Source organism: Corvus hawaiiensis, chromosome 2, assembly GCF_020740725.1.
Source record: "Corvus hawaiiensis isolate bCorHaw1 chromosome 2, bCorHaw1.pri.cur, whole genome shotgun sequence".
NCBI lineage: Eukaryota > Metazoa > Chordata > Aves > Passeriformes > Corvidae > Corvus > Corvus hawaiiensis.
This window is the reverse complement of record NC_063214.1, coordinates 19264621-19336186: the sequence shown is the minus strand read 5'-3', so window position 1 is coordinate 19336186 and position 71566 is coordinate 19264621. Positions and strand designations below refer to the sequence as shown.

General features: G+C 44.0%; 1 protein-coding gene across 6 annotated transcripts; it reads left to right on the top strand.

Annotated features, from left to right (window-relative positions):
* The first annotated feature begins 18936 nt into the window (after positions 1 to 18936).
* Positions 18937 to 46724, top strand: WNT11 (Wnt family member 11). Of its 6 annotated transcripts, none has more exons than XM_048295078.1 (8): positions 18939 to 19580; positions 22848 to 22966; positions 32066 to 32301; positions 32870 to 32983; positions 33068 to 33147; positions 34608 to 34900; positions 43244 to 43288; positions 45307 to 46724. In XM_048295078.1, exons 1-8 carry the CDS (start codon positions 19374 to 19376, stop codon positions 45479 to 45481), a joined length of 1269 nt encoding a protein of 422 aa, XP_048151035.1. In that variant the 5' UTR covers positions 18939 to 19373; the 3' UTR covers positions 45482 to 46724. The 6 variants fall into 6 exon arrangements, with proteins under 6 accessions (XP_048151036.1, XP_048151035.1, XP_048151033.1 ...); XM_048295081.1 differs by adding an exon at positions 22082 to 22190 and having other exon boundaries at positions 19493 to 19580; positions 22749 to 22966; positions 32870 to 33147; XM_048295079.1 differs by having other exon boundaries at positions 18937 to 19580; positions 32870 to 33147; positions 43244 to 43319; positions 45307 to 45392.
* The last annotated feature ends 24842 nt before the right edge of the window (positions 46725 to 71566 follow it).

Below are 71566 nucleotides of genomic sequence, written 5' to 3'. Positions count from 1 at the left end.
GTAGTTGAGGCAATGTGGTAAATGAAAGGGTGCTCAGTTCCTTCTGGACATGGATTCTTCTCACTTGCATCAGCAATCAGATGTCTTTGGTTTGGAGAGTTTCTTGGAGAGCAGTTCATCTATCTTATCCCAACACTGGATGTCAGAGAAAACGTGTGTCAATGTCCCTCTTTCTATGTTGACTTCAAGGTGAGCTGGACATTAGTAGTTCAAATGCAAGGGGACATGATGATGAGTGCATTTGGTCAGATGTCTTCTACCCCATGTGTGGTGCACTCACTAAGGATGCTAATTTAGCGTCCCCTTTGTTTTAATATTGGTTTTATTGTGGTTCATGTTCAAAGAGATGAGGAATTTGATGAGCGGAGGAGTGATGTGGGTTTTCCTTCAAACTCTTTCCCCAGACCTGAATTTGCCACGTTGCATTTCAGTTTCTTAAAGGCTGGGAGCAAAGAGAGGAGGCTGTATGTGCAAGGTGCAAAAGGGACAATGACTCTTTCACCTGCACATAATAGGTGGAATGAACCCAGAGCCTCCATGGCTGACTCAGCAAAAAGGGTTTGTCTCCATTGCTGATAAGGAGAACATCAGAAGATGAGCTTGAGACCATCCTGATGGCCCACATTGCTCACTCCCCTGCCACATACCCACCCTGAAGTGAGTTTACTCAAGAGTCCTCATGGGCAGGGATTGTCAGTCTGACCCTGTTTTGGCCTTGCTGGTCATATAGCATATATGCATAGACATATAGCACTATCGCAACAGGCTTCCCACCCTCAAGCATTGGTTTCCTGCTAGAAAACACTACCCCAGTGGTCTGCAGCACAGTCCACATATTATTGCAGACAGTTTAACTTGGCCAAAACACACAAAACAGTTCTATTGTCTTGGGGCCAGAGGGGCAACACCTGAGCTGGGAGAAGCCATGTGCTCTCTAGGGGGGTGTGCTCAAGACAGGGACAGTCCTGAGCAATGTGGACACTGGACCATACCCCTTGGTCTCAGGGTCAGGGACACTCAATAGACTTTGTTATTTGGCAGTAAAGACAAGGCCTATGAATTCAGCTGCTGGGAGCTTCTGTGTCTCTATACACTGTCTTCATCCACACCCCAACACTAACCACAGCTCTTTGGTGAAGGTGCCTGGCTATATCCACACCACCAGGCTATGCAGACTGAAAAACTGCTGATGACTTGCCATCAACAGTTCAGAGGGCTTTTTTTTCAGATTAGCTATAGCCTGGTCCTGTGGCCCAGTCTTGGTCAGCATATGGTAGGTGTTCACCTGGACCAGGTTCTTTGGTTTGGGTTTGTTGTGAACTGAAACATGAATGCAGATACAGACCCCTCCCTTAGAGAGATGCAATGGTGAAGACCATGAAAAGCTCTGCCCCACAAGCCCATGCTCTTTGACTTTTGATTCCACTTTGAAGTTCAAATAAAACTAGAAACTTGAAAGCAAACCTCATCCCAAAGCTTCCAGAAGTAGCTTCACCATTGCAGTTGTAGTGGGGCCACAAGCTGTTTGCTTGGGGTGGGGTACCTTGCCCTCCTCCTTCACTGACACTCAGAGGAGCCTCATCTCCATCTCAAATCCCAAGTCCAGGTGTTCTTTGTCTGCCCAGAGTTTTACTTTTTTGTTTGCAACCCTCTAATAATGACACTACTATTCCCCTGGTCATCTTCTTTGATACAAATCATACAGTCATAGAATAATAGATGGTTTGGGTTGGAAGGGATTTTAGAGGTCATCCAGTTCCACCCACTGCCATAGACAGGGACACCTTCCACTAGACCAGGTTGCTCCAAGCCCCATCCAACCTGGCCTGGAACACTTCCACAGCTTCTCTGGACAATCTGTGCCAGGGTCTCAACACCCTCACAGCCAAGAATTTCTTCCCAATATCCCATCTAACCCTGCCTTCTGGCAGTGGGAAGCCATTGTCCCTTGTCCTGTTCCTCCAGGCCCTTGTAAATAGCCTTTCTCCATCTTTCTTGCAGGGTCCCTTCAGTTACTGGAAGGCCACAATTAAATCTCTCTGGAGTCTTCTCTTCTCCAAACTGAACACCCCCACCTCTCTCAGCCTGTCTCCAGAGCAGAGGGGTTCTAGTCCTTGGAGCATCTCCGTGGCCTCCTCTGGACTCATTTCAGCAGCTCCATGTCCTTCTGATGTTAGGGACACCAGAGCTAGAGGCAGATCTGCAGGTGGGTTCTCACCTGAGTGGAGCAGAGGCGCAGAATCCTTCACACCCCTCCCCCCCCATCTGCCCATGGTGTGGCATCAGCCCAGGATTTGTTTGAATGAATATCTCTTATGTCTTTTTTTCTGAGGGTAAGTTTTAGTGAATACCTTCAGCTGTTACTTAAAGGTACGTTATGGATTTACTACAATCAGAACTTTCTGGCTTTCTAACTTGGCTGAAAAGTTCCCACAAAGAAAACAATCAATTGGAAGTAAATAAGCATTGCCGCACACCCCAAAACAGATTTACGATCCAGATAGCCTTAAGACTTCTAAGTAGAGACCACATGTATTTTTTTTTTCAAACATTTTCTTTGGCATGTGTTCCTGGAAGACCAGGGCTCAGTGGTGGGGTTAAGAACTGACTAAACAAGACCTGTAGTCATGCTTAGGAGATTGCAAACATTTTTAAGGCTCTTTGAGAAAACACCAAACAAATTAGTTTGAAATTAAGTTGAAGGTACTTTCTCAAGATTTTTTTCCCTCCAGAGGCAAAAATATATCACACAAGACTCTTGTCTTTCTATTGTTCGTTGATAGAAGGGTGGGAACTCATTTGATGTTCACTCCTCTGAGTAGACCTGCCTCTAGCCTACCATACACTTTTAATATTAGTCCTAAAAGGATTCCAGGTACAGTTCTAGATACTGGAGGGATTTCAGAAATGCTTTTGTGCTGCATGCCAAAATGCTAAAAGCAGGGAGAGATTGTGTCATCAGTTTTCAATCAAGGTCCTCTGTGCCTCTTTTTCTAAGTTGCCAAAAAAGTTACACATAAAATCATGAGCGAAGACTTTCCATACAGCTTAAAAAATGGGATTTCTCTTCACAATGGCTCTAGGTGGTTTGGGGTGTTCTGATGAAGGACCTGGTCCTGTCTGGCTTCATATGACAGTAGCAAGAGGAGGAGTATACTTTTGCTTGGCTTGGTTTGCTCATTTGCTCTGCTTTGCACCAAATTTGATAATAATATTTTACAATTTCATTCCAAGCAGGAAATCTAGACTATGGATCAGTGACTGCCTTAATTTTTATTGACAAATCATGCTCTTTATTGGTGCAATTATGAGCTAGCTGGACTTTACTGTCTTTGTGTAATGAGACCAATATATTGTTACCAGTGTGATGTTTTAAATTTAATGTAATGAAGAACAAAGGTAGCTTTCTACATGCTATCCTTCTTCCTCTTCCTCTCCCTCTCCTTCTCTCTTTCTCTTCTCTTCTTTTCTTTTTTCATTCTCTTTTTCCCCCCACTCTTGTCCTTTTTCCTTCCTTTCTTCCTTTTCTGTTTTGCTTTTTTCCAAAACAGAGGTTCAAATTTCCAGAATTCTCCTGCAGCGCTGGTGATTATGCTAGTCTGAAATGGGAAAGGCTTATTCCAGACCCCTGCAGAGCAGTGTTTTGGTAGGGACTGCACTGTCCATCACCTTCAGAGGAAGGAGAGCCAACTGAATTAGGCATCCACTTCCTTGAATGCTGGAGAAGGGTGAGGCAAATCAAACCTTTTGTGGGCAAGGTTTCATGGTTAGGGTTGGATGGGACCAGCCATAAACTAAAACACAGCAGCTTCCAGCCAAAATGCCAGTTCTGACCTCAGCTCCAGGGCTCCCAATTGCCCTTTGGAGCATCTTCTCTTCCTCCACTGACTATGGAAGTTCCAAACCATCTTTGACAATTACTCTACGTGCTTTAAATTACCTGGTGTGAATAACCCCTGTTCCTTTATCTCCACCCAGGTTCTGTTGGAATCCAAACAGGAATGTCAAAGAGAGGAATATGGACATGAGGTGAAATCATGTGCCTCACAACAAATAATTTAGCAGTGATAAGCTCCAGCAAGATTTTGTGTTTCACTTCCAAAAAGTTTAAAACAAACAAACAAGCAAACAAACAAGCAAACAAACCACCTCCCTTCTGGTTATTTTTTAGGTTTTTTCCAGGATGGGAGTGATCACAATGATATGTAAAAGGATGAGAGGATGCTGCCAGAGGGGGTGCCACAGCCAGAGGAGCACATCTGGCTTCTCAGATCCTGGGATGGGCTGGCAACATGAGCAGCAGGAGCCATGCTTTATCTGTAAATGGTGCAGTGTTTCAGTGGTGTCACTGCAGCACAATAAACGTTGAGTCCCATGATAACAGTTTTATAGCCTCCATCCAGACTAAAGCCTTGCTTTAATATTACTTGAACTTAATCTTCAGTTTGTAATATTTATTTAATTCCTTATTGTTAAGAACCCCAGAGGAAGCACAGGCGAGTCTAACCTCTCCTGGATTGCAGTTCTGAGCTATTAATCTGTCATGTCAGCATATTTTAGTAGTACTGTTCTCCTGCATACCATTGGTGGAATACATCATAACTCACCATCTGCTGTGTAACTGCGTTGTAAAGTGTCTTTCTTCCATAGATTATTGCTTTGATAGATTAGAGTTTTCTACAGTCATAATACCTCATCCCATCAATTTTAAGCTCTCAGGAGGACCTTCATGGCTGAAGTATCTGATCAATGCAAAAGTCTTTAACGGCCTTTCACTGTGTCCCCACAGGCTAGGGAAGTGCTATTACACTTGCATTCCAGATGAGAACATGTGTGTCCAGGTTTTGTGCTGCGCTGCTTTAATTAAGTGTGTTTTCTCCTTCTCCTCCACCCCTTCCATTCCAGGCCAGGGGAGAGATAAGCAGGTCTAGGAGGGAACATCCTTTTCTCCAAACCGAATTGGGTATGGATCTGGCACTGGATGATTTCCTAGGAGTCCCTTGTAGCATCCTAGGCACTGAGCCATCTGTTGTGCTCTTTGGAGCTTGAACCTATCTACACCATCAACTTTTACAGGCAGAGGTGCATGAGTGCCATGGGTGACCTACAGACCATCCCAGAGAAGCAGCAGCATCCATGGAAGAAAAGCTCACCCACTGCCATCAGAATCCACCTCACACTGATTTAGCTGTATTTAAACCTGTGTGTTTAAGTATAAACAATTGTGTTGAGATAAAAAAATGAGATACAGGGAGACACCAAATCAGAAAGGGTTTATTTCCAGCCTAGAGAAGGTAGCTAAAGAAGGTAGGTTGAACTGGAACTGTGCTTGCTCTATCCCACCATAACTGCAAGACAGTGTCACTCCCTTTCATCAGGCCTTTTCTCTTTAGCATTTCAGAGATGGGGAATCTGTGGGCAGCTGATTCATCAGCAGTTCCTGTTCTGCCTTCCCTGATGCAGCGTGTCCTCATGGTAGATATTTTTTCCCCCCAGTAAATCCTTGTCCATGAGTCAGCTGTGTCTGTGCTGTGCTCAGGATCTACAGCATGAGTCCTATGAAAGGCAGCTGAGGGAGCTGGGGAGCCTCTGCCTGGATAAAAGGTGGCTCCTGGGGCAACTTAGCACTCTCTACAACTCCCTGACAGGAAGGTGGAGCCAGCTGGGGACTCTGCTCCCAGGGAACAAGCAATAGAAAGGAAGAAACACCCTCAAGTTGTGCCAGGGGAGTTTTAAATTGGATAAGATGGAAAATTTCTTCCCCAGAAGGGCTCTGAAGCCCTGACACAGGCTGCCCAGGGCAGTGGTAGAGTCCCCATCCCTGGAGGTATTTAAAAGCTGTATAGATGTGGCATTTGGGGCCATGGGTTAGTGGCAGTGCTGGTTGGACTGGCTGTTTAATGGTTGGATTCAATGTTCCTGAAGCTCTTTTTCGGCCTAAATGACTCTATGATTCTACTGAGTTGTCACCTAAGTTTCTCTTGGAGGAGACAACTGAAAGACTTTCTGATCTGGTGGAACATATGAGCCACTGACTGTATGAGTTTGGCCCCAAGTTTTCTGAGACCAGTGGTTTCTGAGGGGTTGCAGCTGCTGTCAGGTCCAAAAACAACCTGAACTTAAGTGGTCTTTCTGGGAAAACTCAATCTCTCTGGAGTGGGGCTTAGGAAACAAGGACTGATCAAAGACCTGATTCAGTGAAATGTAGAATAAGGGGTACAAGATGCTTTTGAGTGACAAACATCTGGTAAAACTTAATGAATGTGAGGTTTTGTATGAATGTATGCATTAAATGCACTGAGAAATTCAGTGTGAAAAGGAACAGATTGAGCATGAAATACCCATGAGGGTATGTGGAATAAAGATGTCAACCAAAGGAATAAGGGATATCAGCCTGTAGTCCAAGAGAAGCTGAGGAGACCATGGCAGTTGGGATGTGGCATTGCCCAGCTGGATTTTCTGTGCATTTTGGCTCCCAGATACCCCAAATCAAAGTGGGCCACCCCTTCTTGCTGCCCCTAAGGACTCATCTCCCACATGTTGGTGTGCCCAGCACCCTAAAACTGTCATCCATCTGAAAGCAGTTCAGCATCCTCAGGGTTAAATCAGATTTAGTATCCAACCAGGACCTGGCAGCTGAATTTTAGCCCAGCATGAGGTTTTATGATCCTGCTGGGCTAAATTATAGACCCAAGAAAAAGAAAAGAAAAACCACAATCCCCACCCCCATCCCCCCCAAAAGATACGGTCTGAGGTTTATGATAGAAATCACGACAGAGTCATGATTGTAGTAGCAGGAACAACATCACTGTAACACAGTGGTAAACTGGTGCTGTCCTGTGGGGAGAAGAAAAAAGAGAAGAGAAGAGAAGAGAAGAGAAGAGAAGAGAAGAGAAGAGAAGAGAAGAGAAGAGAAGAGAAGAGAAGAGAAGAGAAGAGAAGAGAAGAGAAGAGAAGAGAAGAGAAAAGAAGAGAAAAGAAGAGAAAAGAAGAGAAAGAGAGAAGAGAAGAAAGGAGGGGTGGAGGTGCATGTGGTATGCCCAAAAGGCCTGAGGAGGTGGGTTCCATGACTGGATGGGAAAAGGGCTACTTGCCAAGATGAATTTTCAAGAATTAAATATTCACCCTGGTGAAAACTGCATTCACAGTGTCTCTGCAGCCCCATGCTAGGGAAGGTGAGATGCTGAACCAGCCCCTCTGCAGGGCTCACCATGACTCTTTGCACCCTGAGATGGGAAAAATTAAGCACATCCATTTCCAGGATAGACAGCTGTCTATATATGGACAAACTCAAATTATATAGGGAAAAACAATGCTGGACTGCAATAATATTTCATAATGTGGGTCTAATAAGGTGAAGCCTTTTCCAACATTAAGTAAGAAAAGAAGTAGTAAAGCTTCTGGATTTCATCTTTGTTATTATCTGGCCATAAAGGGAGGCAAAACATTTGCGAGTTGCACGCAAATCCCAGCTCCTGAACTGCCACTCTGGACCCTGGGTTTGCAACAAGTTCGATCCATTGTCTTCAGGATCTCTTAAAAAGACAAAGGAGAAAATATGTTTGGTTCCAGCAGAAAGTGAGTTCTGAGAGTGAGACAATAAAGCAAAAATGGTGACATTTTATTGCCTTACTCACCCATGGTTTCTTGAGTATGGTATGACTTATGGAAGCTTTGATTTACACTGGTGCAAGTTTTATCTGCTGCTGTCTTGGCCCGTTCATTCTTAATATGGAGACCTATGGGCCTCTGCTGACTTTCTTGGTTAAATAAATTAAAGGAAATATAAACATTAATGGAAGTCACTTTATTTATGGCTAGATTGGAACACTGTCTCTTACACCATGGGTCCAATCCAAACCCCATTAATCCAAAGCCTTCTGACATCCCTGCATCAGGCCCTATCTGTGGGCTTTTCCTTCTCACTATGAAAAGAACAGTTAAAACTAATTTTAAATGAGATTATATTATCCCTGAAAAGCTGTCCTGCACAAAACTTTCAACTCTTGTCACCTCTGGGGAGGCAGAGTATTTGGGATGTTTTAGTGGCTGTTGTTTGAAGGCTAAAGATATTCCTTCCACAGCAATGCCTCTCCCCCTTTTCCTCTCCATGCCAACCATCCCACCCTTTAAATATCTCCTTGTGAAGCATTTTGCAATGCATCACATGCTGTTTGTGGCCAAACACATTTTTGGCTCTTCTGTATGATACAGAACCTAATTCCAGGTCTTCAGGCATTTTCTCAGATTATTTCTTGCCAAAATTTTACTTTTTTGGCCTGGTTGAATGAAAGAAAGCTTTCTGCTGCTTTTACTTTTATTATTTTTATTTTATTATTATTGTTTATTCAGAGATGCTCTGTGCCACATATATCTCTGCCAGCAGTATCTCTGCTGGCTTGCCATTCTAGTGTCTGCCTTAATGCGCTCTGATATGCTCCTTCCCTGGCTCACCTTCTCCAGTTTAAAAAAAAAAACAACCACCAGACCACCAAAACAAGCAAAAAAATGAAACAACAACCAAAGAACATTGTATGCATTTTTTGTGCTGAAGGAAAAAAAAGCAGAAGACAGAAGAACAGGGGAGTACAAAATGTTTAAAAAGTGTAGAAATATAGGAGTTGTCCCACAGAGTATTAGTATGAGTCAGTAACTGAAGCTGTTGTGTTTTCACATGGAAGTAGCAAGTTCTGGGTTGTTCTTCTAGCAAAAGTTATGCTGTTATCACAGCTGTGGGAGGGATAAACAGAGCAGTGAGAAGGAGAAGTAGCTCCTCAGTGAATATGAATTATTGTAGTTTATCAAGGCTGTGGCTTTTCACAACTGATCATGTCCTGTTGATATTAGTAGAACTTTTCCCCTGAGTCAATCAGGGACTAGATTCAGAAACTGAAAGAAAAGAAGAAAGCACTGGGTTAGATCTCCAGTCTGGAGAGGGACAGGGAATATATCCCAAAATGGTTACAGCACAGAGCCCTCAGCCTCTGTGTGAATGCGTCCTTTGGGATGACATCTGAACTTCTTGGGTTTATGGGCAGGGTGGTCCTTCCCAGCTGTGACTGTTAAAGTATACGTGCACTCATGTGCTAGCTGTGGCTCTGTTGGATTAGGCAGCTATACCAATCCAGCAGATTGGAGTAATTCACAGAGACCTGATGCCTTTATGTCCATGTTTAAATACTGTTTACTAGCAGTTCAGGGAAGATGATTCTGCCCCTCTGCTCAGCTCTGGTGAGACCCCACCTGCAGAGCTGCCTCCAGATCTAGAGATCCCAACATCAGAAGGACATGGAGCTGCTGGAATGAGTCCAGAGGAAGCCATGAAGACGCTCCAAGGGCTGCAGCCCCTCTGTTCTGGAGACAGGCTGGGGGTCTTCAGCCTGGAGAAGAGAAGGCTCTGGGGACACCTTGTTGTTGTCTTTTTGTATTTAAAGGGGCTTATAAAAGAGATTAAGAGTGATTTTTAACATGGGCAGATAGTGATAGGAGCGGGGAAAACTCTTTTAAACTGAAAGAGGGTAGATTTAGATCAGATATTTTCAAGAAATTATTTACTCTGAGGCTGATATGCTGTTTGGTTGTATTATTTCTTATTGAATTCCAGGGAAATTCTTCACTTCCAGGGAAAACAGCATGTTGGGCAGGTGGGGTGGGTTGTCCACTGTAGGACTCATGTCCCAAGCCTCCGTGAGCTGATGAAGCAGCATTATAACCCCTAGCTAGGTCATGCCAGTATGACCACCCTGTCAGGCACATCCTCTAGAGGCATCCAGACACCTGCTTAACCCAGCTCACAGGGGCTGGTGGGGATGAGGGATGGACATGGGATCAGAAGACCAAATTTTGTGTGCTGTCTTCAGGCTTTTGTGGCCATTCCCCATTGCAACTCAGCTTCCATGTCCATCAGCACTGGTGGCTGCGGGGATATGTCCAAGTAAGGTGGCTCAAACAAGACCCCATTTCTTTTCCCCATTATTTCACCTTAATAAACTTCCTGTACTCATGCTGACAAGCACTTGACTCTGTGAACGAAGTGACATATGGCTTTCAAACACATCTTGTATTTGGCTAAGGAGAGAACAAGCTTCATGAACATTTACCCCACAGAGTTCCTCACTTAAAATATCTTCATGAATATTTGTTCTGTAGATCCTGTGCAATTAAGTGAATAAGTAATATGTAGCAGCCTTTGTTTTTCAAGAGTGATGATACCAGGCAGCAAAAGGAAAAAATGCCTGCCTAAGCTTTTGTGCCAACCTATAATTAATCCTTGAAATGGCTCTAGAATAAAATTCAAGTAACTCAGTGCTGAGTCAGGCCATGAATCCATATTACAGCCTTAAAAGTGCTATACTTTGCTCAGCACCTACTTCACAATGTTTTTATGATGAACATACCCCATTATGGAAGACAAACCAAAGCCTGTAATCAGGTGTTTGTAGGTAAACAGAAAACCTAACAGAACCATAAGGTGAAATCAGAGAGAAATCACATCAGGATTACAGAGAAATCACTCAGGGGAAAAAAATCACTGCTGTCAACAAATAGGATTCATCTCTGGTGTTTTCCTGGCAGTTTAGCCAAGCCTGGGTGCTTATAGGAAAGAATGAAAGGTTTTCATAGCATCCCCTTAAAGACCATTCTTTAATGAAACCAATTGGAAAGGAAGATAACTCAGGCTGAATATCTCAAGAATGTCTGAAGGACGTTTTTAAAGAATGCCTACATAAATCAGAGGCCAGGTTTTTGTCTGCTGGTCTCCCAGCGGAGCAAGCAGATGAGGAACTCTGGGTATCCATGGTTGTGTCCCAGCTGGGAGAAGATGGCATCTAGAGTATTAGCAGGACTAAATGGGACATGGATGCTTGAAAAGTAGACCCCACTTGAGCTGTACAGATTTGCTTCAAAATTTATGTTTTGAAGTCAGGAAAGGATTGAGTGAGACAGATGTATGAATTGACTCCTGTAAAAAACAAGGAAGATTTCAGGTAAAAACATAAAAGTCTGATGTTGTCTGTGATTTATGATTACATAGCCCAGGGTGTATTTGGGAGAAGTTTTCCTTGTCCAAATGGTTCCAGTCTGAGTTTCCAAGAATGGTACCTTCTTTGCTATCTTCTCTGCTACTTTGCCAGCTCTTGTCAAGTTAGGTCATAAGGTGATCATGCCATTAATCTCCTAGCTGTCCTAAATTTCCATCACAAAGCAGCTTTTTTCACAGTTGCAAACAGAAATACTTGGCTGAGCTGGGGTGCTGTAGGTTGCTTTGAGATCCTTCCCCAGTCTGGGGATTGTACATTCTCTGCTCAAGGCTGTGGACTGCAACTAACCAAGGGGACCCATGGCCCATCTCAGTCTTGCTTTGCTGTGCCTAGTCTAAAAATGTGTCATAGAACCATGGAATCACTGAATTATTTGGGTTGGAAAAGATCTGTAAGATCATGGAGTCCAACCGTTCCCCCAGCACTGCCAAGCTAACCACTAACTCACGTCCTCTAGTGCCACATCCACACATCTATTAAATCCCTCCAGCAATGGGGACTCCACCACTGCCCTGGGCAGCCTGTTCTGGGGCTTGGCAACCATTTTGAGGAAGAAATTTTTCTTAATCTCTAATCTAAACTTCCTCTGGCACAACTTGAGGCCATTTCCTCTTGTTATATTGCTTGTTACTTGGGAGAAGAATGTCCTTTCAGTAGAGAAAGTTACGTCTGGATCTTCAGAAATGTTCAGCCCCTTTGCTCACACATGGGTTTGAAGAGATGCTCAGCTCTCACTTAGGCTACAGAAATCTTATTTTTGAAGTATTGGAAGCACTGGAATATCTGCTCAGGAGATATAGTAGCAGGGATGGCTGCCTTGAGCCCTGCAAAAAGTCCACCCTCTTTTTTGGAAGTCAGTCTTGTCTGAAAACCTCTCCAAAAGCCCTTTGGATAACCTGGCCCTCATGCTGCCTTGCATGAAATCGTCCCAAGAACCACTGACTCACAGCAAAACCTGGCACAGCTTTCTCCTGCTCCCTGCTTCAAATCACAGAGTCAGAATGAACGCTGGGGTCAGGGACCAGAATAAAATTGGGCAGGAACAGGCATGTCTAACAAATATCTTGCTTACAGATGAGGCATTTCTACTCTCAGCCAGCAGCTGCAAAGCAGGGACCATAATGAAACACATCCGCCTGAACATTTTACATTATTCCTCCTATTCCAAAAAGACTATTTAGGCATTTTATCCTTTCCAGTTGGTGTCATTCTCTCCACTCTTGCAAATCACTGCTATTAATTATGCATCTACAGATAAGCACTCCTGCAAGGAGGACTCCAGCTCCAGCACTGCAGCAAAGGAGGGGTTACTGGACTTCTTCAGGGAAGGGAAAGCACTCATCCACCCTGAAGGAAGCATTCAACTTTGGAGAGAGGAGTTGACAGCTGGTTTTTATTAGTCTTTAAAAGGCAGTGTTGGGGTAGGTGTGGGAACTTTGGTCTGGAAGAGAAGACTTCTGGTCAGTCCCAGGGCTGGAAGGTCAGGCTTGAGTGGTCTCCAGCCAAAAGGCACAAAATTCAGTAAGTTCTGCTTTGTATTCCTCTGGCTGGTGATGGGAGCTGGGCTGGTGCAGTGGGACAAGAACTGGTCACTGCTGTGGCTTGGACTGGGCATGGAATGGGCACTCCTACAGCACAGGTGATGGGTTATGATATTAAAGACAAGGAGAGGGAGACAAAACCTACTGAAATTTAGGGAAAATGGATTGTGGCTACAACTTTACAGGCAGGTAATTGGGATGGTAGTGCACAAATATGTCTGCTATTTAAGGGTGGGAAGAAAATAAAGGCAGAATAACTCTTCAGGCTTGCATTTCATCCTGGAAAAGGCTATAATTTTCTGGAAGATGTCTGGTGGAGGAGAAATCTCAGGTTGCTAGAATCTTGCTGATTTACAGAGGTAGCCTTGGGTGCCAGAGGAAGGACAGAGTGGCCTCATCCCCTTATAAAGCTGTCCAAGCTATAGGTACAAGACAGTTTGCATATGGCTTCTGTAGGATCTGGCCTCCATCTCTAGAGTTTGGGCACTACAAGAAGAACCACAGAGCTTTTGCCTACCTCTGACTGCGATATCTTGGGACAAAAAACCTCCTTTGTGTTATTTATCTTAGAACTACCAGGCATTGCTGAGGCACAGCTAGAGCTGCACTCTCCTCCATGCACAATGAGGTGTGGCTGTGACAGATGCTCACACATCTCTCCTCTGCATCTGCAGGGATGCTCCTCGGCATCCCAGTCCCTGCTGGGTCCCAGCCAAGGTGTATTCTTTTATTAACCCACTGCCTGGCTTCAGAACAACCTCATGTTTAAAACAAAAATCATGTATCAGAAGCTACCTTCCTCTTCACAGAGATGTGGAACTTCTCCCTGGATGCTGTACAGATTAGTCTTGTACCAGTGTATTTGCCCCTCAGCAATATCAATGCTTGCTATGAGGCAGTCCAAAGGAATGACTCCTCAATTATGTTCCCTATTCTTGATTTATTTCTGAGTCCTTACTTTTTCATATATACTCCTGCTCTTCAGCATTTCGTAAATTATTTTAGCATCAGTCTTTGCTTGTTCTCCCTGTCAGAAAATAAAGTATGTGGGTGAATATTCAAAATTCATATGATAATAGTTTGACTTATTTTTAGTAGGTGGCAGAGTCTTTAAAAAAAATGTCCCTATCAATGCTTGAAATTGAAACTTAGAGACCCAGTGAAAAACTTGTATCTGCTTAAACTAGTAAATAAATAGGGTCAAGGGCACAAACCTGGTCACTGACCTTTAATTTATTATTATACAACATTTCTCACCAAAAAAACCACTCACTTAAGTCAATGCAGGGCTTGGGGGATTTAGGAGAGATGTTTCCTGATGCAGAGTGTGGGTAATGGAGCTTAGTTTTCCATTCCAGTTGTGCTTTGGGACAGTAAATGGCCATTAGCTCAAAGCTATTTATATTTGTAGCTGGAGCCTGTGCCCCAAGATGGCCAGAATACTTGTTTAAAATGTAGGAATGGCATCCTGTCACATGCTCTGGCACCTTCCAGCCATTGGCCCCAGCTAAATAATTTTTAAAAAATTGCTTGGGGACATTTAGCCATGGCTCCTTTGTCTTCCACATGAAGAACACACACACTAATGCTGGGTGAAATGCTACCCTAATCCCTTTGGGGGATGATAGCTTTCATAGCTCATTCATAGCACACACCATCTTGAAACTCACTGATAAAACCATAATACCACACCCCACAATACACATAATTGTATAATATTATTAAATATTTGGAGAGTGCCATGACTCGGCACATTGCTGTAGAGATTTTTTAAATGAAGGAGCATGGCCCTCTGCTCCAAGAGTTTTCAGTTGGGTCCTGGATCTGCAGATTTTTAATGTTATCCTGAGTCATTCATGGAGGGTCTTCTCCTGTGGGGGGGATGGAAGACGAGAGAGCGAGGAGATACACACAGAAAAACAAATGATAAATGAAATGCTACTGAGGGGTGCATGGGTGGTCCTAGTGCATTAGTAACAGCATGTTGGGGTTTTAAGAGGTCTAGATTTTTTTCTGTTAAAGGAATTTTCCCCCATTCTGTTACTAAGATGACAAATCGCTGGGTGCTTGAGGAAAGACAAAAGAGCTGCCCACTGGAGGTGGGGTGGGCCTGGCTACTCCTTTGTTTCACCTGGGTGTGGGGTCAGTTCGCTCTCAGCAGCGTTCAGAGAGAGAAGCTGGGGAGAGAGAAGCTGCTGGTTCTTTTTGGCCATTCTTCCTTTTTCTGCAGAGAAAGATCCCAGGATCCCCGGCCCGCCTTCCCTGCCCCACTGGAGGTCGGGCTGTGGCCGTCCTGCCCCGCCACTGATTTCGAGCCTTCACTGTGTTGTAGCCGTGCTCGCCCTGCCTGCCTAGACCTCCGGGGGGTTCCCTGCTTGGATACATCTTGTCTGCCACCCGGGATTTGTGCTCATCCCTGCCGTTCCAGCCTGCCGTTCCAGCCTGCTGTTCCTGAAGGTCCAGCTGGACACCGGGATCGGCTGCCCGGGGGTTTGTGAAGCCTTTGTCCCATCCCTCCCAGGATCCCAGGCCACCGGTGCCGCGTGCTCCCCGAGCTCGCTCCGGAGCGCCCCCTGCAGCCGCGGGGGAACCATCGCACCTGCCCTGCTCACCGGGAGCCGCCAGCGCCCCTGCCGGCTGCGAGCGGAACTGCACCCGAGGGGAAAGGGCCCGATTGCCGGGAAGGCTGGGACTGGGTTTGCGATTGTTTGCTGTTACTGCCGTAGTTATTGTTGTTTGTTTGACTGGTTATATCTATAATAGTAGAGAACTGTTATTCCTATTTCCCACATCTTTGCCTAAAAGCCCTTGATTTCAAAATTATAATAACTCGGAGGGAAAGGGGTTACATCTGCCGCTTCAAGGGAGGCTTCTGCCTTCCTTAGCAGACACCTGTCTTTCAAACCAAGACACAGCATATGCCTTTTTTGTGTCTGTGTGGTTGGTTGAAATCCAGTTGAGTCCAATACCTATGTGGTATCTTGCTCTCAATGGCAGAGTTATGATTTATCTAGAGCAAGTCTGGGAAGGTCTGTAACAGATTTAGGACTTCTGCAAGGGATTGCAGGACTCCTTCTTGAGTGAGAGTCACCCCTTCTGAGTTACATTTGAAATCAGGGACAGGTGTAGCTGAAATCTGGGTGCAGGGAGTCTCACCTGTGCTGCCCATGGTAGCTTTTAAGACTGATGTTAGTCTTCTGAGGCTCAGGGGAGACCTTGTCATTCTCTACAACTGCATGAAAAGACACTGTAGGGAGGTGGGGGGGTCAGTCTTTTCTCCCAGTTAACAAGCAATAAGACCAAAAAAATAGACTCAAGTTGCACCATGGGAGGTTACGGTTGTATATTACAAGAAATTTCTTCCCACAAAGGGTTTTTCAGCCCCGGCACAGGCTGCCCAGGGCAGTGTTGGAGTCATGATCCCTAGAAGGATTTAAAAGCTGCGTGGATGTGGCATTTGGGGACGTGGGTTAGTGCTGGGGGAATGCTTGAACTTGATGATCTTGTAGGGCTTTTCCAACCTAAATGATTTTATGATTCTGTGTCCCAACTCCATAAACACTCTTCATAAATCCTGCAAGGACTTTGATGGTAGATTTGGAGAGGCCTTCAAGTTTTGGAGGTTAACTGGTGCAACAGATTACAATAAAGCCTTATTTTCCAGTCCAGTTATCTTTCTGACATGCTAATGAATTTCTTATAGCACCCCAAAGGTATTTCTAAAGATGAATTTCCAAACATTTAAGTCTAACAACTAGGTCAGTTAGGAAATGCAATCCAGAAAATATCATCCAGCTGCCTCCACTTCTATTAATGGATGGATACATCCACACTCTATGTAAAATCTTCTTTGCAGTCTGCAAAGCCAAAGAGGATTGTTTGCCCAACATCCACTTGCTTCCCCTGGGGCTTAAATGCTAATGGAAAGCCCCAGCTCTGGTTTGTTAATTGTCACACTGGTGTGACCAGTTCTGTTTTCTGAAAATCCCATGAAAAATGGTGAATCATTGTCTCCTGCTGATGAAAATGGTAATAGCTTTGACTCATAGAAGCAGTAGGAAAGGTAATGATTGCTAAACTTTTAGATTTAGGTTACTGATTCAGCACCCAGGTCCTGTCAAATAAACCCCCGCATGCACACCTTGGCAGCTCCCTACCTCCCAGGTGCTCCAAAAGCACCCATGCTTTACCACCAGACCCACAACCCAATGTGTGCATGAGGAGCAGGAAACATAAAACTGCAACAATTCAACAATGGACTTCCCTGATTCATCAACGCACTTAGAACACAACATGTCACATAAAGAGTATTTAAATGTGTGCTGAAACAATTTGTCATATCAGGGCCTGGGGGCTTGTCTGTGCACAAAATTGTCTCAGATTAAAGGTTTGGAGTGGTTTTAAACTTCCCAAGGCTCTTCCTGAATGTTCCCTCTATGCACGTGGATAGTGCAGAGCATATTTATCCTATATCCTTTATGTGTGCATCCTTCTGGTTTCTTACTCTTTGTCCCACCTTTTCACTTGTATCTCCTATGTCCTTCTGTCCTGATGAACACATGGACAAGCAGCTCCCATGGACACTGCAATGGGTAGATACTTGTACACCAGTGCCATTTTTTTAAAGATTCCCTGGCATGTCAGACATGGTTTAGTGGTGGCCCTGACAGTGCTGGACTCAATGATGTTACAGGGATTTTCTAACCTTAATGATTCCACAATTCTGAGCCTTAACACTCTGTTAGTACTCAAGAAAACCGTGCAGATTGGAACCATCTCCTTCTTTCTATATTCCTCCTCTACACCATCACCTCTCAGCACCTATTAAGGCCAGTCACCTCTCAGCACCAATATTAAGACCATGAAGATCTGATGGTAGGACTCATGTAGCTGTGTTGTTTGCACAGTTCTGAGCACAGTAGGTACCTACTGCATAATCATGAGTAATGCAACAGCCACGACTTACTACTTCTACTCCTATTGACTAATAACAACTGCATTTTCCCTGCTGCCCTTTAAAAGTTAAGGTAATTTGGAAAAAGGCTATTTATACAGAAATCAGAGCATTTGCACAGCAAGTCAGATTGCAATAGATACCCGGCAATTTCCCTGTGTAAATATGTCCTCCTTGGTGAACCCTGATAAAACCTCCTCCTTGTAGGTACACATTTTTGGGGGTCAGTGGGATGGGAGGAAGGCCAGGGAAATGGAAGTTTGGAGCAGTTTGAGTGCTTCTGGGCAGCTGTCACACAAAGAAAAATGGACATACTGTGCAAAGCTGCTGGCAAAACTGGGTCTTAAACAAATAATATAGTGGCTTTGGGAATTTGGGATTGTGTATACAAGGTTCTTAGCAGTTCACACAGGACCTTTTGTGACTTGTGTATATGAATGCAGTCAGCACAGGGACACATACATAAAAAAATTATCCTATATAAATAGCTGTCCTGAAAACAGACCTTAAGGAAACTGTTTTGAGTCTCTTGATCCAGGGATTAAAGCATTTATTCTCTTCTTTCCTTTCACCTGAAACCCACAATTAAACCAAATGAAAAAAATTACACAAGTACTTTTACAACCAGCATCCATTTTTTCAGAGCCCATGGCTGACAGATGTCTTAAATTCAGACTCATGAGGCCTTATGTTCAGAAGTCAGTTGTGCTTTTCTTTCTTACAGAGTTTTTATCTTAATCTTTTTTCTTCTAAATTTTTTTCCTTTTCCTTTTCATTTTATTTTCCTTCTTTTCCCTTTTTTGTTTTCATTGTTCATTTGTCCTTTTTTTTGTTTTTCTTTTCTTCTTTTCATTTTTCCCTTTTATTTTTCCTTTTTCTTTTTCCTTTCTCTTTTTTCCTCCTTTTTATTTTCCCTTTTTCTTTTCTTTCTATTAACCTCTCTTTTTTATAATTTTTGCTTTTATTTCTTTGATTCTCTCTTCTCCTTTTCTCTTTTTCTTTTTGATATTTTCTTTTAATTTTTAAATTTTATTTTTCTTTTCCATTTTTCTCCCTTTTTCTCTTCTCAGTCTTCTTTCTCTTTTTCCTTTTTTATTTTTTACCTTTCCTCTTTTCTTGTATGTTTGTTTTTTCCTTTCCTTCTTTTTCTTTTCTCTTTTTCCTTTTTTTACTAACTTTCCTTTTTTCCCCCTTTCCCCCCCTTTTCTTCTTTTTCTTTATATTTTCCTTCCTCTTTCTCTTTTGCTAGCAGGCAATCACCAAGCCTCCAACCCCGAACCCTGAAAGCAAAAACCAGACCTCAACATCTGCTCTTTCCTGCGATTTTTCTTAGCTGGTTTTCTGTTGTTGATTCTGCAGACAAGGCTTTGCTATGGGATAAAATGGATGTAAGTACCTGGCTCTATCTCTGCTTCTGACCTGAAAGCAAAAACCAGACCTCAGCATCTTCTCTTTCCACCGATTACGGACAGATCAGAGAAGAGGCTGTGGAACTTGCAGGCGACAGCAGGAAGTGGTGAGGTACGACTGTGCTGAGGGACTGCCGGGTTCCTTACCCTCGCAGAAGAACCAAATCTAACTGACAGCCCCGAGCGCGACAAATATCCTTGTCCCTTTCCCGGGCAGCGGTCGCTCAGCTCCGAGAGCGGAGCATCCTCGGGAAAGCTCACGTTCCGGCGAAAACACCAACTCGCTGTTTTTGTTGCTAATGATTGCTAATCATTAACCGCTCATTAGAATAACACTCTTGAGTCTCGCCGAGTCCCCGCCATCCCCGGGGGCCTCGGCCGGGGCCCCCCCGCTCCCCCGTCCCCGCTCCCGAGGGGCTGTGCCGGGATGGAGCGCGGGGAGGGAGCCGCGCGGAGCCGCGCGGAGCCCTGGCCCTGCCCGCGGGGGCATCCGCGGGGCGCGGAGCCTTTTGTTATGCTAATCCGAGCTGACATCACTCCGCATATCAAAGCCGACGGGGCCGCATATAAGGCGGCTCCGGGGGCCGTCCCGTCAGAGCGGACCCGGTCCCCGCGCAGCCTGGCCCGGGTGGAGGTAAGCGGGGACCGCAGGGGGGTGCGAGCCACTGCCGGGACGGGTGGGAAGGGGACAGTGTCTCGGCGGAGCTCCTCGAAACGCCGAAGGTGCGGGGCTGGCCAAGAACAGGGGTTTGCGAGGCGTGGAGAGAATTCCAAGGAGAGGGGATGAATTCCGAGGGGATGCATGGGAGGAGGAAGACGTCGGGGGGTTCCAGGGAGAGAGGATTCTTAGAGGCTGCAAAGCAGACCTAGGAGATGCCAGGGAGAGGGGCGGCTTGGAGACTGCAAAGGAGAATGGAGACCTGGACGATGCAAGGGAGAGCGGAGACCCGGAGGATTGCAAGGAGGAGGGAAACCCGGGAGGATGCATGGGGCAGGGAGAACCGGGGGAATGCAAGAGAGAGGAGGCTTGGAGACTGCAAGGGAGAGGGAATACCCGAGGGAATGCAAGGAAGGAGGAGACTCGGAGGCTGAATTAAGAGACCTGAGACCCGGCGAGGGGAAGTACGAGTGCAAGAGAGAGGGGAGGACCCAGGGGAGAAGGAGACCCAGAGGGTGGAGAGACCCGTGCCCGATGAGCTGCAGGGGAGAGGAGAGACCCAAGAGTTGGAAGGGAGCCTGGAGACCCAGGGGCTGAAGGCAGAGGGGGGCCTTGGAGCTGCAAATGTGAAGGGCAATGCAAGGGGCTGCAGCGGAGAGAGGAGTCCGGGAGGCTGCAGGGTAGTGGGGACACCCAGGGGCTGCAGGGGAGAAGGGAGATGCAGAAGACAACAAGAGGCAGGTGACACCCGGCAGCTGGAATCAGCTCCACCACCCTCTATTCCTTTTCTCTGCTCCCAGTCCTCACTGCAGGTCACTTAGGGATGTGCTACCCCTAAATCAGGCTGCTGTGCTCCTGGAGAGAGCTGCAGGCTGGCAGCAGAGTCAAGTGGATGTCTTTGTTTCTTGGGTGGGAAAACTGGAAAAATGTGAGCTGTATACTCACACGTTTATATACAGTTAAAATTGCCTATTCCCATCTCTGAGTTCAGAGTCTTGGAGGTGTCTGATGGGAGTGTATTCTGTGTGCCAGGGTGGGGCTGGCTGCAAACAGCCTTGAGATGAAGAAAAAAGAGAGCTTTGAGTTAAAAACAGCTCCTGTTTTTAGGAGTCCACAGGCCACTTGCTGTTGGTTTGATCACTGACCCAGAGCTCACAGAGCTGTAAACATCACATCTGCCTGAAAGTGTGTCCCTCCCCTCCCCGTACAAATTGCTCTTGCAAATGTAACCACTGCTAGACTGAGTGGAAAAAGGCATTATTACCTCTCCCAATAAAAGGGGTGCAATTGCAGGCAAAGATTGCAGTTCTTTGGGTAGGTATGGGGGAATTAGATAATTTCTCTTCCTCTACAGGGGCTGAAAAAACCCCTAACTGTGACTTTTTCAAGGCAGGGAGGGGGGAAGTAGAGAATGGTGTTGGCTGGTCAGGTTTAGTGAGAGGGTTTTAGACCATCTAAAACATTTTACACCTGACTCTTGTGTTGTCCAGCAGTTCATGGGAGTGAGATAAGGGGTCTGAAATACCTAAATAGACACTGAAAGGCATGGGCAGGATTAAGGGTTGAAGGTTTCCAGTGTACTTGTGGAGTGGTGGGAAGAAAAGGGCTCCCAAAGATTAAAAGACACAGAAATACTCTGAAACAAGAAGTATGTATGCCTGGATGCTTGTGGGAGCACTGCCTTCAAGGGATGCATCAAACCCAAATCCAGGTGGGCATTAAAGAAAAACAATCCATGGCAATGAAATCCTGCCTCCCTTGTAGGCAGTCAGTTTTGTCTCAGACTTCAAGGGAGCCAGGAACTCGCCCCTAGAGGTTATTAAAATCCTTTGTAAAGCAGCACTCCTCTAGTAACCCTTTACACCAGGCACTGGGGTTGGGATAGCCAAAAAGCAGCCTGAATAGAAAAATACGCTGCAGATGGCAGAGAAAACACTCAGAAATATTCATTCCCCCCAACCCAGTTGCTCCTCAAATGGGGATATTGAGGCAGAAAGCTGCAGCTGGACAAATCCAGAGCTGGGGATCTGGTAGGATACCCTTTTTCCAGGGTAAGTGGTTTCCCAAAGTGAAGCCGACTGCTCCAGCCATTTTCAAACCCCTTTGAGGGTGTGATGTGGGGAGATGCACAGTTACAGTTTGGGTATGCCAGTGTGCTGTGCGATGGGCTGTGGGATTCCAGAGATGCAATGTGGTGGGCAGGTTTTTCCGTTTATTTTGTTGTTGTCTTTCTCATGGGATGGGAAACCACTGCTAAGACCACAAAAAGCAGCCTGGAGAAGTGTCTGAAGTGAATAACTGACGGGAAACCCATTTACTGCTATTATTACCGCTGCTAAAATAAGCAAGCCATGCCCTGGAGACAGTATTTAAGTCCTGCACCTGGTTTGTTTATTTGTTTGGCCTGAAGAAGGAAAAAACCAACAAAAAGAAAAGGAGTGTGGGGGAATCCTTGAGACCTTTTTTGTCTCCTCCAGGCTGCTCGCTGGAGACAAAAAATGGGATTTTATGTTTACAAAGTTGCAGTCTTTTCGGTGAGCTCCAGGTGCCAAGGCCTTGGAAGAAGTGAGAGGCAGACTTAATGAGGTGAGAAGAAAAGCAAAAGGTAAAGAGCGAAACACATTTACTGTAACAGATCAGAGAGAAACATCTGCAGGGCAAGGGCATCTACATTAAGTAGGGAAATGTGGTTTTTATAATTTGTCTTCTCTGCAGAAAAAGAGAGAGGAAAAATAAATCTGGGGAGAGGAAAGGGAGAGATGAATAGCTGAAGATTTGGGCTAGTCTAAAGATCTATCTTTTTTTTTTCTTCTTCCTGAGCAGTTACACAAATTTTTGGGAGAAGGGGAGAAAAAAACCCCACTAAAGTGAAACAGCAAATAAAGTCTTGCCACATGCAGGGTTAAATGGAAACACACAATCAGACCATAACTGTGTAATTCAACCCATACGGTTTGTCTGCCTGTTGACTCAAAAGGTTGTATCAAGGCTTGGCAAGGGAGGGGACTCAGAAGGGATAATCCAAACCTTTTTGTGATTCATAAACCACTCCTTTGCAATTTGGATAATAGATTTCTCTCTCACAGTGACTCGCTAAACTTCAGAGTTAACCATAGCTCGGGCTCTTTCTCTCTCTCCTTTCAGGTTGTTCATTTCCAAGAACGAGCAACACCCAACTGAAGGAAAATACATTGCACAAAATATTAGAAAAACTCATTTTTAATTTTTTTTTCTTTGGAGAAGGTGATTTCCTTTGGCAAGCAGGAGAAAGTGGAGAAAATGAAGCCAAGTCTGCAATTTTTCTTAGCTGGTTTTCTATTGTTGATTCTGCAGACAGGGCTTTGCTATGGGATAAAATGGATGTAAGTACCTGGCTCTATCTCTGCATTCTCAATGTTTTTGCTGGTCTTCAATGAATTGCTGGTCTCTTACCCCTTTGTACAACTGCTGTTTGAGGCATGCTGTAAAGCTGTTTGAAGAGCAGCAAGCACTGCAGTTCTCCAGGCATTGATTGATTTCAAGTGTGTGTACTATAAGCTTATGCTAACAATATGTCTCCATCTTCTTACTAAAATATGCATGATTTAGGCTCATTTGGGGTTTTTCCTCCTCATTGATACCAAGGGAAAGGCACACACTTTAATGCTCACCTGAGCCACTTAATGAAGTTTCTAGCATTAGCTCCTGCCATGCTGGGAAACTCTCCCACCAGGACCACTGGTTATGCTGAGTAGGAACTGAGAGCGGCAGGGATGGCAGCTGAGATAATGCTGCCCATCTCCAACCACAGAGGATGCTTGACAGATAACACAGGTTTTTTGTGGACCTTTTAACCTTTGGATTTTGTGAAGGGTGTTAAAAATGAGGCAAGGAGGGGGGAGGAGAATGAAGAAATACCAGGGGTTGTGGTCACATCGGGATTGAGTTTCCTTGGAGGTAAAGTCACTGCAAAGTGAAAACATCACTGTCTCATTTCTTTGCTTAAGCAAGCAATCAGTTAGTTGCTTACTGCAAAATAAATAAACAAGCCACTCCACCACCAATCTGGTTGCATGTCCTTGATGAGTGATCTGTCTTTTCTACTTGGGTTTGGAGCTGGGCACAAAATAAATAAGGGAATATGCGTTTGCCTCAAATGAGCATCTTCTGTAAAAGAAAAGGCACAATAACATACAATGCCAGGAAGACTCTGTAGTGCATTGAGGCAAGGATCTTTGGGCTAGGTGGTGAAACTGGGACAAGAGGTTCCTGTTTTGTTGCTCTGTCTGCCACAGGCTTCATGCTATGTCTAATTCCCACTCTGCTGTTCCAATCATTGTCATTTGAAGCTCTATTCATGCCACCCTTCTTAAAGGCTTAAATTTGGGTTATCTACAAATTAAGGTATCCTGTTGAAGCCAGTACTTTTACTGCCCATCATGCAGTCAGGGAAGAGAGGATCTTCCAGATGGCGATTCATCTTCTCCGAACAGAGACATTCAACAGAAATGTTAAGTTAAAGCCTCTGGTGATGCCATGTACTGCAGGTAGCTGCTAGACACCACACCACTATCTGCCTTTCATATCCATAAAGAGAAGCAGAGTGAATCTCTCCATAGGGTGTTTAAATGCATGTGGTCAGGTGGGAGGAATAATCACCTACTTTAGGGCATCTTTCAAGGTGGCATGCTTGCCTATGGAAGGAAGGCAGGAACTAGATGCTTTTTAAGGTTCCTTCCAATCCAAACCAGTCCATAATCTTTCATTTGCTGTCTCCATACTCTAAGGACCATCTTGGAAGTAGAGGAGAGTAAGGATCTGGTTTGCTCTTCACTGTCTTGGCTTTACACCTTGTAGTAGTCAGCAGAGCTCAATTACATAGACGAGCTGTTCCTTTCTGCCAGCTTCCTCCAGTATTTAGGCTCTCAGCTCTGCTTATATCCCGCACCAGGAAAGGCAGGCATCTCCGTTCTACAGGACATTTAGCAACATGTCCATGGGACTCCTTTGCAACCTTTTTTCCTATGCAGCATAGAAATAAAGCTGTTTTGTGGCACCCTGGTTCAGCAGGGCTTTTAAGTGTAGAACCATGACTGACTGGAGGGACTTGATCATATGCTTGGCATGGGTATCGCTCTTTAGGCAAGGTGCTGTATCATGAGTGAAGGGCTTGGGTTCCTCCAAAGGGCAGGGGTGAGATGAGCTCCAGAGGGAACCTGATAGTATGGTGACAAGCAATAGACATGAAAAAATGCTGGGAGGCAGGGCAAGGTCCCTAATAGCTTTGCTGTCAAAAGCAGCCTTGTGGCCACTAAGTGGTTAAGCTGCAAGGGTTGCTTTCAGGGATGAGTGGGGGGAGAAGCAGTTGGAGGCAAGACACCACAGTTGCTGCTCCTCCCCCTTCCCAGCAGACATATCCCCCCTATCAAAAAGCAAGTGGGGAAGATGAAAGCTGGGATTAAAGTGGCATTTGAAGCATGAACATGAACTGCATCCAGATGCACCACTGAGCTCCCCTTACACCTGCTTAAAACCTGGCAGAGACCTGCGCTCCCTGTCCACAACGCTTTGCAACTGGGATGCTGGCAGCTGGGATTTCACAAGATTATGTTTGGTTTTTCTTTCATTTGCTTTTTCTCTTCATTTCCCCACCCTTATTTTCCTATGGAAACACAGGCTAATTTTCTCCGCTCCCCATCACTCTTTTTCCTTGGGGCTCAGGGACTGTCCTTAGAAATTGCATGGGTAAGTTCTTGGCAAACAGAGTACCAAATACTGAGTAATACCTCAGACCTGCAATCACAGCCCTGGACTCATATTCTGTGTGCTGTACAATTGCAATCTGCTCCTGCCTTCTCTTGCTCATGAGCAGAGAGGGGGGAAAAAGGACGGGATGAAGAAAGAGGAAAGTGCTATATGAAGTTTTCAGTTGTGGACTTTTCTCAGCAGTCTGCCCACTGCATCATTTTTGTAGGCATGGTGCCAAAGGCAAGCTTCAAAGAGGATTTGGGAGGGGAAGGGAGAGATAAGGAGGTGGGTTTCACCAGCCTGGAGTTGAGGGAGCAACTGATATGAAAGGTGATAGGAAATTAAATTTTGGTTTCAGTGCATGATGTAATTTTGTGGGGAGGAGAAGCAGAAAACCACAATTTTCAGCCATTTAAGACTTCTCAGTAACACAAATATGCCCTGTAAATTAGTAAAAGCAGGGAGAAGGTAAAAAAATGAGTTACTTATTTTATTTTACTTGGCTTATTTTTATGAGTTCTGTGGTCCAGATCCCCAGCTGCTGGAGATTGGTTCTGGGCACCACCAAACATCCAGCACAGTGTGTGGACAGTCAGCATCTCGTATACATGCTCTTGGTCTTGTATACATTTCTCTTGCTGGAGAAATTTCCTATCTTGGGTTCTTTCATCCGAGCTCCAGAGAGCTACTCAGGTGTAAAGCCAGAGTATGGCTCCAGAGTATGGCTCCAGATCTTTGCTGGATCAGGATTGTTATGGAGAGGCAGCCTTTCTCATGAATGTATATGAGACCCTGCATCTTATTTTTGCAAACACTTTCCCATCCTTAGAGCAAGGCAGGTATGTGGAGAGGTTAACTCATTTTGTGGTGTTGTGTCACAGTGGCTGGGAAGGTGAGGCAGCAATTGGTTTCCATGACATATCTTAGGGCCAATGCATCTAGCAATTCTATCACCTTCCCCATCTGCTTTTGCAATCCGTTTAGCTTTCCTGGGAGAGTTTGGGTTTGACCAAGCAGGTGCTGCAGCAACTTGTTTGGGTAGAACTGAAAAATAGATGAGCACTAGAGGGAGCTGCAGGCAGATGTGCATGCCCCAGAGGTCTGCAGATGTTGGGATGTTCAAGCACAGAGTAGCTTCTGAGGCACTTCTGCCTCCACAGGGGTTGGCATCTCCTCAGTCCTTCTGTATTGAGTGTCCCCATCAATGCAAGAGTGGTTGTAAATAAGCCAAATGCAGCAAGTGATTTGGGGTTTTTTTGCATGGCTTGCAGAATATGCCCAGGACAAGTGAGTGCTGGCATTAGGAATACCATCATTTTTTAAGTGGAGCTTGGTCACTTTGGGAAGTCTCTGACTGTTCCTATTGTGGTGACCCAATCATGTCTTGCGTGCTCTGGAGCCATCCCCAGCTGAGTCCCATTCCCAGCTGTTGCTGCACAATTCCTGTGGTTAAATCGTAGCTCTTCAGAAGCAAAAGGTAGCTTAGTCACACCTTTTGGTGAACACAGGATGTCCCCCAGCCCACCAACCTTGAGCAGCCCTTCTGCAGCCAGAAAAAAGCAGGGGAGAAAATGGAAAGATTTTGTGCTTCCTGGCAGCTCCTCCTTCTCTCCTTCAATCAGTAGTGGGAAGGAGCTGGGATATGGAGACTGTGAGGAGACTGTCTGCCTGGCAAGGGACTGCTAGATGATCTGCTGTGAAAGGACTGCAGGATGGGGATGGCAGGAGGGGAGTAGTCTGGAGGTGAGGAAAGGGGGGTGCCATGTCTTTGAAGTTTGCTCTTTGCTCCATAGGCAGCTCAGGAAAAGTTGACAAAGCTCTGTGGCCTTCCTTGGCGCTCGGTGAGCCAACTCACTGCTGGCATTGACTACAGTCAGACTTGGGCTTGAAGTCAACAGCCTTGTGCCCACTACTGCCAGCACTGAATTTGGCACCATATCTGAAAGCAGCTCTTATTTTAAGCTTTTCAGGGTTGGTTTCCCCACACATACACTTCTCTCCCTCTTCCTCCTCTTTCTTTCTTTTTTTTTTTTTTTTCAACCACATAAATCCTACTTCTCTGTTTGAAAAGGCTTTGCAGAACCAGGGGAAGCATTTACCAGGGGATGTGGTGTCTTTCCCAGGACTTGTGGTCCCCAGACTGGGACTGATGCAGGGCAGGGTGGCAAGGCCATAGGCTGCTTCTGACTACCAGGAGCTTAGACAAGGGTATTGTAACACCCCTGCAAGCCTTTTCCAGATTAAAACCTGAGGAAATGAGGGTCCTGCAGATTAAAAACCTGCAATGAGATAAAATACAAAAAGAACCCTCAATCTCTGCCTCTCTTTATTAATGTTTACCACACACTTCACTCTCCACAGCCATGTAATTTTGTCTAAATCTTTTTGTTTTACCCAAATCCCTGCAAGATTAAACCATTTAGGAATAGGCATTAAAAAGAGTGCCTTTTCAGAAAGCAAAGCTGACAATTTGGAGCAGATGTTCACAGTTTCACCAGCAGTCCCTTTGTGAGACCTTCTGAGATCGTGTCACACAAGGGAAGGTGGGGAGATGCCTCCAGAGAGAAGATTCTTCCACCCTTCAAATGTGTTTTAAAGGACACCAATGTTTTGCTTCTCAATTCAAGGAATTTTTCTCCTTTGGCTTGACCAGGAGCAGTGTCCTACTCACAGAGTACCTTGTAAACCAAATAATGTATGACTTTCATTGACATCTGCTGAGATCTGAAGGTGCTTCTTCCTAAGCTGCAGCTCCTAGGAAAAGTCCTTTCATGGAGCCCAGACATGCAGGAATGGGCCCATACCTCTCAAAGGACCTAACACTGCAGAGCATTAATGTTTTCAAATGAATCTATTAACTGCCTGAGATAATTAAAAGAGTAAACGAATGTCATGATCATCTATGCATATTTCCATTATGTTTATGGTTTTCTGTCAGTATCCATAATTTCAATTGAAAGACCTGCTGTGTTATATAGAGAGCAGGAGATGTTTGGTTTAGGCCCTGTTTATTTAAAGGGATAAATCAAATACGTATATTTAAAAAAACCTGAAACAACCACCCCTTAGTTGTCTGGAGAATGAAGGATGGGGCAGGAGAATTAAGAGAGAAGAGCATGATGTTATCAGGAGGAAACAGTGAAAAACAGCATTTCCAGGGTGAAAGCAGGTAAAATCCCCTTTTCAGATGAAGGGTGTGAGTCCACAGAAAGATGTTTGTCAGGGATTTTTTTCCCAAGTTGAGAAAATGAAGGCTATTCTACTAATTATGCCCTTGAGGGCTGGATTTTCAGGATGGTTGTGCCCCTTTGGCTCCAGTTTCCCTCCCAGTGCTGGTGATCAGTGGAGACTGGGTGAAGATAGGACAGAGACCCATCACCAAATCCTACCATGGACCAGACTCTCCTGGGGGTATTTTTCTTTCCACAAATGGACATTGTTTCCCAGTAATGTCTTTGCAGGCAGTGGGTATCCCTCCCCTGATGCTGCCAGAATTTAGGAAGCAGGGAGGGGTGGTGCATTTCCACGAGGAGGGTTTAGAGTGACATGGAGTGGAGAAGATATTCCTGAATATAGGACACAGACTGGGCAAACCTGGGTTGTCAGGGCATGGACTAGATGACCTGTGAAGCCTCTCACATTCCTGATCTGTGATTTATAAATGCACTTTTCAGTCTCAGCAAGTGACTACAGCAACTGAGTTTTCTTTTCCGTCTCCATTACCTTTTACTTTTTCCTCCCCATGCTTGGAGATGTTTCCAATTATAGGTTCTCACAAGCAAAGGTGTGAAGGTCAGGCCTAGCAGATGTTCAGAAAACACCTTCCTGCATCTTGCAGTTTTATTTTTGGTAGGCTTCCTGGAGCTCAGCAGGAAGCTATGAGAAAGTTCTATGAGAAAGTTCTATGAGAAAAAGCCATTGCTGCCATTTACTGAGTTCTCACCAATCAGAAGGTATTTTCCCTCTTCCATGAAGTACATGGCCTTCTTGTTGCATTATAAAACTGCTTCTCTAATGGTGATCACTTCAGGCCATCTGTAATAATACAGTCTCATCGCATCACATCCCCTTTTTTCACACTGAGGATGAGTTTCGGTCTGAATTCTGCTTTCATCCCAACCTGTAGGTGGTTATTTCTGCTGTTCATGACTTGTCTGTAATGGTGAGATAGAAGTACCTCAATGTAGCCTTCTAGGTCCTTTAAAGAGGCTGAAGACTTCTATAAAGGATCAGAAAATGTGGTGCAAGACCTAGGAGATATAAACATCCTTCTGGAGGGCCAGCTAAAACACTCCAAGGCCTCTCAAGTGCCACCCAACACCTCTGATTAGAAAACTGAGCTGGTGCCTCATAGTACAGCCTTTCTCAGAGACTTGGAATGTTCCTCATTTGCCTGCTTTGAAGCTCTGTCACTTCTCCTGCCACACCCTGCCTGCTTCCCTTGCTGCTGGGACATGGTGTGCTGGAGTATTTATCATTTTTACTCTATTACTGATGAGCTGCTTTGGCCTTTTGCCTGATTTGTGTTTCAGCCTATTCCTGAGAGTTGCTGATAGGCTTTCTGAAATAAGTTTTCACAGATGCCTGGTGTCAGGTGCTAGGGGTTGGACATATCTCATTCAGCTCTGTGCTTATACCATTCAGATGTCTGTGTCCCTGCTCGGTGTCTGGGTTTCCTATACAGAGCAGAAAATGACTACTTCTAAGTCATGATGGTATCTTACTGTAGGTCTCAAAAGCACAAAATGCTAACTACTTCCTAGATGTGGCTTTTTGCTTTCCATGGGTTAAAGAAGGACCCTGAAGGACTACTGTGTGGTCCACACTGTAGAGGTTTGCAGTCAGGTGACAGTCATACTATTCAGAGACTCATGTCTCTGCCTTCAAGGATGTGATCTCGCTGAGACACCTGAACACCCAGCATATCACCAAAAAGTTTTGTCTCCACCAGCTCAAGTTCACATCTAAAGCAGGATAAGTTGCCTTCTGGATGGGCCCCTCTCCAAATGGAACATTGCATGAACACCAGTGTGTACAGGACTGAGATGAACCACAGGGCAGAATTTCTGATGTTTAAATCATAGAATCATTTAGGTTGGAAAAGACCTCTATGATCATTGAGTCCAACCAATAACTTAACACTGCCAAGTCCACCACTTTTTCCTTTCCCTTAAAATTCACTGGTGAGATGTGGGAACTTCTGTTTGTAGTATGTTTAACAGACCTTTTAAATACATGTATGATGTATATATTTATGTAGCTAGCAGAGCGGTGGTTTCCCTTCCAATTATCTAGTTTCCAGAAATGCTAAACTCCAGTCACCTGGGAATTTGTCAGTGAAGACCTATTCAGCCCCAGCAAGGATTGTAGCTTTTCCCTGCTGGAAGAGCGGTTGGGGTTTGCAGTTAAGCGCAGCCCCAAGGGAGCTCCTACATACACAGCATCTGGTTCAAGCCAACGTGAGGGAACTGGTAGAACACAGGTATGTTTTCCTGAAAACAGAAGATCAGAGTTAATACCTCCAGTTTTTGTTAGGACTCAATTTTAGCTCTGTTTCCATCTCATTTAACTTCTGAAGGATGTGGATGTTACAGTACTAAAGTGAAATGCACCCCAAAATGTGTTTGCTAATAAGCCAAACTAACCAAGATGGCTTGGGATGAAACTGAAAGCCAACACATTTAACAAGGAGAGAAGGAAATATGTGTTAAAGTTGTGTTGCCAGAATCAGATGCCAGTTATTGATGCAGCCAGCTAGAAGGTTGTTTTATGGGAATGAATAACTTTTATGATTACCCTAAGAAAGCCATAAAGATACTAAGAGAGTTACACACTAGGCTTCTGCTGATCCTTGTGGGTGCTCAGGGAAGAGGAGCACAGCCCTGTAAGATGCATGTCACCATTTGTTCTTTTTTTAACCTGGAAAATTGGCAATTGGACAGTAGAACCACCACTTTGGGATGCTGTTCTTTTCTTCCATGGTAGCATATGTCCTGCTATTCATGGATCCCTTCTCAGATTTGACTGTGGTACTGTCTCTGCACATACTCCCACTGAGCTTTTGCACTATGGTTTTTGGAGACTAGAGAAACAGACTTATCTGTGTGCAACAGTGATGGAATCAGTGGAGGCCCTTGGCATTAACTCTAAGTGAAAGCATATGTTTTGCAAATTTGGGGATTTTTCCCTAGGGCTTGCAGGGGATTTTTTCCATAATTAATTACATGACATTTAGCATAATCCTTTGAGAGTGTGTGAGACAGATGCTGAATGCAAAACACTGATAACACCAACGTTGCTTTTTTTCCCCCCAAATGCCACAGTCTTGGAGAATTCAGATTTCTTTTATCTGGATGATGGGTCATTTTTCACTCTGTTGGGAGGTCTGTGCTCTTCATTCTTCAGCAAAAAATTCTTCCCCATAGAATTTACACATCCAGTTGACTTGACATATGCCCCTGGGGTTTCGTGCAGACTCCCCTCAATAATGGAGAGAATTGCACACTGCTAAAGGGTGTTTCTTCCCACCCACCTTAAATGCCTACTTTGTATGAGATAAATCACTCTACGTAGTTGCTCATCTTTCTCACCAGCTTTTACATCTATTTACAGAAAGCTTTAATTAAGTCAGGTGAACATAGGCAACTGGACTGGGAGTGGAGAAATTAATGTTGATCTGAAGATTAAATTTTTAATGTGTTTTAATGCTTTTTTGCATGTGCTTGTCTCCTCAGAGGTCTGTCCAAGACTCCTTTGGCTTTGACCCTGAATCAAACTCAGCACTGCAAGCAGCTTGAAGGCCTGGTGGTTTCTCAGGTGCAGCTGTGCCGCAGCAACCTGGAGCTAATGCAGACCATTATTCAGGCAGCACGGGAAGTGATAAAGACCTGCCGTAAAACTTTTTCAGATATGCGGTGGAACTGCTCTTCAATTGAGCTGGCTCCTAACTACCTGCTGGACTTAGAGAGAGGTAAACAGCACTGCTGGCTCAGTTGGGACTGGAGTCAGTAGAGTCAGCCTCTGTGTGTGTGTGTGTGTGTGTGTGTGCTGGAGATAAGAAGTGTCTTGCTCCTGGGAGGCCACGGAGGGACTACAAAGCCTACTTGTCCTGTTCTTTGAGACCCTATTCATCATTATGGTGCCAGTCATGCCCAGACTTGGATTCAAGACCTGGTCTACCACAGCTCTTACAAAGCAGACCACCATTCTGGTCTGTTCATCCCACTGGGAGTCATGGGATGAGCACAGGAGCAAAAGGAGGCAGGAGAGTTCAGGGAAGGGCTTATCCACATGCTCCAAGAGTAGATCACACCACAATGAACAAGATCCCTGAATTCATGTGACTCCTTGCCCTTCTGGGATGTTGCCTTATGTTGAAGAGTTCACTTAGGAGATGTGCTCCAAACTAGTGGTGCCATGGGACATCTCAGCTGCAGTGGGTTGGTGTGTTGGCAGCTCTGTGAGAGACTGTGTGAGTCTCTTTTTGGGGAGCATTTATCTGGCCCAGGAGGCTGAGCTGGAGTTCTTGTCTCTTTCAGGCACAAGGGAGTCAGCATTTGTGTATGCCCTCTCTGCTGCTGCCATCAGCCACACCATTGCCAGAGCCTGCACTACCGGGGACCTCCCTGGCTGCTCCTGTGGTCCCATCCCAGGTGAGACACCTGGACCTGGGTATCGATGGGGAGGATGTGCAGACAACCTCAACTATGGTCTTATCATGGGGTCCAAATTTTCAGATGCTCCCATGAAGATGAAAAAATCAGGATCACAAGCCAATAAACTGATGCATCTGCACAACAGTGAAGTAGGGAGACAGGTAACAAATCCACAAGGGTTATTGTACTTGTACGATCATCTACAGTGTTGGTCACTTGGTGAGGTTCAGTGTCTCTATCAGCTAGCGAAAGGAGTATGTTTCTCCTGGACTGCTCTGAACTCCTTTGGCCGGCTGAAAATGGTGGCTGTATAACTCACCCTGTGACTCAGGAAGTCCCAAATGCTATTATCAGCCCTGTTTGACCATGGATGGGATGTCTCATTGCCACCTGTTGCACAGCCAAGGTTGGCTCTGGCTTGCTTACCCCAGGAGGTGTGGTAGGGATGGGTCCCATCGTGCTCTGCCAAGGGCGTTGCGCACGCGAAGTGCTGCTTAAATGTGGAGGATTATCATCTGCATCCAGCAGCAGTTGCCTCCAGCCATCCCTGCAGCCAGGAGGGAGGATTTTTTTCCTTTTTAAACTGCTATGCTAGTGATTATTCTCATATCTGGCACAAGTTGCTTTTAACAGCTTGCATCCAGTGGAGGGATAATGCTTACCATGTGCAGTGCCTGATGTGCAAATCCCTATAGCAGGCCTCCATGCAGCTGGAGAAATGGATGGGGGGGCTATAAAACTGACCCCTGTACCCATCTCTCTGGGGCTCCAGTAGTTCCATAGACTGCTCGTACTGCACAGTTTGGTCCTTCCAGGGCTGCCTGTGCACACAAAACTTGGAGCATGCTGAGCTCATTGGTAGCTTGCTGTGTAACTACAGGCTGAATCCACCTTTGCAGAGCACAACCATGCTGAACTTTCCCTCCCTGGCTCTTTTTTTTTTTCTACTCTTCCCACACTATTCAATTTGTTTGTTTGTTCGGGGTTTGGGATTTTTTAAAATTTTATTTTATATTTGTAATGTCTTGAGTTTTTGTTTCAATTGCAAAGGGCAAGTTTTTGTTTGGGACATTGTGTTGCCATGGCTGGTGCATTCAGCCCTTCCTGGCAGCATCCTGCCATGTCCCACCAAAATGAGAATTTCAGTGCAGAATCAAAGTAAAAGACTATTTTGGCCCCATGACCAGCAGAAAGGCGGGGTGGGAGGGCCCTGAATTCAACAAAGCCATGACATGTCTCTTACCAAAGCCCAAAGCTGCTGGAGGTTGAAATTGATGTTAATTATCAATTTATGGAATGCTTTGGTATTCATCTCCTTAGTAATTTAGAGGGTGGAAATGCAGCCCAATATAGATATCTGATCAAAATTCAAAATACTCTCCTGTCTTCTGGCTGTAAGGGAGCCATTGTGAAAGTAGTCCTGGACTGATAATGATCACCAAAGAGCTGTAGGATTTCATTCCCTTTGCGAAGCAGATACTCTAGACTGCCTGGGCAGAAATGAGAACAGCAGTACTTTTCTATAGCAGTCCCTGCTAAGGAAGTGCCTTCACTAGCAAGCTTGTGGGATGTTTGGAGGTAAGAGAAGGGCATTTCCTAACTCCTGCATTCCTTTTTGCAGGTCTTGAAAGCCTCTCTTGAAATGAAATGTAAGTGCCATGGAGTTTCTGGGTCATGCTCTATCAAGACCTGTTGGAAAGGCCTTCAAGAACTGCAAGACATTGCATTGGATCTCAAAAACAAATACTTATCTGCCACCAAGGTCGTTCATCGGCCCATGGGCACACGCAAATACCTTGTGCCAAAGGATATTGATATCAGGCCAGTTAAAGAGACAGAGCTGATTTACCTGCAGAGCTCACCTGATTTCTGCATGAAGAACGAAAAAGTGGGGTCACACGGGACCCAGGACAGGTGAGGACTCTCTGCAGTGGGTGCTCACTGGACTCTGACCCCAAAGAGGAAAGGGCAAGAGGGAAACATGTATGAATAATGGGCAACTGGGGATGTGGCATATACATGCAGGTAAAGCACATCTCTAACATACAATATGGTTTACCAATGCCTAACCCTGTTAATGGTGGCTGTGGCCAAGACAGGGCTGCTGACACATTTTCCATTACACAGTCAGGCACAAGATACATTTCAGAATTCCCCAGGCAGCTCACCTCCATGGGAACTTGTAAGGATCAAGCAACTGCTTTATGCTGTGTTGAGTGTCAGTCATTTCTTGCAGTCACTGCTGATTAGAAGAGTTGTTACTCTAAGGCTCCTCTAAGGAGGCAAATATTAACCCAGTTAGAACCAGTGTTCCTAGATTGCCTTAAAAAACCCCACAAAAATTACAAAGATGATATTTAATTTTTTTCTTCTACTGTATATTAAAGGTCCAGGTATGTTTGTATTGTTTATGACCCTGCAGAGGAATTTATTGTATTAATATTAGGGATTTAAGATCCTTATGGTCAAGCCCAGCCTCCACTGGGCAGCATACTGTCCCCTTTCACAGGCAGCAGACATGCCTTTCTCTTCCCGCCATCTGTTTAATTTCCTCCAAGACAAACTAACTCAACATTTCAACAATCTGGGTATCTCTAGGTGGGCAGACCCACCTGATCTCTCTAGTGCAGACTCATCAACAGCCAAAAAATTGTGTGTTTCCAGAATTTTCCTAATTTCTGTTAGGTGGCTGCAATGGCTGGATTTCAATCTCTCTCTGGGGTTACTATCTTGTTGGCTTACCTTTCTTTAGATAGTTACCATAATGCTTCTTTGCTCTTTCTGTTATGTCATGGTGGAGGCTCAGAAAAGTGGCAAGGAGTATGTGCCTGGCCTTTTTTGGGATGCCTTCCTTTTAATGTAGTGGACATAGTGGTATTTGGACCATTATGGTTCAATGGAGAGAAGATTTTGCTGAAATGAAATGACCCAAATGCAGAAAAGAGAAACAATATATGCGTGTGGGGATGTGGCAACTGGGGACATGGGTTAGTGGTGGGCTTGGCAGTGCTGTGGACTTGATTTTAGCAGGCTTTTCCAGCCTAAATTATTCTGTGATTCTGCATCAGCATTTAACTGGTAGAGCTGATCCGTAGATAAGACAGCTGAGTGAGACAAGTCTGTTCTTTTTGTCCCCTGATGTTTTATGACAGTTAATGTCCTGTATCCTCTGACATCAGTGGCTGGACTGCTCTACAACAGCACTTATCTGACAGGTCTGTGGTGGGAACACCAGGCTGATCTTCATCGCCAGTCCAGCAGTGGAGCAGTAATTATCAAGTGAAGATGTTTATAAGTCACTGAGAATAGCAGGGGAAAAGCTTGTATGGAAACTGGTTTCTGAAGGAAAATGTCATCTGAGTGGAAGTGAGGTTTTTGTGGATTTGTATGGATTTTGACATATTTGTGCTTTGAAAAAGACCTCTTTTTTGTGCCTTTCTGATTTGCAAGGAAAAAATTGGTGAAGATTATTTGGAAATTAGTTTTATAGTAATTACATTAAATGAACAGGTTGTGTTAAAAGAAAGCTGAATTCATTACAGATTTGCCAAGTAAAACATTTTCCATGAGCTGAAATCCTTTCAAGGGATAGGGAGGTCCCTTAGATTAGATTAGATGACTTCTTCATCTAATCTTATTTTACAGCAGATTTCAACTTTTTATCCCATCTAGGGATGAAAAATATGTCAAGGTCCTGAAGTATTTTTTTCCTTATGAGAAAAGTAAAATGTGTATTGCAGGCGTCTGTTTGGACGACAGCTGTGATTGTTAATCTGCCAGCCAAGGGTCCACAGTAAGTGAGATTGAGTGAGGATTTAGAAGACCAAGATACTACGGCAGGAGGGGATGACTTTCAAAAGGAACTTGTCAAGAAATACTCCTCATTCTCAGATGTGCAAGATGGTAATGGCCATGGGAGGGGAGGAGGTTGAGATAGTCCCACGCTGAGCTGCAGGCGTCACTCAGGCCAAGTGTTAAGGTTGTGTGTCATTGGGCTTGTTTTCATTACAATCCATTTTCAGCCTCTTGAGAAGATGCCTGGTGTCTCAAAATTGGCATGTGTAATACAAGCCATAGCAACTCCTTTCCTGAGCTAAATTAGTAGAGGAAATAAGTGTAAAATACACACAGTGTGTTTGAAGATTGGTCCATGCTTCCTGGGGGGAGCAGGGAAAGGGAGGTGATCTTCCCTAGTCTCCTCCTCCCATGGATGCCTTTTTCTCTTTGCAATTTTTCTCTCATGAAAAGGCTGCCTAAATGCATTTTAAATGTTCTAGCTCTGTTCCAGCCTGCCGCAGGGCTGCAGAGATAATGCCTAATGACAGGGATAAGGTAGAAGGAGCACAAAAGGGATGCTGTTAGAGAGAGGGCATGGCAAAATGTGATTCATGCTTACTCCAGAAAGACGTAAAAATGCTCACATGGGAATAGCTCAAACATGTTTTTATTTTATGAGTCAAGTCCTGGAGGCATTTGAACATTTTATCTTTATGCACATCAAAATTTTCTGGAGATAGATTCTGCTGTTTCCTAGTAGTCTGTTTTTAAGGCCTGTCATGGCAATGGAGTCAAAAAGGGGTTTTTTTGTTGTGGTCCCTCATTTGATCTACTTTCTTTTCAACCACCTTCCCATTTCCTTTCTGGTCTTTTTCTGGGTGCAGAGGTCAGTCCATGCCTGGACTGTTACAGTGCAGTCCCCTATGTTCACAGCCCAGGAGACTTCGATCTGGGAGTCTTCAGTGTTTTCCAGCCCTGCTTTCTGCCTCCAAAGGGATTCAGAGGGAGAAATATGCCATTAACAAGTCCTTTTCCTGTTCCTTGATTAAAATATTCATATTGATGCATTTTTGTGACAAAAAATGAGCAGTTTTGCAGCATATCCAGGAAAAGTCCTTTTCTTCCTCCTTCACCCCAAGTTCTGGTTCTTGCTCATAGCATGCTGGAAACAGAACAGACGCTGATGGTTAAGTTGCAACACCTTGGATGTATTGGATTTCACTGTATGCTGTAGGAAACAATCCTGCACTGCCAGGTGGGTGGAAGGGATAATCTAATTGGTGATCCCTCTAATGTGAGGGATCATATTATGTAGACTTATTGTGTGTTTTTCAGGCAGGAAAGGGAATTGAATTACCTTGTAGATGAACCATATGAAAGTCCACTCAGAAAATGTGCCCTCAGTTACTCAAAAGCCTTTTGGCATTCTTTCCTAAAAGGATTTCAAAGCCTTCTTCAGAACAAGCCTGAAACATTTTCTAAGACACTTCAGATCTCTTTAGCTTGTAGAAATTTAGAAATGGTTTAGAAATCTGCATGCCTCCAAGTGCTCAGGGTGTATCCAGATTTCAAAGTCAGGGAACTAAACTCAAACCTGAGGTTTGAGGCGTCTTTGAAGTGCTCAAAGGCTGATTAAGCAGCTGATTTTTGCAAGCAGTATCCAAGTCTTCTGCAAACAAGACTTACTGCCACACTGACTGCAGCCAAACTCTGTGTGCTTATATACCACCATCACATTTTCATAACCAATTAAAAATGGTCTGGAGAAAAGTCTAAAGAAGCTGATCTGTGAAGCTCAAGTAAAACTTTCAATAAAAGAAATCAACCACTGGGAAAAAATGTAGATGTTCCCTTCTCAGAGATCTCTTGGACAAAAGCATTTTTTCATCTTTTAACAAAGTAGTTAAGTTGCTCCAGCTTTGAGTAAATGAAAAATAATAGCAGATTATAAAATTTAGAACTCTTTTGTGAGAAAATAAGCAAAAATATGAATTTTCTTTATAAGTAGGGTGCAATGTATCATGTTTCAAAGGCTGTTTAAGATTCCTTAATGAATCCAATGAAAGGGAAATTCTGCAATGCATGCAAAAGCATCCAGCCCCTGAAGCCTTGCAGAGATAACAGAGCTGTTTATTACTGATCTTTCCCAGAGCAGTTTTGGAAGCAAGCCGAATGTGGGAAGGAGCTCTCTTAGGCTGCAGAAATCAGGCTGCAACAAAAAATGTGCTGCAGCTTAGCTGGGTTGATCAGCCACCACTCCTCAGCTGACTCACTGTGGCAAGAAATGTGGCCACTCTCTGGTGATGGCTCCTTGCTCACATATCCTTTCTTTACTGCAATATAAAACATTAGTCACAAATGTCTTAGGTGGGTATGCTTTCTTGGATATGAACATACATGAAGTTGGCTGAGCATGCATCTACTGCTCAGTTTTCAGTATTCAGTGGCAGCCCTTGATACCGCTTCTTTCCTGCTACCCCAAAAATATGCTTTGCATTGTGTGATAGTGTGGGGGTTGTCCAGCCTGTGGAAGAGAAGGCTCTGGGGAGACCTTAAAGCCCCTTCCAGTGCCTAAAGGGGCTCCAATAGAGCTGGAGAGGAGCTTCAGACAAAAACACTTGGAAGTGACAGGACAAGGGGGAATGGCTTCCCACTGCCAGAGAACAGGGTTAGATGCGATACTGGGAAGAAATTCTTCCCTGTGAGGGTGTTCACTGGAACAGATTGTTTAGGGAAGTTGTGGCTGCCCCATCCCTGGAAGTGTTCCAGGCCATATTGGATGGGCCTTGGAACAATGAGTGGAAAGTGTCCCTACTCATGGCATGGGAGCTGGAACAGGCTGATCTTGGACTACATTGTCCCCCTGTACTGAGCACTGGTGAGGCTGCACCTCGAGTACTATGTTAGTGTTGTTCCCCTTACTCCAAGGCAGACATTGAGGTGCTGGAGTGTGTCCAGAGAAGGGCTCTTTGAGGGGTCTAGAGTAAGTCCTGTGACTGAGAGTACTGGCATTGTTGAGTCTGGAGAAGAGGAGGCTCAGGGGAGACCTTATCACACTCTACAACTCCCTGAAAGGAGATCATAGTCAGGCCATGGTCGGTCTCTTCTCCAAGGAAACCAGCAATAGGATAAAAAGAAATGGCTTCAAGTTGAAGTGAGGGAGGTTCAGGTTCAAGTTTAGAAAAATTTTCTTCAGTGATAGATTGGTAAAGCATTGAAACAGGCTGCCCAGGGAAGTCACCAGCCCTGGAAGTGTTTAAAAAATGAGTGAACATGGCATTTTGTAATATGTTTAAGTGGACTTGGTGGTATTGAGTCCAGGGTTGGACGTGATGATCTTGGAGGTTTTTTCTGACCTTGATGATTCTATTCTGTGTTATCATCTTCAAGGTTCCCTTCCAACCCAAATCACTCTGTGATTCTTTGATTACGTAGGCAATGAAATTTCTTAGCAGAAGCACTCATATGTCGCTGGAGAAGAGTAGTAGTTATGGGTAGACAACAGCATTTGATGTTTGGTTTTTTTACAGCTTCTTTTAGATTCTCTTAGCGAGGGCACAGGATAAGACGAGCTTTGAGTAAGTTATAATGTGTTCAATGATAGCTGTTTTTGGAACAGTTATCGGATGAGCTACCCTTTTTTTGATGAGATTCGACAAACTCTGATTAAGAAATAGCAAATAATGCTTTTGTGAGTGTCCCAGAGGAACTGGAGGAAACATGCTCTACCTAAAAATGTCCTTGTACATAGCAGGGGGGCAGGTGAACTAGATGGCTTTTAAAGATCCCTTCCAACCCAAACTATTATATAATTTTATGAAAGTCAGAAAAACATTAGCTTTCTGTTTCTGCTGCCTTATTTAGGCATTATTCCTACTTTCCCAGGCAACATGCTTGCAGATGGTGCCCATTTCAGTAGTTGGGCCAGCTGTGCTTTTTTTTCATTAGTTTAATTAATGTGTGGGGAAGATTGAATTCTTCCTACTTTGAGAGACATGAATTTGATCATAAAGTTTCTTGAACAGGTTTGTGAATAATAAATTTATTTGTGAAAAGAATAATTTCACACAGTAAAACGGCTATGGATAATGAATCTAGCTCTCTTAAACATTTTTAGTCCCTCTGCAACCAAATGGCATTGGAGTTAGAGAAAATTGGGTCTGGGAATGATTTGCACAGACCTTGATCTTTTCAGGAGCAAGATTGAACTGAGACTGCCTAGGCTGTTACTGAAGACGTTTCTCTACTCTGCTCCTAAAAGCTGTTTCCCTAAACAACCTGTTCCAGGGTTTTACTATCCTCAGTGTTAGGCTTTTCTTAATCAAAATTTAACTAAACATAATCTAAAATAAAACTAATAATTTCTTGTCCTCTTTCCTTGGCATATAAAAAACATTTTTTCTCTCTCCTTGTAGCAATTATCTTTTATAGAGGGGAAGACACCTTCTTACATACTTCTCTAAATCAGTTCCTTCATTGTTTTCTACCTTCTGAACTGCTCCTCTGGCTCCCCTGGGAACATTCCAACATTTAGCTGCATCTTTCTCAAAGTGTGTTGCTTACTTTGCACTTTAATCCACTGTTACAAAATGTCTTCAACTCCTTCTTCCCTAGCATTATCCCCAAATTTTGAAGCTCACTCTCAACTCCTCATTAATGAAAATACAGGCTGGTTCCAGGATCTCCCTTGACATCTCCTCACTGACATATGCTATTGATAACTCTTTCTCATACAGTTGTTTAGTGTCAGTCTCCAGTCATTCCTTGTGCATGAGAACGCAATTTAAAAGTAGGTAAGATTTTGCCCTCAAAATCTTATATGAAGCTGTGACCTTGATGTATTTTTAGAAATGTCCATTGTGTTACATATCTCCTGAGGGATTTATTTTTCTTTTTCTTTCTTTTATATACTGCTGCATTACTTGATATTACTGGAGCAAGGGGTACCAAAGAAATAAAGAGGAATTTGATTTAAAAGAGAATAAAACATTACACAGCAGTACTGTGTTCTGGGATTTGGGACTGCTGAAGTTCATGAAGGCAGATGGTTTCCCTGTGGTCAGAAAGGGCTGAGAGAATTACACAGCCAACGGGATGAGATGTCAAGGAAGGAACATCTCTCTATCATCCCTAATGCAACAGCCCAGGTGCTGGTGGTGTATGAGAAAAAGGACTACAGAAAGTGCTCAGATTTACGTTTTACTCCTTTAACAGCATCTCCCTCATCCACTGGGAGATGCACTGGGCCAGAAAGGCAGTTGCTGTGCCCCAGAATTACTTTTTTTATGTCCTTGTAAAAATGTCGTTATCAATAGGACTGATGGAGTGAGGTTCCAGTGGGTATGTCATCCCTGTTATCATATGTCGTAATCGTGGGTGACAGTACAGAGTTGGCCAGTTTGGATCCCAGGTGCCAGCTGTGCAAACAAAAAAAAAATTAATCCTTCTATCTGCTGTTGGGACAGAGTAAATTGGGACCCACAATGAATTTGTGTGACATTGTTAAGTTGAACTTCATCGATCTTAGAGGTCTTTTCCAACCAAAATAATTCTGTGATCTCCCCATAGCTTTTAAAATTAAAATCCCCACTCTCCTCTGCGGGAAGACTCTTAGAAGTTCTGGAATGTCCTTCAGCACCTCTGCTGAGGAGCCACCCCCATGATGAAGCTGTATGGTGTATTGCAGTGCTTCTGCAAATGAGGGCTGGAAAGGGGAGATTTTGGACAGGCATATTGAATGGGATTTGTCCAGCCAGCAGTGTTGACCTTCTCCCTTCTTAAAGAAGAAAAAAGCACTGAGACAATGTGAAAGCCTGTTCTTGAGCCAGAACTTTGGCTGGGATTACTGCCGAAGCATAATTTCTCAACAGTCTTCCAAGTACTTCTAGAGGTTACAGTGTTGTGTTAAGATGCAATCACCTCCCTTCATGTTTTCTCTCTGAGGCTCAAGAGGAGGGCATTTCTCTGAGTTGCTGGAATTATGCTGGACCAGGCCCAAAACAAATGAGATTGAACTTAACCCATCAGTGGGGAGCCTGGTGAGATCACAGCCCTAGGCTCTGAAAGCCAATGTTCAGGGCAGCTTCTGTGGCTAAACTCTGGTCTTTGGACTCCTTTGTCTTCCCCCACTGGCTGAGAAACTACCTGTTTCATCTTGTTTAATGAAAGATGAATATAATTCATATCCAGGCCCATGCTTTAAAACAGAAAACAAAATCTCTGCTTAGTGGCAATGTCAGGAAAGTTTTCTAGAAGCCCATATAGGTTTATGATGGGGTCAAAAGCTTTGTTTTGGCTATTCAACCCATCCATTCTGAATGTCCCCCTTTCCTGATACCAAACTGAGGGAAGCTTGAGGATTTATTTAATTAGATTTTGCTTTTTTCTTGTCTTTGTTTCAGGCTGTGGGGAATGGGGAAGGTATATGGGAAGGCATATCTCCTACTAGATCCACTTTTTTTTTTTTTTGGCAAACCACAGGAGTGGATGGAGGGAAAGAGAGAATCCCAGGTCCCAATACAGCAGGTAGAAGAGTTTTGCTCTCTATTTGAACGGGGTAAATATCACTGTTGTGTGCTCTGTATGTTTGGGGAGTGAATGTCCACAGTGGCGAGCTGGAGTCAGGACCCATATTCCTTTTCTTGGCCATTTTAGTGAGCTCCCAGCATGAAGTGATAAGGATGCACTGCACATCCCTCACCATGCTTCTGCAGACTCCCCATCCTCCTTAGGTGACCCTCCAGGAAACAGCCTTTCCATCCACTAGCAAAGCTGAGTAAGGTTGACAAATGCCCTCCCCTCTTCTAATGTCAACACACCTACATTTGAACCTTTGCCCTGAATACTTAATGCATTTATTAATACATTTATGAGGAGTCATTTGGAGGTTTCTTGTGGAGGGGCCCCAGCTCACAGGGGCATTAACAAGGCCTTCGGTTTAGCGTTAGGCAAACACATTCAGTGTGGCTGCACACTTCAGCTTCAGTAGAGGCTTTCAAAGGCTTGTAAATATTTACACACACTCCCGAATGAGAGTGAGTTGGGGAGGGGCCTTTGAACCTGGAGAGGAATGTGAATCAGAATAACAAACAAGAGGCAGAAAAAATGAAGGAAGAGCAAGAACAAAATATCAACACTTTGCTAATCCCATAACTTCTCCTAAAGCATTACCTCATGAGCAATTCCTATAAATTTCATGGATTTGTTTTCATCTATTAATAGTTGCTTAGTTCAAGGGTCCAATTTATGCTCCTCTCTCCTTTTCCTGCCCCAAAGCAACCTTAGAGTGTTTCTGTCCAAAATAGTCACAAAATAGCCACACAGAATAAGATTTAGGAGAGATGTCAGCAATTACCCCACTCAATAAACCACCTTTCTTACAGTAGTTTCAAAACTCCATCAAGTTCACAGCCCCATGGTGTTGGGTACATACCAAAAAGTTCAACCATCTGACCAAACATGAACACTTCCATCCTGGGTTATCTATCCAGTCTATGGAGAAATGGTGTCTCTATGACATGGTTCATCTCATCCAAAAGTCAATGCCTGTGCACTTTCATGTCCAGTGACCCAGCTTGGAGTATTTTAGGAAATGGGATATATGGTTTTTGAGGACAGCTGTGAAATGGTAATCAATTGATCAATGAAAGAGATTCCTCAGTTCATGAATTGCTTCTGAAAACCTCAAGCCATTCACTGGCAAGCAGACAAAATGAGGGAACCCACACAATAGCTGATTTATCTCACTGAGTCTAGCTTTAATTAAAAGCAGAAGAAAAACAAGCAGTGACAGTCTGTGTGATATTTGGTGACTTGTCATCCTACCCTGTGCTCCTGCCACACTCCCTGTTCCTGGGTCAGGACTCAGGGTGTTTTGGGGCCAGCTGCCCAGGTGCTCATGCCGTGCTGGGAGAAAATCAAAGGGAAAGAAGTGCACAGTCCAGCCCTGTTAGTATTGATTGTGATTTTCCTGATAGGGTCAGTACTGCAAAGTGGCTGTAACAGCCTGCTCCAGGACTTTTCCCAGCCTGGGATCCTTGGCATGGAGTCTGTTCAAATACTATCTGGCTTCAGGGTTCCTCCTTCACCATTTTCAGGTTAGGCAGTGGTGGACAAATACCAGTGTTTGTTCTTTAGGGTGTCATCTTCTTCCAGCTCCTTTCAGACAATTTTGGAGCCTGCCTGGGAACACAGATTGTTTGGAATGATTAGCTCTTTTGGTGGTGGTATCCCAATTGCTTTGCTTGTCTGCTTGTGCAGGAGCAGCCTGGCCCAGCTGACAGGCAGCCTGAATGCTGCCAGGCCTAAACTGAGAGGCAGAACAGGAGATTAATGATATTTTGGGTGTCATAGCAGGTCATGTGAGTACAGCCCGGGGCTTCTCTTGCCACCCTTGCAGGCATAGGGGGCTGTTGGCTGGGTGCTCGCTGTGCTGGATTCACCCAGTGCCTTGCAGAGCTGTCAGGCCCAGCAACAACACAGGACAGTGGTTTGGGAATCCCTGCAGGAATTTGCACTCGCTCACAGCATTTTCCTTCTTCCAGACAATGCAACAAGACTTCCAATGGGAGTGACAGCTGCGACTTGATGTGCTGTGGCAGAGGCTACAACCCCTACATGGACAAAGTGGTGGAGCGTTGCCACTGCAAATACCACTGGTGCTGCTACGTGACCTGTAAAAAGTGTGAGAGGACTGTCGAGAGATATGTGTGCAAATGAAAACCCTCCTCTGCCCACCTGGGAGCTGAGATGGCAGCGGCACCCCAGCACTATTCAGAGAAAACATTTCCTTGACTAGACATCCTTTATCTTGTAAAGACACAGACTTGAAGAGAGATGGTAGGAGGAAAAGCAACAATCACACCGGTAAAAATAAGAATGTAAAAGAACCTCCTGAAAAGCAACAAACCCACAAATACTTCCCCCCACCAATAAAATGCTGTCTGAGAAGACAAAACCTCATTTGGGATGCTATCTTCTTCCAAAATATTTCCTATGGTTGCCAGTGATGTTCAGCCATCAAGGGCCTTAGAATTCTGAGAAATAGATACAGAAACTTTCCCTGGGGGAAAAAAACCAGCATTTGTTTGACAATAACTAAGGCTCACACCTACCTATGCCTTCTAGCACAGGTATTGAGTCTCCATTAGGACCATCCCAGGAGCGAAAATGCTACAACTTTTCAGCAATAACTGCCTTTGTTGCCAAAGACTTAATTTTTAGCAGGGAATCATCCATTCTGAATGATTAAAGTGGAAAGATTTCAGGTTAATCCTCTGAAATGAAGAACTAATTTTAATCTTTCTTCTACACAGGTCTGTGACTTTGAACTTACTGCTGAAGGAAAACATGTCCTTGATTTGTCCAGGCTGGACAAAATTCAGCCATGAAAAAAATCCCCTGGAATCATGGAGGCAGTGAGAGTAGGGTAGGCTGAGAAGGACTTTATGGGGTCCACAAGACAGTAGTGGAGCCATTAGGATAAAATAACAAAGTGAAGTTCAAGTCCAGGGGCAAAGTAAAGAAAAAAAGCAATCTCCTGCTCTCTATCTCTTTGCCCTTTGGGTGTGACACCCTTAGTCACTGACATACTTCCACATTGGCCCAAGTCCTTGGGGAAATATGCCACTGGCTTTTTCCCCCACAAAACCATTGGTCCAACCCCAGGAAGCTGCAGAGAGTGGAGTGGTCCCGGCTGTAGGGAGTGCAGCCATGGAAGTCAGCAGCTACTCCCAGCAGGAAGGAATGGGAACGTGTCAGTCCTTCATGTGGCCCTGCCCTGACACAGCAGAGAACCACTATCTGTGGCTGTACATATTTTCTTTGGTATGCAGATATACAGAAATATTTATATCTTGTGTTTTCATCTACTTTACTTCCTACATAAATATATCCTTATATTATAAACAAGCATTAACAATAATACGAAATAAATGCTGAAGTTACTGGTGCAACAGCAAAATGTTAGATTATTGTTTCACTCTTCTACTTGGAAAGCAACTCTGATTTTCCTCCCAAGGATGGGAAAAGAGCATGGTTCGTGGCACTCACAGGCATAGGACAGATAAGTTTCTTTATTTCCTGCCTCCCCAGCCTCTTCATTTTGAGCAGAACTAGCCTAGATACAGTCAAGACAACTTGGAGCAAGGAAGAGTCACCATTGCTGTTTTGGTTCTTTTTATCAGTCATCACTCTCATTGGTAAAATTTCCCAGTGCCCCTGAGGAGCTTAATAACAAACATGAGTCATACCTCTCATGTCATGTGTGGTTGGCTTCTGGCTCCTGCACATGGAGAGGAGTTGCTGTACAGGGGACGTCTGAACTTAGCCTAGGTTCCCTTCTTTGCTTTTGGGGGTTTTTTTGGTTTTGTTTTTGGTTTTGTTTTTGGTTTTGCTTGTTCGTTTGTGTTTTGAGGTTGTTTGTTTGGGTTTTTGTTTTTGGTTTGGTTTGGTTTTTTTGTGGAGTTTGTGGGGTTTTTGGGTTTTCTAGTGGTCATCCAGCCCTGATTATGAAAGGTGATGTTGGAGAAGGATGCTGCTCCAGGAACAGAAGGCAGCAGAGCCTCTGATGTCTTTCAGATCTTTCTTGGGCACCCCATCCCCATGCAAAATGCTGTAAGCAGCCAAAAAATCACTCCTACGCAAATGTGGAGGGATTCTGTCACTTTCCTAGGGGGAAATATGTGAATAACACCGCAATCTTTCTCCAAATCCTCTTTTTTTCCCCACTCAGCCACTCCCTAGAGGGCAACTGCCTCTAACATGTCTGTGAGCAGCCCTGGGGAGTTGGAGGAGAAAAGCATCATGTGATATAAGAGCAAAATTAGAGATATTTTGTTCTCTTCAGCTACTTTGCTTTGCTGTAATGGGTTTTGTCTCCTTGCCTCTTTCCCCCCCGCCAGTCATTAGCAGACAAAAAGAGGTCTTTCATAGTTTGTTAGTGGTTTGTATTATTATCACCCCATAAAAGCTGATGTCTGTGCAGTGCAGTGTTATGAGTGGTGGGTGTCTTTAGGCTGACATGCAGACAGGCTGGTGGCACAAATCCCACTGGTCTCCAATGCCAGAATTTGGCTTCATTTGATATGTAAAGAAACTGTCTACTCTTATTCTTTTAAGGAATTTTATTTTCATTTCCAGTTTCTGATGAAGACAATAAGGCACAGAAGTTCTGACTGAAGAAAAATTTGAGCATTTCAATGCCATTCTGTAATGCCTCTTTTTCTTGCTCCCTTGCTGATGTCATGAGTCTTTCTGCTTGGTGAAAAAATAGTAAAAATGAAGAAATACTCTATATATACATTGTTTTCAGCTATATTTCTCTCCTCCCATGTGAGACCTGTAATTTTTGATTGGCTTTCTCATGTCAGAAGAAATCATCACCTGGCATTAAAAGAAGGGAGTATACCAATTAGCTATCTGCAGGTCCATCAGGTGGGAAGTGAACCCACAGCAGAATGCTAGTCACGGTGGTAACTCACACTTCGTCACCTCATGCCACAGATGTCTGTTACTGAAGATACTGACCTGAAATGGCTGAATTGTTAGGAGTTTTGCAGTTTGGGCCATTCAGGTTCAAAATCTCTGCTGGCTCCTCTAGATAATCTATCATGGGCTTCATTTGAAATTTGCTTCTTTGAGAAAAGAGTCTGTGTGGCCCCAGCCCATGTCTTAGGCTGTTAGTCTATGAATTAACACTGCTACACTGCTTTTGCCATAACTTCTAATTTTCAGGGCCCTTTTCTTCTCCGGAGCAGCTGCACAATGTATTAAGTGTACGCCCAGGGTGCCTTCCCAAGGTGAGAGTCATGCACAGGGCAAGGTCTGATAAACTGCAGCCTCCCTTTTTACACAACCCTGCTTCATCCAGCAAACTAGGGTCATCTCATCAGTTTGATGGCTTTAAGTTGAAATAAGGTAGATTTAGATTAGAAGTTAGGAAGAAATTTCTCCCTGTGAGGGTGGTGAGGCCTGGCACAGGTTGCCCAGAGAAGCTGTGGCTGCCCCATCCCTGGAAGTGCCCAAAGCCAGGTTGGACAGGGCTTGGAGCAAGCTGGTCTAGTGGAAGGGTGTCCCTGCCCATGACGGGGGGTAGAATAAGATAAGCTCTAAGGTCCCTTCCACCCCAAACCATTCTGTGATTCTATGATCTCCCTCTTGATAATCTGGCATTTCCAAACTTTTTCAGAAAATGTCTTTCTGTGAGCACTAGACAGTGCTTTCTGCTTTCTTTTCCTTTTAACAAAAACCAGGAATAAAGAGAGTACCTAGAACACAGGGCCATACTGGTGGAACAACTCATGGTGCCTCTTTCTCCTTGCAACCTGATGCTTCACTCCTTGCATCAGCAGCAAAGCACAGAGAAGCCAGAAAAGTGCCACATCTCTCAGTTTTAATTATTGATGCAACAGGGATCCAAAACAGAAAGGCCAAGTTATTTTTTCAGTCTAGAGGAGGGCGTTCCTGCCCATGGCAGGGGCTTGGAACTGGATGATCTTCAAGGTCCATTCCAACCCAAATCATTCTATGATTCTGTAATTTTCTGTGCATGTGTGGTCTGAAAGATACCTAGGATTACATTTGTCACAAACCAGCTTTGCAAGGAAAATATATCCCTCCTTCCCTTTTGCAGGCCTTCAGCAAGCAGTTTTCACAGCTTTGCTCTGAAACACAGATCTTTCAGCTACTGCAGAAAATGGCTTTAACTACTGTGAATGTCTTTGTCAGGTGATGCTGCAGTTCCCTTCTTATAACGTGTCTTACCACATCCCAACAGCTGATATGATTTGGCCAAGCTCCATGTCCTACTACACAGTACTGTTGATTTACACTAGCTGGCAAAATACATCTGATTTATTCCCACAGACACTATTATTTCACAGTTTTACACTACTATCCCTGAGGGAAACAGCCAAGCTATCTTGAGGAGTATTATGCTGGTGGCTTTGTAGCATGTATTCATTTAAAAAAAGTATCTATGATTCAATAAAAGAGTTTGGACTTAATGCTATTTCCAAATCTGAGGTTTTATACCCTGTATACATCTGGCTGGCTTTGTATTTTTTGATTTATTCCCCCCATCCTTACCTCCTTCCAGTTTTATATCATTTAGGTTTCTCCATAAGGTAGGCAAATGCCATTCATTATAAAAAAACTCCCATCTGATTGTGTCTTTTATTCTACAAAAATAGAAAGTATCTTAATTATAATAAAGCAGGCAGTCTACAATATTTCACATGCAGCTAGAAAAGCCCTTGGTGAAGGGAAGGGGAGAGAGGGAAGAAGAAAAAAATCTGAATGCAGCTAGTAGTGTCTCTGTCAGGATAGTGATAAAAGAGTCCCTGAGGGACCGTCCCTTTTCCCGCTAGAAAACAGATCCCTGTAGGCAGCCATTATCATCCTCCAAGTGAGCTAGACTTGTGCTGCCCAGCTCTGGGCTACCTGTTTGGGGAAGGTGATGGGAGGAGGCGCTGGAGGTAGTTGGGAACGTGGGGAACAGGAGGAAAATTCAGCCCTGGGATCAATTGTTGTTAGACTTCCACCCTGTGACAAAGTATTTGCCTTTCCCTGCATCAGACAGGGGGTTGTGAAACACTTATTTTGCTCCCAAGAGCAGATCAGAGCTATCACAGGCATAACTCTCTCCTCTGCAAGGGAGATGGAGCAGAAAACAAGATTTGGGAGTGGGGGAGAAAGAGCAGGAAAGTCAAAATCCACCTGAGATTAATGACTTTAACATGTACAACATGTTTTGTTTTGTTTTCCTCTCAGGACCAGTTTCATCAGTCAGACAGAGTTTGATTAAATATCTCAGCAAAGCTATGGTTTATTCACCTAAAGCACAAATTACCCTCTGTTCATGGAAGCCGCATTAGCTGTGTTTTCTAATTGTGAGAGCAACAATAATAATAAAAATAGTAACAACGCATACATTGTGGATTGGTTTTACTTCCTCTTTTGTTAAGAGTGAGTGGACAGTATTTTGTCTGTATTGTAAAAATTCAATGAGTTTTCAATTTTAAAGATCCTTTCTGGGCTGTGTGGAAAGTGTTCTTTTTTTTGCTCTATTAAGTGGAATTTTTCAAGGTATTTACCAGAACCATATTGGCTTGACATTTCTCTTACAGCAGAAGAGGGTATAATGTAATTGCACAACTGCAGGAGCTGGGATGTAAACAGACATGCTGCCAGGACTACTGAGCTTAGGAGAAAGCCACCAGATCCATAACACAGCTCCAGAACTCTTGTGATGCTGTCAATGTAAGGATAGCTTCAGACCCCAATTTTCATGGGTTGACTTTGTGAAGTCTGCCCACTCCCATGACACAGCAACAACTTGGACAGGGACGGCTCACATGCCTAAGGCAAAGGAGTGTATAAGTGTTTTCCTGAATTAGGGCCAAAGTACTGAAAACCTTGAATAATTGAATCTTATAAATGCCAGTTATCAATATCTCAGACCTCTATAAGTGGTAACTGCGGACAAATGGGCTTTTTAAAATAAATACCCATGTTTCTTTCAGATTTTCTAATTTGCTCAGTCCGAGATGAAGTCTGTAGTGTCACTCAGTGGTGATGAATGATGAACTGGAGTGAAGGTGGAACTATACAAATTAATCCAGGTAAAGCTGGGTGCTCACAATCCTGCGTCTGTCTGAAGCTCTAGGGTGTGCAATAGCCCTATTTCAACATTGAGGATTGGCTGCTTTCTCAAAATTCATGCTGTATTTCAGAGGAAAGAGAGATTTAAGATCCATTATTCTAAGGGGCATCCTTCCTTCTCCATTGTTTCTCATCCTAAATTTCAAGTTTAGAATTATACTAAAATAGTTTGAAATTCAGGAGAAGATGCTAAAATCTGTGTCATTATGAAAGCCATTAATAGCAGCAACTGTGTCATCAAAGGAAACAAACTGGTAGGCATATCTCAAATCAAAGAATTGTTTGGGTCAGAAGGGACCTTAAAGCTCATCTCATTCCAAACCCCTGCCATGGGCAGAAACACCTTCCACTAGACCAGGTTGCTCCAAGCCCTGTCCAATCTGGCCTTGAACACTTCCAGGGATGGGGCAGCCACAGTTTCTCTGGGCAACTTGTGCCAGTGTCAGTCAAATATCCCCAGGTCAGCAAGGTCCATCATGTACAGGAGGATGTTGGGGCCCTCCCCCTGTCATGTAGCCCTGGGAGAGGGGCCCTGGGGGGGGACACGGGGTTTCCCTGCCCCTGGTCAGCCTCGTTCCCCATTGGTTGTTTTGTGTTCCTCTGCGCAGGCAAGAACCCTCGGGTCCCATGATTGCCACAGTTCCTCGGCAGAGCTCCGGCCATGCGGCTGGAGAAATAAACATCTCTGAAACATCTATCAAGAATCCGTCCATATATATTTATTTTCCACGGGCCTCGTTGTTTGATAACGTGTTGCAGTATCCGCACTGTAACACGAGGATCCCAATGTTTCTGTGCTGCCTGCAGACACTGAAAACACACACCACCTGCAGCTACTTTCCACTCAAGATGCAATTAATTTTACAAAGTGCTGCACATGTTGACCAGGGTCAGGCTTGGGCGGGAAAACCATTCTCTGTTCTAAACTTCTGCTCTGCCCAGGGCTGCTCTCCTCATGTGGCTCAGACAGATTAAAACCCCACCTCAGTGCTCATCTTTGCAGGTGCTTCCTTCCTTGCTGCCAGCAGTGTGTGAGCTGTGGGGGGTGTGAGTTGGAACTACCTTTGCTTTTGGGGGAAGTGGGAAATGACAGCAAGCAGCTGCCTGTGCACCCACATTTGAGAAGCAGCTCTTGGGTATGACACAAAAGCGTTGAGATGATACCTGCAAAGAATGGCCTGATTTAAGACAGCAGTAACTCCCCAGCTTGCCCTGACTCCCACATACAACTTTTCCTCCACTGGATGGAAGACTCCTCTCAGCAGTTTGCAGTAAAGCATCTGGTGTCATTTGAGGCACTTCAGAGTGACCTTGTCCTCGTGAGAATTCTCTGCCCACCAGGGCTTGAAGAGGAACACCCAAGGGCATTTCAAGTAGTACTAATGTTTAAGCAATTCAATTGCACCCCTGCTTCTGGTAATGCAAGGCCTTGAGGACAATTTCTTCCCTTAACAGACTGGTCCCAAGGGCTCTTCCAGGTCTACCATAGACCAACAAACTGGATGACGTCCAAAAATTAGCTGTGCAAAGCCATCAGGCTCATTCTGCCTCATAAGTGCCACTGACACACATAGTCCAGGTCTGACCTCCAGATCACCAAGAGGGGCTTCTGAGTTAAACAGGACCTTAGTATAGTCGCAAGTTGTTGAATGAACTGCCCCAGCAGGAATTCACTGGGCAGGTTTCGGAGCAAGATGTTCTCAGCTCTCTGCAATAAAGATATTTTCAGAGCATAGAAACCTGGCATGGCTCCAAAGAGGGGATTGGGATAAGATGAATTATGTCTGTTGGGAGTTAGCATGACCCTTTTCATGTAGCTATCCATGGAGCAGATGTTGGAAGTCAGGTGAGGCTTATCTTTAGCCTGATGCTTGTCATAGGGGTCCTTTTGTTTTGATGTTTGGTTTTGTTATAAACCAAGCTAATTAGTTATTAAGTGTAGCTGGTATTAGCATCAAAGAATGAGCCTATATAACTCCTATGCCCAAAATGATTACAGCTGGTATCTATTATGTTACATAAATTGCTTAAAGACACTTCCAAATAAAACAATGAAATTCAATGAATGAAATCAAGCATTGTAAACATGTGAATGTAGTTCGTCAGACATACTTTTTCTTTTTCTCTCCATTAGAGGGAACATTTTCATCTTGGGATTTGCACAGAATTCCAAGGAAACAAAAAAACTTACTTTTCATGGAGTTTGTAAAGAAAATCAAACCATTCAAGTGCACTCTACACTTTACAGCTGCAATCAAATGTCAGACTCAAGGCCCCTGAACTTGACTCATTGATAATTGCTCTGGTACAAACTGACTTTTTCCCCCCCCCAACCATTAAGGAGGATATTTCAGATAATAAAGCATAAACAAAGAAACTTCAAAGAACAAAATGAATGCCATATAGTAACTGTGGTTTTACATGAACACTGAATTGCCGGCAGAGGATTTCTCCTTGCAAAATATTTTCCATTACTCTGTATCATCTGGTTAATAGCCTAAGTGCCCTAGCTTACCTTCAGGAGACTTAGGTAAGCTGAGAGATCTTCCTGCACAGAAAGACACTGACCATTCTTCCAACATCATGCTTTTTGTCCTCAAAATGATCTTGGCCAGTCTAATGAGGTTGACCTTCTTTCTTTTTGTTATCTTGCTGGTGTTTCTGAACATTTCTGTCAGTGGTGTGTGATGGGATGAAAAACATGAGAATAAAGGAATCATGAAGAATCACGATATACTCCAAAGGCAAAAAAACCCCACAGCTGTCGGGGGAAGATACTCCAAAGTGCCTTTTAGACACCTAAATTCAGTAGTGAGAATTGAGTCCCACGATGTATATTTTGGCCTGGTTTAATCCAGAACAAGTGTTACTTCCCGATTTTATAACTAATACAGATGCATAAATAGGCTAGATTTGGTATGGCAATTCACATTTTTATTAAATAATACTCATACCCTCTTTTAGCACAACTAAATGTTACTCCACAGATCTTGAATCCCATCCATTTTCTCCTTCTGCACCATATCCCACATATTTTCAGGTGCTCTCATGCAGAGGGGCACTTGGAGTGAGAATCATCTCATCTTGGATACCCCACACGTGAGCTAACTCAGCACTGTTTCCATGATGGATAGGTGCAAGGAAGGGATGTGCTTCCTCTGCCATTCTACATTTTAGCCCTGGCTGGAGTAGGAACATATGATTTGCGGTTTAGCTGGTTGGCCTCGAGGTCTGGCCAACCTCACCCAAATCTGGGTTATAATTGAACCCAGGACTGGTTCTGCTGGGTTTTGTGTTAAGAGGCTTTTCTCTGTTCTAGCTGAGGGTAGGTAATGGAGTTATGTTAGAAATACAGTGGAGGTGGGTTTCTATTTATCAGCACCCTGTAACTATGACTGACACAAAAAAGATTAAAGCAATAAAGCCCAAAATAGAACATCTTCTTGCAGTTCTGGGAGGTTTTTTTTGAGGCCCAGGTTTTCAACTAGGATTTGCCTTGACAGGATAAAGTACATTTTCAAGCTCAGCTTCTTAATGGGCTACATCTGCTTAATGTAATTTTGCATCTGAACTGCGTGTCTTGTCAGACGCAAGCACAGTCAGAGCTGCATTCAGCAGTACTCACTTTCCCTGGAATCAGATAAACTCAGCCCAATAAATTAGTTTTACTGCTCTCAGTATCACCCTGTTATCATTGTGAGTTATTTAGTCTGGGCTTCCCAAACTTTCCCATTCTTTCACAATGAAAGGAACTGAACTCCCAAAATGTATAAATAAATTTCTCTCACTTTTTCTTTCCGTCTTTCCTTATTTTCTTCCCTTTTCTTTCTTCTTCTCTCTCTTACTTTTCCTGGCGTCTTTTCTTGCATTCTCTCTCTTTCCATCAAATGGCTATATAAAGTAATTCACAGTTACATTTCTATGAAGTCTAGCTTTCTGCTCAAAGAGAAGCAATTTAATTAGGCAATTGTGACCTGCCTCTCAGCTGGTGTAAATCAGAAGCAATGATTTATACCAGCTGAAGATAGGAATTCTGGTACTTGGTAGCAGATTTTTGAGGGCCTGTCTTGTAAAGTGGAAAGATGGACTTGTCTTTGCAGAAGAGACCAGAGCTGGGTAATAACGGCCTCAGCTCCCTCCTACATCATGGCCATGCTGAATATCCCATACAAGGCATTGACAGTTGGAAGGCCCACTGGAGTCCATAGTGCTTTACAGGGATGTAAGGGGCCTCCAGACGCATCTGGAACTGTGACAGATGCAGCCCAAAGGCTGGATACTCAGGTGGTAAGAACGTGGAAATAGGTGTCCAACCAGCATATGAAAGGATGGGAAGAACAGTACAGTATGAAGTAAAATAGGATGTGGCATTTGGGGTATTTAATTTTCTCACAAAATGGATGGATTGGTCCCTGGGACAAATTAATTCAAGGAGTGAGAATCTATATATGTTCCTCTGATAGGAGCATCTGAGAACCCACAAGACTTTTCTGCTCCTCTCACAGGGTAAGCTTAGGCCTGGCAGAGAGTTAGGAAAGGAATGAACTCTTGGGAGTGGCAATATCCTAAATGTCCCAGCAAACCTGGCCAGAGTTTGCCTCTCAGAGCCAGGAGCTGTAGGAGAGGTGGCAAGTTCCGGTAAGTTAGAAGAACTGCATTTTGGACCCTAATTTGCTAAAGATATGAGTATTTTTTAACATTCTTCTTCCACCTTCATGAATGTCTGTTTGTCCAAACTCCATCCTTTCAGATGCCACCTTTTCTCCATGTCCAGCTCCAGCAAACTTTGGCAGTGAGTTGAGGTTTCAAGAGAATCCAAGGTGGACAATATCCCATCTGCCTAGATATGCTAGCTCTGTAATTGAGCTAGCTCATCCTGGATTCCCTTCAGAAGCAGTGTTATAAAATGGCATCAGGGACATGTTTCATCCTTGTGTAAAATAGCCCAGATCTTCTGTGATTAAGGTAGCAAGCTGCCAGAGTAGTTCAGCATTAGTCTACTAAATGATCAATTATATTTGGGATACTTAGAGGAAAAAACCAAAATTATTGTATTCCTTGTGGAGCTAGGTGAATGAATTTTATTATTTGAATTAATTTAGTGATAATAATCCCAAACTCTTGGACCTGATAAACTCAGATAGTTCTGGCTAAGTCACCTTTGAAATGTGCTAAATGTATGGGCATAGTAAGTCAAAGGAAGGCATTGCTCTGAAGCACGAATTAATTTTCCTGCTGTCCTTTGTGCTTGGTTACAACCAGGACTTCAAAAGAGTGTGCTTGAGAGTGGAAAACCACAACATCCTTTAAATATGGTGTCCCAGCTACAGCTGAACTTTCTGTTTGGACTTTGACCAAGCTGCTGGGCTTAAATCCCAGCTCTGGAGCTACCAGATGGACCATATTATTCTCACTTGCAGAAACCCCATCAGACAAACTGTTTCTACCAGAACAGGTCTGTTGGTCATGGAAGGTGTGAGGTACTAATGGGACACTGTGTTCCTGTCACAGGTGCCATGTTGCTTTAGGTACCCATCCCAGCTTCTATTGTACTTGTTTTTAAAACTCCCTGGACCACAGAAAGGGGGGAAGGTCTACTGGAGACACAGCCCTATGAGCAGATGGAGCAAGGCCAGATGGACATGCCTAAGTGAGGACCACTGGCATCCCAGCATCACAGCAGCCTGAAGTGTTTCACAGGGGAATGTCTCAGTCCAGCCAACAGGCACTGCCAAAGAGAGAGATGTGTTGGAAATCACACTTCTTTCTTGGAGCCCAGTGCCTGTGCACAGCCCCGAGATACCTGCATCTTTGGCTGCCTTTGACCAGTAAATAAACCAGGCTGGATCCTGTTCACTGCCCATGGCAAGTGGCACTGCAGAACTTCCAACCAGATGGGTTTTATCACCCAGAAGATGAGTTCACCCCTACTGAGTTTTGTCAATGATCCTTGTCCGTTGCTAGTGCGACCATGCCTGGATGTTGTCTGGACTCACTAGTGCTTAGCCACGATGGGGAGTAAGCTAAGATTTAAGCAGTCTTTGTGGTCATGGAACAGAGCTGGAGACATTGCTCTGACTCTAGCTGACTCTTTAATATAGACATAGCCTTGGAAGATTAAAGGATTTTGTAAGCCTTTGGTTTCCCTTTCCTGAAATTGTCCATTCTCCCCTTGGGCTCCCGTCACCTTCTTGTATCCCAATAGATGTTGGCTAAAGAGCTAACTCCTTTGTTTGTCCTGAACCTGTGTCCCAACAGCTTTATATGTTGTCCATCAGTCCTCTTTCTCCAAGAGAAGGTTCTTGTACTGAAACATATCCCTCTTCATCCTTCCTGGATGTCCTGGAAGGACATCCTCTCATTTTCATGTACTTATCACCCTTGCAATCCTCAAGGATGCAAAACAGAGGCAGAAGAAGGATATCCTGTTATAGCTGTGGCCTGAAGTCAAGCAACAAACAGGTTGTAGGTCTCTCCTTTTATCCCTCCTCAGGGAACATCTGCACCTCTATTATGCTTGTTCTTCCTTTATGAAATCCCTTTATATGCTGTTCAGAGAGAGGAGCACACAGCAAGGACCACGGATTGATCACAAAATCCTTCAGAAGAGGTTAGTTTCCTTGTCTCTGCAGCTCAGCTAACTTTGGGAGCTGTGGTTTCAAGAAGAAACTCCTGAGAGTTTCATTGCATGAGGATCACCTAGGCCACAGAGGTCTATGCCTCAGGTGGAGCTCTTAGCCCCACCCCCGAGTGCATGAAGAAGTTCAGGTTTCACAAGAAGAAGTCTGCAGGGGAAGTAGAGGCCTATCTGTCTTGAGAAACTAGGCAGGAGGCTGGTGAATCAGACCACAAGATCTTTAAGGCACCACCAAACCTTGTCAGTTTCTAGCACCCTCCATTTCTGCTGCATGAAATGGAGGGTGAGGAGCTGAGCTCCTCAAGCATCTGGGGAAATGAAAAACAAACTCTCTTTTCTGGCTTCACATCAAAGCAGAAAACAGATGGGATCTTTGTACTGTGGTTTTCTTCCTCACTGGCAAGCAGATGTTGTAACCTTTTCTAGAGCGGGTTGGAGAAACTCTTCTCTAAGAGCTGGCCAAGCTCCCTGCCAGGAGAAGGAATATTAAAAGATACAGACCTCTTCTTGGGCCAGTTCACAGCCTGCAGACTGCCTGGCCTGCAAAGAGGGTGCAAGAGAGTGTGTGTGGGGGCACTGATACCCACTTCATCACTGCTTTGCATCCCTGGGAAAGGATCTGCAAAGGGAATCAGAAGTGTCAGTTGGCTCAAGGCAGAGTTCTTCACACAGTGTGGGGGGGATTTTGATAAGCATATGTAGTTGATTGTGTCCTAGTTGTAGAAATGAATGGGAAGTCTGGGTCCTTTGTGTGCACAAAAAGGTAGGTAGTAAGTTTAAGGGTGGTCTGGAAGGCGGAGGATTGGGAACCATAGAGAAAACTAAGTGGAACAATCAAGGAAAAGCAGGGAATGAAGTCACTGATTGCTTTTCAAGGCTGTATTTTAAAATGTCACCTGATTGGTTTTCAAGCCAGAAAGGTTTCAGGTCCAGTGGGTTTCCAGTAATGATGGTAAAATAAGGAGGAGCATTGAAAGGAATTTGTAAACTTTGTACTTCTTTCCCAGTTTTTTAATTTCCATGAAAAGGACTTTTGTCCTTCCTGGCTTGAAATCAAACTTAGGAGTGAAAACCTGTCTATGTTCACCAAAAGAAAAGACCTTTTCTCAGAAAGATTTCCAATACTGGATTTGTGACATTGGAGGCTTTTTTAAAGGAAGAAATATTTCTATGTTTTTAATGGTGTGACACATGGTATGTTTCTTGGGGTGGTCTTGTGCAGGGCCAGGAGCTGGACTTCAATGATCCTTATGGATCCCTTCCAACCCAGGATATTCTATGATTCTATGTTTTGCAAAATTTCACGTTGTCTTCACTGATCTATATATCTTATCTTATGTGTTGAAACAGCCTTTTCACAGGCAAAGTCCCCAAAGTCATGTGTTTTGAGCCCCAGGAACAGACTGAGACATTTACAAGGAAAATATGACCCTGCAACCTCAACCATTTGGAAGATAGCATTGCAAATGCATGACCATCTTACAACTGATCTGTGCCCCATCAGCTGGAGCAGTGCAACCACAGGTCAGGGGCTGCTCTGGGTCTGCTCTCCTCCAGCCACAGCTACTGCCAGAGCAGCCCACAAGGTGTGTGGTAGTGAGGTTCTGGAACCACCATTAAGCCATATCACTGTATCATATCATGGGCAATTCATTGCAGCATTTTTACCACACCACAGAGCAAAGGCAACTAGAAAACAAGAGGAGGAATTAGTAGGCATCTCATCTCATCTCATCTCATCTCATCTCATCTCATCTCATCTCATCTCATCTCATCTCATCTCTCTCATCTCATCTCATGAATAAGAGGGCAAGTTTAGATTAGACACTGAGAAGAAATTCTTCCCTGTGAGGGTGATGAGGCCCTGGCACAAGTTGCCCAGAGAAGCTGTGGCTGCTCCATGCCTGGTGGTGTTCAAGGCCAGGTTGGATGGGGCTTAGAGCAACCTGGTCTAGTGGAAGGTGTTCCTGCCCATGGCAGGGGGGTTGGAAAGTGATCTTTAAGGTTCCTTCTAACCCAAACCATTCTGTGATTTTGTGATAACTAGAGAGCATCAAGTCCTTACTAGCGCTAAAACAAACAGTGGAACTGTGTCTTGACCTAAATCACTTGTTAAATAAGTCAAAGTCAGATCTGGTGTTTCTTCCTTTCCAGAGAAGAAAATATGACTTCATCATGCTAGCAAATATCAGAGAAGGAATTGTGCACCAGGGTCCCAGGGGCATTCAGGAATTCAAAATGTGCAGAGCCAGAGTCAGGGACAGAATTGCTGGAATAGGGAAAATTGCGTAACTCTAGCCTGGCAGCTTTATCCAACTCCTGGAGACTCACACGCAAACAAAGTGGAGCACCACCACGTGTGCAGACCCTGAAGCAGAGGGAATCAGCTCTTATGTGCTTAGTGTGGAACGGCTTGCAAGAGATTGGGTGAATCCAGCTTAATTTCCATGTGTCTTCTGATGAAATCTGTATTGAAGTCATTATGATAGCACGGACTTTTCCTGATGTGACAGTAAATGTCTGCAGGCATACGTTTTAACAATCTGCAGGATTGCGCAGACATTTTATGATCTAGGTGGATGAGGCTGTTTAATATCTGGGCAAAAATATTAATGGCAAAGAGCTGCCTAACAAGCCTTCTTCTGAGTGATAGCTAGCCAGGCTAATGTGTATTTGGTCATAAAACATCTGGAACATTTGGGATGTATTAGCCAACTTTTGCATAGCATAGGAAGGAAGATGCTGAGAAGATATAACTGGTATGTTACGATGTTGTTTAAAACTATTGAGTTACATGGTACAAAATTTGAGTTTCTCCAACAAGGTGACCTTTGTCAGTGGTGTGGACAGGATTTACTTGAAAGGCACAGATTATTGATGTGACATTTTCTTATCATATTTCTTGTAGTCCCTTTTATCCCCTACCTGCAAGCTAACATTTTTGCTTTCCTATCTACCTGAGGATCATTCACATGTAACAGGAATGAGAAACAGACACCTCCAAGAATGTGGGTCCATTTTGTTTTAGTGGCAGGAGATCAGTGAATGTTTTCTCCTTGTCTGAGAAGTTCTGAGCCTGATGCTCCCATGTGAAATTACACTTTTAATTGTAGCCTTGTTTAGTAATGGTACAGTCTGTGTGAATGGCCGATGGAAAGGGCTATCAGAAGAAGTGATGGTCTTCTCTTCTGGAGTGTCCTTGTACTTGAAGGTGAACGGTGCTGCTGCTCTTGTGTTTGATGAGGAGAGCTGGGCAATCATTAAGTTTCAGATCACATTTTATAATACAACCTGAAGGCCTTAGGAGTCCCCATATGAAGGTCCTTGCTGCTTCTAAGCCATAGAGGAGTTGGTTTAAATATCCCTGAACTCATTCCTGGGATTCAGAGAGTATCTTTACTGCTACGTAAGAGAGGTTCCAGGGTGTAGGCTCAGGTCTTGGAGCACTAACTGTCCAAGCAGCTTTGCTGTTAGCTCACTCCAAAGCCCTGCTCTCAGGCAGAGAAGAGCTGAGGTGTTTGGACATAAGCTATGCTGTGACACTAGGCCTCAGGGCCAGGGAATCAGCCCTGCTCAGCTCTGTTTAGTAGAGTAGGTGTTGTTGATGAGACCATACCACTTTTGGTTCCCTCTTATCCTGCGCAGTCTTTCAATACTGTCCCGGAAAGCTTTGCACCTTCAAATACCCCCGCAAGTCTTTGTGCCACATCTCAGAGCTCATAACACCAACCCTCAATTTCTTGTTATAAAAACATTGCTCTGGCAGGCTGCAGCACAGCCCACTTAATATTTCAGACACATTGAACTGAACCTCCCCCCACTCCTCCTTCAATAATTACTATGAACTCGGGCCATGAGGCATCACGCAGGACTCAGAGGAGGCCAAATGCTAAATGCCATGTGCTGTGGACCAGGCAGTCTGCTGGCAACCCCGAGCTGTGTGTGACGATAAAAACCAGGTTGCGCGACTGGACTTCAAGGCAATTGGAAGCACAACCCTCTTTGCTTTAGCACTACAGAAGAAATTATTGTGGATTTAGGGGAACCACGTCCTTAGAAAGCAAGAAACACTTTTGCCAGTGAAGACACTGGAAATAGTTTGTGAGATGTATATTCATCTGACTTCCCACTTCCCTCTTACGTGATGAAAATGGTGGCTCCAAGAAATCTTCCTTTGGTAAGACATATGGCAACACTCTAAACCCAGCAAGTCTCCAGAAGTATCTCTGGTTAAGTCCCCAGCACAACAAAACTATATAACAGGGTTATCAAATGCAGGGTAAACCATGGCAGCCAAATGTGAGGTCATTCACATCAACCCAGCTTATTATGCAGAAGTGTCCAACTTCTACTTGCCTTGCATGGAGAGTATGCATTGGGATAGTTCCTAGACTTCAGCCAACATGTGGCAATGCCATATAGCCTCCCATAACTGGGTGGTGACTCTGAGCTCCAGCATCCAGCTATTCACAAATGGTGGGTTTTGTCTCCACAAAGGGGCAGTAGATGTGGACTGCTCTTCAAGAAAGAAAACTCAGCTTGTCTTTAAACCAGAATGCATGGGTTTGACATTCCAGGTGTATCTTGACATTGTTGTAGGTGTTACAGCAAATGTCTAGGCCCCATGCAGCATGACCACGGATATGCTATTATATATGTGAATGGACCTTCTGCCATAGTGCCTATCATCTGAATCAGTTAGACAGCCTGTATGTGGTCTACAGGAAGATAAGTGACTTGACTGTGAAGGAAGAGGCAGGTAGGTAGGTAGAAGCCTCAGGCAATGGACTGGTATAAAAACATGGACACACTTCAGGCTCTGTTTGCTTAATGAGCAAATGACTGAAAACTCACCACTGGAAAAGTGATCCAGGCTGTGACTTGATGAATTTGCATCTTTTGACGCAACATTTTTCCCATTGGCCTGGAAGAGCCAGCCTGTGAAGGTGTGAAGGCCAACAACTCATCTCCCAGTCAGTCTGCTTCGTGAGCCTCTTCTTTTCATCCCTGAGAGTACAAGGACACTGCTGTCCCATTTCTGCAAGTGTTGGGACAAGACTCCTATGACTTGCATCTGGCCCACCTCAAAGAAGACAGCTGTGCCCTTATTTAATCTTTAGGCATCCTTGTGGAAAGTTTCTCTGGAGGTCCCTGGTCAGATAAGGCAAACAAGGCAGGCTCCCCAGCTGAGTTCATCTGCAAGTGTCAGAGTGGTGTGTCTCAGTCAAACAATATGAGAGGCTTTATATGTCTTCAGAAATAACGTGAAAGAGGAAAAGCCCCTTTTGCAGTGAGCCTGAAGGAAGCAGCTCATTTAGCACCCATCTTTCTGCCGACAAGGAGATCATACAGGGCAACTTCTGGCTTTTATAAAATGGACATATGTCTCCTTACTGACTCTAGGTAGTGAGGGGATGGCAGGTTTTCATTGCTGACAAACCAGGCTGGATTTGAACTAGCATCCAAAACATATGCCAGCAGGCCTATGAGCCCCTGAATATCTGCCTTCTGTACAGTGTTCTGCTTTTGGAGGCCATGTGTTATTACTCTAACAAACATTGAAGTTCATGTTCTATCTGCCAGGTATGTTGCACTTCAGAAACGCCACACATATTCCCAGTCCTTAGGAATTTCCCCAAATCCTACACATTCAAAACAGATCCCACAGCTCCTTCCCCTACAAAAATCCAGCTGCATCTTCTGTTGTGCCTTTACAGTGATTCTCAGATTTTCCTCCATTTTAGCAGACCTGCAGCTTATGCAATCTTGACCTCTGAAGCACAAAGAGAAAGGAGCAAATAACAGGGCACAGCATTTCTTTTAGCTATTATTCCACCAAGGCCAGCCAGGCTACTGAAAGGGAAATCCCTGCACAAATTAAGGAAATTCAGATATTTCTTTCATATTAAGAGGCATTCTCAACAGATCCAGGACTTGTTTCCAAAGACATAACTGCATTCTAGCATCAAAGACTTTATTGTGCTAATAATATTGACCAGCATTGAAGGAAACAGCAGTAAAAAGCTGCCAAAGGTGACAAAAGCTGTTGAGCTTGAGCTGTAATATTTCGAGCCAAATTTTGGGAGCATTGTTTCATTGATGAGATGGCTTTTGGAAATAAAGGGTAGAAATGGATGGTTTCTGTTTCTTCTTTTTTTTTCTTACAGTATTTTAACTGGGGCTATTTTAGTCCTGGAAATGATGACAGAAACACTAATGAATGCACAGATCTTGTTGTTGTCCAGGACTTAGTCACACAACAATCCAGACAACGATCTGAGTCTCAGACAAAAACTAATAAAGGCCTACCTGGCAGGAGCATGAAGAGGAATATTATGCATTATGGACTAGTCCCAGGAATTACAGAGCTGGGTGGAAGTATATTGGAAAAAGGTGGGAACTCCACTTCCAGTGAAGCTGATGGAAAAGTCCAAAGGAGGCCCAGGAATGATGGGACAGGAACTCAGTAATGATATACAAGTTGTAAAGTTTGAGGCAAAAGTCAGCGGTCACACAGATGAGGGTTTAAGTTACACATCACTGAAGGAGAGCCAAGAAGTCTAAATATTTGCAGCTTATGTGCAGAGGGGCTGGAGAAGACATGAGCATACAGCACAGCCCTGCAGGCTGTGTAGGTGTGAGCCGGGGCAACATCTTGCTCTTAAACTGACTTCATCTTCCTCCACAGGAGAATAAAATTAAATCTTCACAAGCTGGGGAGAGTCACTTTAAAAAATCATCTCTACACAGAACCTTGTCCTTACAAAAGAAATGATCAAAAAAAAGACTAAATTGGACCCTATATACACAGTGTCCTACCTATCTATTGTTAGAAACAATTGTTTGAAAAAGTATTTAAAAAGTAAGTAATGACTCTTTCCTTTGCAATACCATCCTGGCTTCTGACACAGGCAAGTCTAGGGTACAGTTCTATTGTATTCAAATACAAAAATACCAGGCCTACATTTCATTCTCTGGAACTCCTGCTGAAGCTGAAGGAGCTTTTAGCCTTAAGATAAGAGCTGTTTTAACAAATATTCCTTTTTTTTTGGTGCTTATCTCCCTCTCTTGAACACGTACTTCCTTATGGCTCTGTAGGATATCCTCATTTATTTATAAAGAGACCTCTTCTTTTCCCCTTCTAGTTTCCCTCATAATTTTTATTATAAACAGTATGGACAGTGTGAAAAATCATTTATACCACATCCCTCAGCTGGCATATAAATGAGAAGCCAAGGACAGGCATTGCTTCTAAGCACTGGCATATAGAAAAATTTCCTCCACATTCACCTAATATCTCATCTTCACTATTTGTCCATGGTGAATAAATGATCCTCTTGCAATTGCCCATCTCCTTCCATTGACTGTAGAGGAAGCGTAGTTGGTGCTGCACCAAATGCTAATTTGTCACAACAATCAGCAAATTGGTCCAAGAGTTCACAGAGGACATGAGTTTTCCATGACCCCTGTACTCCCTGTGCATGCATGGGTGCTACCTTGATCAACATATTATATTTCTCTTTTGGGTTTGACATCTGGGAGTGGAGTCTTTACAAAATGTTAATTGGGGCCTTTGGGAATGTCACATCTCCTTCAAAGGTCATGGAGTCTGGCTCCAAAACTTGTGCTGTGGTTTAACATCACTCAGCAAGTAAGCCCTACACAACCAGTGGGATAGGAGAATGAATTGGAAAGGTAAAAGTGAGGAAACTAATGGATTGAGATAATAATATCCCGTCTAACCCTGTCCTCTGGCAGTGGGAAGCCATTCCCCCTTGTCCTGTCACTCCAGGCCCTTGTCCCAGGTCCCTCTCCAGCTTTCTTGGAGCCCCTTTGGGCACTGGAAAGATCTCTAAGGTCTCCCTGAAGCCACCTCACCTTGCCTCGTCTTCCCTCTCCTCTCCCCTCTACCCTCCCCCAGCCTGTCTCCATAGGAGAGACATTTCACCTCTGGTAATTTTTGTGCCCCTTCTACTCCTGCCATTTCCTTTTTCTTCCCCCAGCTTTATATGCTGAGGATGATGCCATATGGTCTGGGATATCCCTTGGGTCAGCTGGGGTCAGCTGTCCAGGCTATGTTCCCTCCCAGCTCCTTGTGCACCCCTAGTCTCCTCAGTGGTGGAGTGGGGAGAAGAAAAGGCCTTGATTCTGTCTAAGTCCTTCACGGCAATAATGAAAGCATCCCTGTGTCATCAGCACTGTTTGCAGGACAAATCCAAAGCATAGTTTGTGCTACTATGAAGAAAATTAACTCAACCCCAGCCAAACTCAGCATATCATGACCCAGGTGTCCCTGCCCAAAAAACCTGAATCAAGAGTTCACCCCTAGAAAATCCTTATCTAGGGCTGTGCAGCCACTCCGTATTCAATTTGCTTATTAAAGAAAGTGTTGGTCTGTCTGGACCGGTGCACAAGTGAGATCTGTGACTTGCAGCACTGATTATCTCATGATTCAGGAAAATGTGGTGGAAAGGTCTAAAAAGTGTTGTAAAGTATTTGAATCTTGATAGTGTGCCCCAGCCAAACCATTTTTAGTTATTTTTACCAGAGCCCTCAGAGTGGGACCAGGCTGGAATTACCCTCACTCGCTTCACCTGGCCTTTCCACCTTCAGCTGTAGCACATCAGCCCCAAGAGGGTTTTTAAGCTCCAGTTTGAAGGTTTTGGAGGTGGGAGGTTTATGTATTTGTTTTCTGTCCTTTGTTGGCTTGTTGTTTGGATTTCCTGGGCTAACTTGGTTGCTAGATGGGTTTTGTTGCTGTCATCATCTTGATGCTGCTTGCCTGGATCAGGAGCCTCATCTGTTAGAGCCCTCAGGAATTCATCAAGGAATGAAAGGTAAACTGTGCTAATTTGGAAAAGAATTGGGAAAGAAGAAGCTGAAAAACTAAATACCAAGACAGCAAGGAATAGATAAAAAAGGACTGTGCTGCACTATATTAAAACCAATCATATTATCAGAAAAGTGCATGTGGAGCTCAGGGGCAAAATAGAGAAACCAATCAAACAATGTGTGATCTCATGCACAGCAGTTGCAAAGTGTATGTGTACTGTATTATGGATAAGTTGTAAAATGTGTAAGTGCACAGCAGTTGCAAAAGGTACATGTACTGTATTATGGATAAGTTGTAAAATGTATAAGTAGTATAAGATAAGTAAGTAAAAGCTATAAGTAGTGTATTAAGTAAAAGTTGTAGAAGGTATAAGCAAGTAAGAAAATGTATAGGTAGAGTAATAGGTATAAGATAAGTAAGTAAAAAGCATAAGTACTGTATTAGGTAAAAGTTGTAAAAAGTGTAAGATGTGTAAGTAGTGTGATATGTGGAGGTTATAAGTTATAGAATGTATAAGTAAGTGAACTGTGCAACTGTGTATAAGTAGGGTATTATATCAAAGTTGTGAGATGTGTGAGTGAATTGTATTTTAAACACCAAGAAGTTTCTGCGTAATCATATTGATTTGTTGATCAGAAGGCATGAGTTCCTGCAAAAAAGTGCAGTAAAAGAAAATAAATTTTGGTGCTTCTTTTGCAGCTTCCAATATTTCTCAGTGCTGCACCTTCCAAGCTGGTTAGTGGAGACCACATTCCAGCCCACCTCCTCATGGCTCTCCCTCCCTCCCTCCCTCCTTTTGTTTATTGAGGTGTAGGGAGCTGATGTGGCTCTGAGGAGAATTCTGTCTAACCTGATGTGGTCTCAGATGGGCAAAATATTTTACTTTACACTTGATGGGAGGCAGACACTGAACAAAACCCACTGGATGACACCTTGTCCAAATGGTTTGCAATGACAGCAGGTAACAAATCAGCAAGTATCTCCCCAGAACAATGTGATTTAGAGGGGAAAAGGTTATAGTATGGGTATTGCTTCTTCCTATGTACCAGGCACAAAGTGGTCTAAAGAGATTTAGCAGTAAGAATAGTACACACAGACACAAGATGGAGTGGAATCTAGACTTGTTAAAGCTTTTTCCTTGCTGGCTCTGTCTGGCAGAGCCTGGGTTTTAAAATACCAATGCCTTTTCTTGTCACTCTCAGCTTTATTATTTTTTTAAATCAATAAATATCCTTCCACTCCTCCATCTGGAGGATTCCATCTTCATCCCACCACTGCAAAGCTGAGCAGAGCCACCTATGTAATGCCATTTGATCCAGAACATATTTTGAACTTGGCCTGTCCTCAGCCTCATAAATTCCTGACATGATTCAGGAGGCGTTTCTGTTGGAAAGAGTTCTCTGCTACGCTGTTGTATTTATAGAGATTGCTGCTGCCTCTGATCTGAGGCCAAACATTAGGAATAATTGTAGCAGGAAGCAGGACAAAGCTCGACATATTGTTTGTCTGGATTGTTTTAATTTAAAGAGCATAGAAGTACCCCCACTTACTGATGTTAGAAGCAAAAAGAAAATTCCTGAACAATGTTTTTCTTTTCTTTATCGTAATTTTTTTCTATTTTAATTTTTTTATTATTGCTCTTGTTAGAGGCAAGGAGGGAATCATTATGCTTGCTCCTGAGGACAGGGAGGTGAATTAGATATTGAAGACTTATTAGTTCAGGAATCTTGTCCCTGCAGATTAGACCAGAGGTTCCCCGTTTTTATTTTCTGCTAGTTGAAACAAAGCCAGGGAATGCACATGGCTCTGCATACACATATGTGTTTATATGTGTGTATGACAGAAGAGAAGGGGGTGCAGAGCTGTAGGTGGGCCCCCAGAAAATTTGTCCATGTGCAGCTTCAGTCCCCACCAGCACAGCCACATTGCTTCACTGACCAGGGTCAAAGTTGCATATGGACAAGGCGCTAATGCTGGCAGTTTGGATGGTGACACTCATTCAGCCAGACAATGGCCTGTACTCAGGATATGAAGTCCTTGGCAATGTGGCTCAGAGCTGAGTAGCTTTTGCTGCAGGACATGAGTGCCAGGAGCTTTCAGACACACTGTGTCTGAGCTGGGGTAGCTGTGTTTGAGAGATACGTATACTGGAAGCCTGAGCTGAAGCCTGTTGAAGTTGATAAAAACATGTTACACTTCAGTAGGCTTTGGACAACATTGGAGGCTCATCTGAGAGGGAGGACAGTTAAAAGGACAGCAGAAGGATGCCAGGCAGTATGTGAGGTGGATCCATGGGGCTCCCGGTACTCAGAAACCCAATTGTAAACATCTCCCACCCCATCTGACCACTGACAAAACTTCCAGGTTATCTGGAATGTCATTGAAGCAACGAGTAAGGAGATTAACTGGGACCCGAAGGGGGGCTACAAAGAGTTAGAGAGGGACTTTTTACAAAGACATGTAGTGACAGAACAAGGAAGACTGGCTTCAAACTGACAGAGGGCAGGGTTAGATGGGATATGGAAGAAATTCTTCCCTATGAGAGTAGTGAGGCCCTGGCACAGGTTGCCCAGAGATGCTGTGGATGCCCCATCCCTGGAAGTGCACAAAGCCAGGCTGGACAGGGCTTGGAGTAACCTGGTCTAGTGGAAAGTGTCCCTGCCCATAGCAGGGGAGTTGGAAGGTGATCTTTAAGGTTCCTTCCAACCCAAATCATTCAATGACTCTATGACCTCACAGCAGAGAAGCAATAGGGTTGCCTTCTCTCACTGAAGTGTTTTCTGGGTAGCAATAGTCTGATACAGCAGGGATTTAACCTTGCCTCAGTCTTACTGCCTTCAGAAGAGAGTACTTGAAGACTTGCTTAAGTACCTGTTGTTCTGGTACACTTAAGAGTCTTCCATTGGTACATGTTGAAATATGTTCATGAGTAGAAATCCTGAATTTGTGCTATTGACTCCTGAGAAAGAAAACTGACGGTGAGTTCATTGCTGGGTAAGAGCTTTGGGAAAAGAGGACATCTCTTCTGCCAAATTCTGGGCTGCGCTAGTTCAAACCTACCCCATGTTACTGATTATGGAACTCTTAATTGAGCATGATATGGGGCAAGAGCTCTCATAAGTTCAGAGGAGAAAACTGCTTCCACACATCCAGCAAAAGCTACAATCATATTGGCCCAACATAAGGGGATAATAAAGAGCTTTACTCATAGAAAAAAAATATCAAGAGCCAACAGCTGGGAGCTGAAGCCAAAAAAACATTGGTTACAAGCAAGTGAGCCTTGTAAATTGAAGGGGGAGGTTGACAGCCTAGGGTTGTCTATCAAGGAATGGTTAAAGTGTTGGCTGATCACTAGGGTGCCTTCAGGAAAAGATACTTTAAGCAAATCCAGGTCACTGGGCTCTGTCCTTTTTTGAGGTGAAAGCATCTGTTCTGCACTATGCGCAAGTTCAAATTAGGAGTTCCATAGTTTCTGCCACTCTTAACATCTCTGAATAAAGAAATTCCAGAAGCACTCATGTACTTCTTAAGCTGTTAGAGAAAATGAAAATTAAGTCATCTCACATTGTTTCTGGGATTGCTGGTGATATTATGCATTTGTATTTTGCCCCCAGCAACCCATCAAATAGTTTGGACAGTTTTGGAAAATATTGCAATGGTGGAAAAGCGATCCGGAACCAACTGTGCTGTGTGTCTGGCTTGAAAGAAGGTGAAAGCAACTGACCCATCTGGCTGCTGATGGGAACGTACCTTTGGGATTCTCCATTACACTTCTTATAGGAGCACCCAGCACACAGTCATAGAATCAGAGAATATCCTGAGTTGAAAGGGACCCACAATGATCATTGAAGTCCAGCTCCTGGCTCTGCACAGGATAACACAAAAGTCACACCATGTGTCACTGCCATTTCCTCAGATGTTGAGTCTACTGCCTCAATAAAAAATGCCAGCAATGGAAGGAGGATGGAAAATAAACGTCTTTTAAGGTCCTGGACCAAAATGAGGGCAACACTGAAATAGTTCTTGCTGTATTCATGCTTGATCATTCTTCCCATGAATTCCTACATCTTCTCAGAAGTAGGACAGAGAGGATAACCCCGTGCAGTCTTTCCTACATTATTATTTAGGGAAAACCACATAGATATGCAGTAAGAAGTGCAGATGAAAGGGTGGAAAAAGGATGGATTCATTCTGGTTTTCATCCGGGGAGCTGAGACAGCAGAAGCTATAAAGACAAACTATAGCAAAATGGGGAATTAAGCAGTTATTTTGAGTCTAACCACATCTCTGTGATTCCAGTAGCACCTTCCCATGGAGCTGACCACCTCAACCCAAAGCTGTGGCTGGCACCTATGTTACCTTGGAATCTTTGCCACAGTTAAGTCACAATAACCTCCCTCTGGGAAAAGAAATAACCCTGAAAAAGTTGACAAGCTCAGCATTGCCTTGAAAATTTTAAGTGACTCCTGACATGCTTAGTCTCCCTCAAAATCTGATGCTGCTAAAAACAATTCCTTTTGCTTGAAAAAATTTAAGGATAATGGAAAAATGGAATAGCAGAAAGGAAGACTGGGATAGATGACAGAAAATCCGATCGTAATCTAATCCAGATAATGTCCAAGTCCAGTATCACCTTCCCTGGGGCTGCTACCCAGAACACAGTGCCAGGAGA

Bases quoted from the DNA above. Each gene is read 5' to 3' on its own strand.
- WNT11 (XM_048295076.1), top strand. From the start codon at position 19,374: ATGGAGCGCGGGGAGGGAGCCGCGCGGAGCCGCGCGGAGCCCTGGCCC. The intron at 22,967-32,065 runs GTAAGTACCTGG...TTGTCTCCTCAG, and splicing joins TGCTATGGGATAAAATGGAT to AGGTCTGTCCAAGACTCCTT. The intron at 34,901-43,243 runs GTGAGGACTCTC...GGCAAACCACAG, and splicing joins TCACACGGGACCCAGGACAG to GAGTGGATGGAGGGAAAGAG.